The sequence below is a fragment of the Cottoperca gobio genome, chromosome 22 (assembly GCF_900634415.1).
Source record: "Cottoperca gobio chromosome 22, fCotGob3.1, whole genome shotgun sequence".
NCBI lineage: Eukaryota > Metazoa > Chordata > Actinopteri > Perciformes > Bovichtidae > Cottoperca > Cottoperca gobio.
This window is the reverse complement of record NC_041376.1, coordinates 17538935-17611023: the sequence shown is the minus strand read 5'-3', so window position 1 is coordinate 17611023 and position 72089 is coordinate 17538935. Positions and strand designations below refer to the sequence as shown.

Here is a 72089-nt window from a genome sequence, read left to right as displayed (position 1 = left end):
TCTTCAAAATGTGCAAAATTAGCATTTTTGGAATAGAAGTCTGGAATTGAAGTGTTTCAGTAATTGTAAGTTCGGCAATGAAAGCACAGCCATATGTCCACTGAGTGTCTCTTCATTCCATGGCAGCTGAAACAGATGGAACACTGGCCAGCTGTTGAAACAGCCAGGAACCTCTGCCACACTCAGCTGAAACTTTACATTATATATATGAAAGAAATGTTTTGTGCACTTCCTTCTTTCAGAAATTGACACACACACACACACACACACACACACACACACACACACACACACACACACACACACACACACACACAGACAAACACACAAACACACAAACAAGCAGCTGTGTAAAGATGGTAAATCAAATGGTATCCATGTTCATAAGGAGCTCTGATCACCTGTCACATGACGGATGACTCTGCTCCAAACGCCTTATGTTCCGAGGGCCACAGATCAGTGTGTGGGTGTGTGAAAATCCAATCCTAGGCCAAGGAGGCCAACTGACACAACACACACACACACACACACACACACACACACACACACACACACACACACACACACACACACACACACATACACACACACACTCAATCCTGTTGCCATATAGATCTGATGTATTGTCCCTTTCTCTTCCCTGAAGTAGTTCTAATCCTGGTTCAGTACAGTAACCCCTGTAGTTAAAATTGAACATCATTGATAAGCGGCCACATTAAAGATCAGTCATAAATAAATTAAACATTATAAAACGCTGATTGTATTTTTCCCTTGAAAAAGCTTTTTCCACTATTTTAACATGGCAACAAAAGTAAGGCATTTACATTGTTAATTAAGAAAATGTTGTCACAAACCAAACTGTAAACATGAAGTATAACAGTTCTCTCTTCCAGAGGACATTACTGTAATGACAGCCCATGAGACTGAACACGTAAGGCACCTCAAATATGAACCATGATTAAGCTAGCTATGTACAGATACGAAGGTGAGAAATGTTCCCCCCTTCAGCAGAGCCATGTGAAAACATGTCTGTTCACTGCTGACACCTCCTAATAAACTCTGCATGTATTAAAAATTTGAGCTCGTGAACTGTTGGACAAAGTGTTGGACAAAGTGTTGGACAAAGTGTTGCAGGTGAAAGATGCTTTCTAGTTTGGTCCAACAAGTCATCAAAGGAAACAACACTTTAATCATATTTTACCGCTTCAGTATAATACAGACACTTTATGGTTGATCGCTGTATGGACAGGAACGTTCTCCCAAATGTAGGAAATACTGTCTCCTCAACTTTGTTACAGTTACATGTCATTTATCAGATGCTCTAATCCAGAGCGATTTACAGTGAACTAACTACAGGGACAGTCTCCCTGGAGAAACTCAGGGTTAAGTGCCTTGCTCAGGAGTACAATGGTGGCAGCCTGGTATTGAACTCATAACCTTCTGGTGTTCTGTTTGGAAGGCCACTAGGCCATCACCACCCAACTTTGTGACTTAATATATTCTGTTGAGGCTTCTACAGCTAATTAATTTGGCTTGAACCAAAGCAGAATCCTTCATTAGGCAGTAAATATACACATATATTGTATATCACTTTTCTAGCAGTCCTAATGGCATTTTGGACAAACAGTCTGAAAATAAAAACATCACTGTATCACTGAGTACTGTTGTAAGAAAGGACATCAATCAGTTTACATCTCTCATCTCCTTTACTGCGATTTGGCAGTTTGTAAAATAAAATTGGCCTTGAAGCACCTTTTTGACAGTTTGAGGGGATTTCTTTCCTAAACACTCACTTCGGTGGCTGTTACAAAAAGATGAAGAACCTTAGAGGAAAAAGAGTGTCAGTTTCATAAAGAGGATACAAAGCATCAATAAATGCAACTGTGCAATAACCATAACTCCCTGCAGAGCTGACCTACTCATGTCCGTCCCCTCAGGGATGTTGACCTCATACACATTCAGACAGCAGGACAGACATGTAACATTTTGCTGACACAATAGTTGGACACCAGCAACTGTTTTCTACTGTGTTGCAATACATTTTTCATAGGACATGAAATGAACGGAGAGCATCTTCTCTAACAACATTAGCACTCAACGTTCATGCTGCATGTCTTCTGGAAAGCACAGTTACAGCTTTATAAAAATACATGCTGTTACACATTCACAAACATGCTGAGTTTTGGAGTTGTTAAAACCGAGAAGCATGGAGAGTATAAATTAACCTTCCCGTTTTAATTAGTACCGTGCAATAAATTCTTAATTATTTCTTATATTCTGGAGCAAAGCTGCATGATATATTTGACTTATGATTTATTAACTAAAAACTGCATAAAAAAAGATGCTTTGCTTTCAAAATATCACTGATGAACATGACGAAAAAACAGAGCCTGTGATACAAAAATATTTTTCTAGCAGAATAGCAAATACAGACACGTTTTAACCACCTGTTTCGTATGTTGTCACACTATTGAATAGGCGTTATCAGCGGTAATCGGCTTTATAGATATAGATTAGTAGGGGCCTGCAACACCTACAAGAGGGTTCAGAAGGCCGTTATCATCTATTCACATGGCTGATCACCGATACGAATACAAGATCCAGTCCAAGAGGAGTCCAGCTCACTGCTAAACAGGAAGTCCGGTGGATAATGTTGTATTTTTTCGGTAAAACGATGTAAAAGTAGAGCATTTAAACTTTGATATTTAGTCAATAAGCGAAAACAATAGAACATAGTTTTACCCTCATCCTACCAACAGGGGTCACCACAGACCCCAGAGCTTTACTTTGTGTCATATTCCACAGGTGCTTTATTCTATGATTTAATTTCTCATGACTTTGTCAATCAATTTCATTTCATTGTTTTCAGTTTTAATTAGTGCTTTTTAAATATATACAATCCTTTTGTGCTGATTAGCCAACTTTATGTTATTAACTAACATGTTTTACTGTGTCTGCAGTTGAGGTTTGTTAGTGATGTTAGCTTGATGTTATCATTGTTTCAAAATGACAGGCCAAAACATAAAGTTCTTTGTTAAAGCGCTAACATCTGGCCGAATTGGACCACATTCAAAATAGCACTCCCTTGGGGCCCCTGCAATACACCCGCCAAGTGTAAAGGAGATCGGATGAACTCATCGAGGTATGCAAAGGACAAAGAGACAGACAGATATTCCTTGCTTTATAGTTACCATAGATACCATACTCATATTGAGTGAAATTTTAGCATTAGATCACATTAAATGGGAAAAGTTCAGATGTCTTGAGCATATTTTAATACACATTTCCATGTAATTCAGCCTGATATGTTTGGTATCTTTGGAAACCTGTAGAAAAAAGTTTTGTGTGTTTGAACAAAGCTTGGCTGCAGTTGAACCTTAGGGTAGAAGTTTAATCAAGCTGCTCCTCTACTAGCAAACCTGTCACCTGTGAGTGTAAGCTGGAAGCTCACAATGACATTTTCATTAATGCAAAAGATGAACAATGCACAATTATTAGAAATACCTTAGCTTATCTACCTATATGGTGATATCAGGGGTTGTATATTTGTAAGTGAGCAATGACATAGACTAACATAAACATTCATTGCTGTCGTCAACCTTGAACTTGAAAAATAAAAGGCACAGGTCTGTCCTGCATAATATCTCTTGACCTGATGTTTTTTGTCTCCCTTTACAACTCCAATTCCCAGTTCCTAGTCCCAGGACTTCAGTGATAAGTTTGTTTTATTACCATTCACTAAATTTATGTTGACAATCCAAAATGAGGTTTTGTTCCAAGCTGCAGAGAGATAGTTGGCCCTTTCTCAAATATGTCTCTCTGTTTATGTTTCAAGGTAAAGATAGCTCAGATAGGTAAGACTTAACAGTTGCTAATCTAAAGCATTAGGCTAGTGTGAATGAGAAAGACACACTTACCCTCAACACATTCTCCTTTATTACTGACAAGCTTTTTCCTTGTTTGTTGTTACTCAACAAGAGAACAGAGATTCCTGAGGAGCAAAGCGATTGTTGGGCAGTTTAGGGTGGTTAGGGTGAGGGTAAGAATATCATGGTAAGCCAATCAGAGGCAGAATAGGGCGGGTCATGCCTTCGCAGTCATTCTGCATAATTAGCCGTGTGCTTCTGTTTGTAGAAGGGAGAGTAAATATTTTCGGAGCAATGGATCTTTGGAGTAATGGGTGTTTTCATGACATGTGTTGGTTCACCCTTAATAGCAAGAGATGCATCAGCCAATAGTTTAGAAATCTGTGTCATACAAGTGAGGTTTACTTTAGTGCTGCACTAAAGGTCAACATATCAATAAATACATGGCTGCATAGCTGGAACAAATTACAACATGGAACAAGTGCTTTTGTCAAAATGTTGTTTAATTGGTTTCATACCATTTCATTTAGTTTTCTCTCTTGGATTGGGAACTACAAAAGGTCCTTTAAAGTTTATTTTAAGCCCTGGACATCAAAGCCGATACTTCACACAGATCCAAAGAAGTCTCAGAAATAAAGGTGAGAGACAATATGTAATGGATGCTTTAAATTGTTATTCTAAAAGGTGTTCTGTTGTGGCCCTGTTTTTATTTGAGGTTCACAAACAAGGGTTGTGCAACTGATTTGCAGGATAGTATTTGGCAAGTACTTCACACAGTTGTTGCTTTTATCAATTTCAAACTGCTGTGTCTGTTGGAAAGCATCGGGTAGTGTACTTTATACATTATGTTGTTTTACAGAGTGTGAACCGGTGTGTTGGGCAGATTGTATAAATCTACTTAAAAAAGACATGAAGACTCTAAAGAGTTGAGTTTTCTGTGAATCTTTTCTTTCCTTTTCTTCCTCAGCTACACAGTGAAGGCTGGGCATGTGGTCTACATTAGGGGAAGACAAGAAGCAGAAATACTTTCAATAGGCAGCACCACTTAGAGGACTTAGCCCTGAAAGGAGGGAGCTCAAAATAAAAAAGCAGCTGAAGTTAAATGTTTGGAAATACTTTTAATTTGCTTGCCATTAGTGGTATCATCATAGTATTAGAAGTAAGGATAATTGACAGCTAATGTGAGCAGAACCTTGTGACAGACAATTTGGAGCATTTGTATGTAGATACTTTCATAATTTCTTATGAATTCATTTTAAAAATAAATATTCCATCTGATTTCTTAACACGTAGGGTATACCAAATGTAGTCTTCCCAACTATTTGCATACTGGAAGCATATAATCCAAATGTATGTTAAAAGCAATTATTAAACACGAGAAGGCAAGCATAAGAGGAACTACATCAAAGTATTTACGAGGCTTTCGGCAGCATCAAATATTCTCACATGAAAGAGATTGTCGAAGGCTTGTACCTCCCCTCTCAAACTAAACTCCTACTGGTTATACAAGTAGATATGGCTATGAGTCTTAATTATTAGTGGAATATTAGAGTCCATGGAAACACAACTAATGTATAGTTAATTTAATCTCCCTCAGCACTTATTTCTCACAATATTTGTGTTGTTTCTTCAGTGCATGTAGGTTTCATCTATTTAATATATTATTTACTATTGTTGTGGTCACCTTGTTTAACTAAATATTGTGAAGGAGTCCAAGCTTGAGGCTTTGGTTGTGGAAACGGCCACATTGTAATTCACCCTCCTAAAGTCCAGTTTAGAGTGAAGGAGCCACTGACTTCCTTGAATCAACAGACACAGTGAACAACTTTGCACAAAGGTGGTATTGTTTATTTGAAAAATCCACACAAATGGACTCAGGCTTTTAATAAGGCAAAATTTAGTTGTACAGTTTTATGAAATGAATTGTCGTCGTCTCCTCAGCCGTAACGCCCAGTACCAACGATCCAGTCGATGTACTGGTTAAAAACTTGCAAATTTGGGTGTGGTTTTTTTTCTGCTTAGAACTTTAACCCTTTCACAGTGCGGTTTCAGTTCATGAAAGTTAATTTTAACATCATAAATGCCTAAAAATGTCTTGTTCAGCAAAACCAAACTGGTGAAGGCCAAAATGCATAGTGACTACGGCCATTATTATACAACTGTGGCAGTGGGGTGTGGTTAGGGCGCCGGCTGCTGGCGAGAGACAGGAGTGTCCCAGCTGGAGGCCAGACAGCTGAACGGAATCAGGTAATCAGTCACATAATAAATGCATGGTGATGGCCTGGTTCTGTTCTCTTGCAGTAGGCTGGGTTCCAGAGGAGATGGAGACGCTTCTTCAACCACGAAGCAGCGCAGTCTGGAGAGCAGCGGACAGGATAGCGACGGACAGGAGAGCGACCTGTCAGCTGTGCCTGTGATAGCCGCTTACCTGTGTGCGAATAAAGCTGTGTGTGTGACACTATACTCTCTCTCTGTCATCCCTGTAATGGACTGTGGACAAGAGGCTCCACAAGTGGCGCCGGAACAGGGACATGACAGAGGAGGTAGCTGTGCAGAGCCCACTAGGGCTGATCCTCCAGCGTCTGGCGGCCATGCACGAGGGCACCGCGGCCCTTCAGCAACAGCAGAGCCAGACGCTCGTAGACCTGGCAGCGTACCAGAAGGTGGACCAAGACCTCCTGCAGGGAATGCTCCGATCATCGGCTGCCCCGGAGGGTGAGTCGGGACGCTGGCCAGCCCAGCTCCCGCGGGTCGCAGTGCAGAAGATGACGGCGGAGGACGACCCTGAGGCCTTCCTGGACATCTTCGTGGGCACGGCAGAGGCGTGCGGGTGGCCGCAGGCGGAGTGGGGGATACGACTGCTCCCCCTGCTGTCCGGGGAAGCCCATACCCTGCCTGCGGCCTCCAGATATGACTACCACCAGCTCCGGAGGGCGATCCTGGACCGGTTGGGCAGCACACCAGAGGGACATCGCCGCCGGCTCCGGAGCCTGCCCTTTGAGGACGCTGGCCGACCCTTCGCCCAGCAGCTCCTCGACTCGGCTAGGCGCTGGCTCCAGCCGGGAGTCAACTCCGTTGAGGACATCGTCGGGCAGGTGGCCCTGGAGCAATTCATCGACGGACTCCCCCTCTCCTCGGCGAACTGGGTCCAGTGTCACCGTCCGGCCAGCCTTGAAGCCGCTGTCAGACTCGCGAAGGACCACCTCTCCCTGCCCTGGCGGAGCCTGGGGGCCGAAGCCCGGGCCATCTCTCCTCCACAGCTCCGGCCCGTTCCAGCCCCGAGGAGGTTCCGGCCTGCCGTGGGGGCCGCTGGCCCTGGCACTACGCCATCTTCCAGGGGTCCTGCCTACAACCCTGGGACAGCTGGACCCCAGTCACTCCCTAACCCCCAGTTGCCTTTATTTTCTCCTCCACAGGACCCAGCCTACGTGTCTGGTCGCCCGGCACTGCAGAGGGCTCCTCAAATGCCAGGGCTGGGGTGCTGGCGGTGCGGCAAGCTCGGCCACACCCGGCGGGACCCTCCAGTTATGGAGGTGGGGCAGTTGGTCCGGATTGTGGCACCGCCAGACTCCTCCCCCGGTCCGGAAGGTATGAACCGTGTACCGGTATGTATACAGGGGGGTATTCACCAAGCTCTGTGGGACTCGGGATGTACCCCGACCATGGTCCACCAGCGTTTGGTTCGGCCCGGGGCGTTGCTGGAGGCGTCGTGGGTGAAGGTGAGGTGTGTGCATGGGGATATTCACGAGTACCCGGTGGTGACCCTGGTAATTTCATTTAAGGGGAAAAAGCATAGAGTTAAGGCTGGAGTTAGTACTCGCCTCACGCACCCCCTGATACTGGGAACAAATTGGCCGGGGTTTGACAAGATAGCAGGGAAGACTGGGGGGGTGCGTTCATGGGCGGTAGGGAAATGTGAGTTGTGTGCGGTGTTCAATGGGGAGACGGAGGTGGCGAACGCAGGGGAGTGCAGGGCCAGAGGAGGCTTGTGATGAGCTTCCACCGTTACGTGCGGTGGAGGACTTTCCCCTCGAGCAGTCTCGAGATGGGACCCTCCGTCACGCGTTCGAGCAAGTAGTGTGTTTGGATGGTTCCCCACTACACCCGAACGTCGCACTAACACACCCCCACTTCTCGGTGATTAGGGACAGACTGTACCGTGACACACAGACAGGAGAGTTAAATACCCAGTTGTTGGTTCCGAAAAGCCGCCGGGAAACCGTTTTCCAGGCGGCTCATCATAACCCCATGTCCGGTCATCTAGGGTACGACAAGTCACTCAACTGGATCATGGCCCGATTCTATTGGCCTGGCATTCGCGCGGACGTGAAGCGGTGGTGTGCGTCCTGCCGTGAATGTCAGCTGGTTAACCCGCCGGCCACTCCAAGAGCGCCGTTGCGCCCACTGCCATTAATTGAGGTGCCGTTCGACAGAATTGGTATGGACCTCATCGGGCCATTAGACCGGAGCGCCCGGGGATATCGCTTTGTGTTGGTCCTAGTGGATTAAGCAACGCGATATCCGGAAGCAGTGCCGTTGCGTAACATCTCGGCAAAGAGTGTGGCGCAGGCACTGTTCCAGTTTATCTCCCGAGTTGGGATCCCGAAAGAGATCTTGACTGACCAGGGCACGTCCTTTATGTCACACACTTTACGCGAGCTGTACGGGCTACTCGGCGTCCGCTCCATTAGGACTAGTGTGTACCACCCGCAGACAGACTGGTGGAGCGGTTTAACAAAACGCTGAAAAATATGGTTCGTAAGTTCGTTCACGAAGATAGTCGCAATTGGGATAAGTGGTTAGACCCTCTGTTGTTCGCAGTGCGGGAGGTTCCCCAGGCCTCCACGGGATTTTCTCCCTTTGAGCTGTTGTTTGGCAGGAAGCCACGGGGTGTTTTGGACCTGGTTAAAGAAAACTGGGAGGAGGGTCCTAGCACAAGTAAGAATGAAGTTCAGTACGTCCTGGACCTGAGAGCGAAACTCCATTCACTGGGACAGTTATCACGTGAGAATTTACTCCAGGCCCAGGAATGTCAGCAGCTGCTGTATAACAGAGGGTCGAGACTCAGGCAATAAAGTACTTGTATTGCTCCCTACCTCTAGCTCCAAATTACTCGCCAAGTGGCAAGGGCCCTTTGTGGTAACCCGGCAGGTGGGGGAGGTCGATTACGAGGTGGTGCGGTCGGACAGGGGGGGAGCGACACAAATTTACCACCTCAATCTTTTAAAGAGAGAGGTGGCCTCTGTCTCTCTGGCTACTACGGTGATGGAGAAAGATGAGCTGGGGCCGGAGGTATTAAAAACAGTAAAATCAGCCCCGGTTTTTTGTGACGGCCAGCTTTCACCGGGTCAGAGAGTGGATGTTGCCACGTTGCAAGGGCTTTTTGCCGATGTGTTCTCCCCCCTACCCGGGCTCACCACCCTCGCACACCACCACATAGAGACGCCCCTGGGCGTGACCGTACCATCACGCCCATCGGCTGCCTGAACACAAGAGGAAAATTGTTCAGGCGGAGCTTCAGGCCATGCTGGAGATGGGAGTAATAGAAGAGTCCAGCAGTGCTTGGTGTTGTCCCGTTGTGCTGGTCCACAAGTCCGACGGGTCAATTCGGTTCTGTGTGGACTATCGCAGGGTTAATGAGGTGTCCAAATTCGACACGTACCCAATGCCCCGGGTCGACGAACTCCTGGACCGGTTGGGCACGGCTCGCTTTTATACGACACTGGATTTGACCAAGGGTTACTGGCAGATTCCCCCGTCCCCAGAGTCCAGGGAAAAAACGGCCTTCTCCACTCCGTATGGCTTATACCAGTTTGTGACTCTTCCGTTCGGGTTGTTTGGGGCCCCAGCCACCTTTCAGCGGCTCATGGACCGGGTTCTGCGTCCTCACTCGGCGTATGCTGCTGCCTACTTAGATGACGTAATTATACACAGCGAGACGTGGGAGCAGCATATGCAGCAGGTGGGGGCAGTGCTCGAGTCCCTGAGGAGCGCGGGGCTCACAGCCAACCCGAAGAAGTGTGCAGTTGGGCGGAGGGAGGTACGGTATCTGGGGTACCACTTGGGTGGCGGGCAGGTGCGGCCTCAGCTGGAAAAGACTGCCGCCATTTCCGCCTGCTCGGCACCTAAGACGAAAGAAGAGGTCAGGGGTTTATGGGGCCGGCTACTATCGTCGGTTCATTCCGGGGTTCGCGGAGCTGACCTGCCCCTTGACCGACCTGACCCGAAAGGGTGCTTCAGATCCGGTCCAGTGGACGGAGCCGTGCCAGCGGGCATTTCAGAGTGTAAAGAAAGCCCTCTGTGGGGAGCCACTACTGTTCTCTCCTAACTTTGCTCTCCCTTTTGTTTTGCAGACCGACGCCTCGAACAGCGGGGTGGGAGCCGTTCTGTCCCAGGAGGTGGAGGGGGTCGACCGGCCCGTACTGTACATTAGCGGGAAGCTGGCTCAGCGGGAGGTGAACTACAGTACGGTGGAGAAAGAATGCCTCGCCATACGGTGGGCGGTCGACGCCCTGCGTTATTGCCTCCTGGGGAGCTCTTTTACTCTCTGGTCGGACCATGCCCCGCTCCAGTGGCTCCACCGCATGAAGGATGCCAACGCCCGGATCACCCGTTGGTATCTGGCGTTGCAACCGTTCAACTTCAAGGTGATCCACAGGCCGGGTAACCGGATGGTTGTGGCTGATTTCCTCTCTCGCTCGGCAAGGGCGGGGGGGAGTTAGCTTGCGGCCGGCGGGCTCCCGGCCTGAGTCGGGCGGTGGGGGTGTGTGGCAGTGGGGTGTGGTTAGGGCGTCGGCTGCTGGGGAGAGACAGGAGTGTCCCAGCTGGAGGCCAGACAGCTGAATGGAATCAGGTAATCAGTCACATAATAAATGCATGGTGATGGCCTGGTTCTGTTCTCTTGCAGTAGGCTGGGTTCCAGAGGAGACGGAGACGCTTCTTCAGCCACGAAGCAGCGCAGTCTGGAGAGCAGCGGACAGGAGAGCGACGGACAGGAGAGCGACCTGTCAGCTGTGCCTGTGATAGCCGCTTACCTGTGTGCGAATAAAGCTGTGTGTGACACTATACTCTCTCTCTGTCATCCCTGTAACTGACTGTGGACAAGAGGCTCCACAACAATATATGTTGTGGACCAAAGAGAATTATCCATTTTATTGCCATTAAGTCCTCAATATTTATAATTCTGGGGAAACTTCAAACAAACAAACTCAGAATCACTTTCTTAAGTTATATATTGACTTATAGAAGGAATACTGAAATATTAAGAATATCAAATCACAAATTCACCTCCATGCATGTGTGTTTGTGTATGGACTGCCAAGAAGTTGTTTCACATTACATTCTGCTGCATTTTATTATTTTATTGTGAAAAATCCAGTCAAATGAACATGTTTCTCTTGTAATGGTCCTTTATTCTTCCATTCCCTCTAACAAGATAATCAGACTAATGATCTGTCAATCACACATTAAATACGACGCCCAGGGTACAGCAGTTATTTATATTTGGAGCAGTTTTTCATGTGATTAAACTATCTGCAACTGAAACCTGATTTTACCATGAAATAAAGATAATGTGGGGAGCAAATAATAGTTATTATTAACATTTCTGGGAGCTGATGGCAAGACAACAAACTTAGAAATACCTAATTTTATGACCTCAACTTCACTGTGAATATTTTTTAACTGAAAATGGTTGCTCTCCTTCTGCTAACAATTTCATTTAATTTCATTCGATTTTAATCAGCCAATAATGTAGTACATGTAAAAAAAGAAAACTCACATAAAACCAGGCCCACACTTCACATACTCATGCAATGCAAATACTAAACGTAAACGCACTCACACCTATCAAATAGTAGCATGACAGAAATACAAATTTGTGCACTCTGCTGCACAAATCCTCGAATTGCATTCATTTACAGCCAATACTATGAGCTGTCAAAAAGAAACAGGCAGACCGACATGCATGTGTGCAGCCATCCATAGACACACACACACACACACACACACACACACACACACACAGACTGAATTTCATGGACCATTTCACAGTATCTGGCTTTCATCGATGAGCAGTGCCTGCATGTGCTAGAATGGTAAATATCAGAGGAAATTAGTTGTCCAGCCATGACAATCTGGCCATCTGTCTCCCACAGCAGAAACAGAAATAAATAAATCAAATAATAGGACAGAAAATAGATGGAGAAAAAGAGAAAGGCTATTAGGGAGAAAAAATATTAAATACACAATACTAGAAAATCAAATGTGTAAGCCAACCCGTTATGAGCACTAAGGAAAACAAAGGGAATGCATGGAAAGAGGTACAACTAACTACAAAGACAAACATAGTACATAATTTCAGACACAGTCCGTGATTGTGTACAATGCTGTTCATGCCAGAGGCCATCAGAGTTCAGAGGATAAAAAACAGCATTGCCAGTTTTTGCCTGAGGCAACCACAGCACATTGGTAGATTCAGGCTACACTTTGTATTGCTCTCACAGTGACTTGAGCAGTAAATAAAAAACGTCTAATTTACCTGCATTCCTACATGAAGCTGCTCAGAGGTTTACAGAAGAGTTGGAGAGGTGGCTGTGTAAAAAATAGATAAATATTTAATTACCAAACTAGTAAACACACAATTAAAATCCTTGTGTGGCTTTACATTTATTCAGTAATTGTTTACAGGTGGACCTAATTGGTCTCATGTCCAATGTTTGCCTACTTTATGGTGGTGATGGAGAAACTCCTATTGCTATGACGACAATAGCCAGTCGCTTCACACCTCACGATAAATTCCTTTCACCTGTTTGAGCATTGTTTAGCAGGGAGCTCCCCTGAGCTGCTCTGATCCCTCACCAAAATGGAGTCTTTAGTTCTCTTGAGGTCTATGCATACAGCCCTATGGCTGTATGCATAGACCTCAACCACGAAGCTGGCTCGACAAAGCCTAAAACCCTAATCAGAGGTAATGGGTACAACGACGATGGTTATCAACTGTCTTTGTTAACCCAGGTTTTCATTCAGTAGTGCCGAGATTGTCAGACACATTGTCATATCTGATGATAGATCATAGTACATAGTACATAGAAAATGCCCCGTCCATCACATATATGTCAGTAGAAAATGGCTCATGCTGTAATAGGAACAAGTACTCAGTCAAAGTATTTATGATTAATAATTAATATGCCATTCTCCTCCAACCAATGTAGAGCCAAGAGGACGTCCAGCATCTCCATTGAACAAACTCCCAGATAATTTGATGTATGCTTTATTCCAACAGCTTTCCATTAACTTCTTGAGCTCCAGCAAATACATGTCTATCTGTGGTGTTAAGTGGCTGAGCCTCTGGAATAACTACTGTTGGACTCAGCTTGACATGAGTAACCCCCGAGTCTTCTGCATATCTTTTGCCCACCCACAGCTTGCTCTTTGTCCGCTGCCTTGTTCCCAGCACTCCTGAAATGCCACTTTAGTTAGGTTTTGTTGTTCATGTCCTTTGTGGTTACCCTTGTAGTTGGTAATTAACTGCTTCCTTCTAATATCTAGTAGCATGTCTTCCGCCAGAACTTGCAGGGCTGCATTAGGGGTTGATTTTACTGCTCCACAACACTGCCTTAGAGTGTGTGCTTGTATCTAATTAGGCTTCTCCAACAGAGTTTTTGAGGCTGTATCATACACAACACTACTGTTATTTAGCACAGACCAAATCATTGTTACATAAATAGTTTTTTTAGAAGTTTCCCCCCCCCCCCATTCCACCCTTACTTAGGCACCCCATGATATTTATAACTTTCTGACAATTGTTTCTATATTTTATTCTCCAATGCTCTTTCACAAACCTGCAAACTCTGTCACCAAGAACCATTTTCATTGTGAAAACTACAGTGTTGGTTTTTCTCAACTGAAAATGTTAATCCCTAATTGCATGCCCACTGTTCAACCTTATGTACTGCTTCCTCAATCCTCCCATTAACGTGCAAGATATTCCTTCTCCTTTTTCATTGTGCCCTCATTCACACACACCCACAGACTGATGGCTATGCCTTCGGGTGCAGTTTGGGTTTCAATATCTTGCCCAAGGACACTTTCACATGGAGGATCCGGTGATCGACCACCCATATTCCGACACGCTCTACCTCCTTAGCCAAAGCCGCCCCAATATCCAATAGCCAATATCTGGTTTCACTTAAGAAAATAAGGTAATTGACCATTACTGAAAAGATTAGTCAGCTGTTTTCTCCTACAAATCGACTTGATACTTCCTTTTCCAAAATCTTTGGAGACATTGTTATGAGTCCAATGGTAAATTGGTGGAGTACTCTTTAAACAGAGGTGGCCACCAAGGTGTTCTGCTGATTATTTCTCTTCATTAGGTCTCGATTGACATTTGTTAACTCTGCATAGGGATGGTAAGGAGGCTATTACATAAGGCAAACAGCTTTACTTGCCCCTGAAAATTCTGAATGGTTTAAGAATTCCATTTTTTTTAATCAGTAAGATTGTGTCACAGTCTGCTCCAGTACTTCCTACCTCAGCCCGGTACTTTTCCACACCCCGCCTCCTTCTCACCTCACCAGCCAGCCACTCCCACCTCATCCACCTCACCTTGGGCTCAAGCTGCTGCCAATTAATCAAGCCCTTATTTAAGCCTCTCCCAGTCACTCACACAGTTCCAGATTGTTCTCTACTCATGTCAGACTTTCCAGCGATTACCCCCGGACTGAGTTCCCGTAACCGACCCTGCCTGTCTCCGAACTACCCATCTCGTCAAATCCCCGGAATACCCACCAGCCTTCAGTCGCCGACATCGAGCTCGGTTTCCTCATCTCTGAACCTGGGTTACTTATGTCTGAGTAAGACCCTCTGCTGTGTGAAATTATCATTTTGCATTAGGTCTCTGCATGTGTCCTGGGATTTCCTGTACCTGCCTGTTCCGGTAAATAAATCTTTATATCTACAATTCCTGGTTTCCTGTGTGTTGCATTTGGGTCCTTACACTCCCCGTGACAGATTGTGTAGTCTGTATTTTTATATATTCTAGTTTAGTAGGTGGATTTATTTCTGGAAGGATGCTTTTTAGTGTTCTTACCTTAATAGACAAGGACTTTCTGCCTTAGCATTTTTTTTTTAAAGAGATTGAGTGGTGATCCATCCTTCACTCCTCCATTCTGGGGTCATACTTATATGATGGGTCAGCTGACAACCCATATCCTGCTCAGCAGCTGTGGACTATATGAGAAACTTGTCCTTGGATGAGGGGTATATGGAGATATAACAAAAGGGAGGAAGCACACAAAGCAGGTGTTGATACACCCCCACCCCACTCTACTACTATTTAAGTACAAGCTTGTTTAAAGGCCACATCCAGCTACCTCCTTACACCTGCAATTACATAATTTATTTGTATTATTCAAAGTGTTCAGTAGAAATAAACTAACCAGTACAGGATAGAAACAAGTAGGTGAACACGTTAGAACAACCTGCTCAAAAATACTTGCATACCAGTGAGGATGAATTGGAAATCCCACCTAATTTAGATGTTACCTTAACAGCCACCTCATTCTTCACCTGTCTTCCTGTCTTTTTGAGCCTATTCCCTGTCGCTCTGACCACCATCACATAGTTATGATGGATGGATTATAGAAGTGTTGATGGTTCTCTCCATCCCCAATTGTTCTTCACACACACACACACACACACACACTCTGTCTTTCTTGATGATGACTGATGGAGTAGGCCAGTGCTGGTAACACTCTCCTGCTCTGTCACTCATTAGTATCCCCTCCCTACTTTGTGTCTCGATTTCTCTCACATTATGATAGATGGGTCAGGGCAAAGCTTACTGCTTGTTAATCAATCTGCCTGCCAATAAAACCTGAAACTGCACTCAGCTGTGAGGTGAATAGACCGCTGCCTGTGTGTGATGGTGTGTGTGTTAGTGTGTCATGGGTATGTGGATGGAAACAAAAGAGAGTGGAATTATGTGTTCAATTTTCAAAGATGCATGAAACATGTTTTGCTGTTGAATGCCATTGACAGTTTGCTAAGCCACACTCACTGTAGTTACTGCTGCTATGCCTGTGAAATTTGCACGATTGGGAGTCGGGCTACTTTCTATTTAATTGGGCAGGTAAATGTTTATGGTGGGTTGTGATCATTTGTGCTACTACTGAGTAAATGGATTGACTGAGTTGGTTTCAGTAGGCTTGACTCAACACGCAATAACTGATGACTGTCAAAACCAAGTCATAGTTTTATTACAACTAAGTTGAAACTTTTTTCCTATTTCCAATTATTATTCTTTCATAGCTGTGTGGTGAAATACTTGTTAGAGCTTACATCTGTTAATGTGAGTGAAAACTATCAGAGTTTATGCTGCATTCGTGCAATATTGGCAGAACCTTTATTCCATCTTTGGAGCATTAATGCATTATTCCAAGCTGGTTACCACCTCTGAGTTTTGTAGTCACATTAGAAAAATATCCAAAATTAGCAGTTTGTAAACAACTGAAACTAGTGTGATGTCATTAAAGGTAGTGTCATTGATAGGAGATGCATTCCCACCCGGTTAATGCAGCAGGGACTACACAATCCACCAGACTGCAAAGCCCACAGTCAGCAGGGCAGCCAGGACAAGGTTTGCTGCCCAGCTGAACCATATGAGCTGATTACCCTAGTGAGGCAGCTAAAAGGGGAGAAGGTGAGGACAGAGACAATGACTGAGGTGAGCAGAGAGAAACTGTTTTTTTTGTTGTGATACAGACAAAAAGACGACTAGAGTTTTTGATTTAAATACATGTTTGTTTTGTTTGTGTGAAGAGAGTTAAGCATCGATGCGCGCTTCACAAAAATCTTACGCGATTACTCGACACACGCTTCGAAGCCTCGACATGGAAGGACACGTCACTACCCAGAGCTCCCAGAGCAAAGCTCCAACCTCTCAAGACATCACACTAAATACAAATTATGTAGCCTATAGCTTGTTATTAATTAGCTAAATTGATTGAATTTTGTATACATATAATTTTGCCAACAGTTTGTTGACACTTCCTTTCTTATTTCTGAAGATTCAGAAATTCCCAATGTCTCCAACTCAAATATACATCTTGGAAGTCGATGTGAAAAAAATAATTGACTCAGCTGCTTGCAATTACGGTCTGAACAATATGACCTTAAAGCAGCATTAATGTAACATTACCTAGAAGACTTTGATTGTATTACTCCTATTATTTAGAAGTGTAATCAGTTTGCCGAATTACGCTGATAAAAAGGAAGACCAATATGATACATTATAGTGATAACAAGACATTTTTTTCTAATATTTTTAAGTATTTTTTGTATTTTCTTTCTGTACAATAAATAATATTATTTTGGAAATAAATTTTATTTTGAAAAAACAAACCAAGGGAAGTGACGCATCTAACGAAAGAGACGCTCATTTGCTATACGATGCGCGCGCCACCAGGATGCTGAGCTTTGTCTGTAACAAAAGAAGTGGGTGGGCACTTTCAAATTGACACTCATTGGCTCATGAAGGTTATTAAAACCCATCAAAGCTCCGATTGGCTCAAATGAAGTGTCAATCTAACGCTAAGCTTCCACCTAACATTCAGGAAGTAACTGGACAGCGCTGAACGCACGAGATATTCGTTATGACTGTTTATGATCACACAATGTAAAAATCGATCAGCTGTGTGACGATGTTCACAGTGGATATCTTTTTACCGGAAACGAACGTGTGGACCTCTGGCATTGCATTAGGGGCGTCTTTTTCAAAATATTGCTGAAAAGAGGATATTTATGAGGCTTTATAGGTAAGTGGGCTCAAAGTTATGATTTTGATTTTGAGTGTACTTGCTAGTTTGAGGAGCTGATTGTACCGCTGTTGTGATTTTCATCGCCATATTAAAATAGATGAGATTCTAAGCTTTCCAAAAATATAATTTTGAAATGCCTGCTGGGCCCGCCGGCGGGCCCGCACACGGGAAGAGGTTTTAAGAAGAGGGATACTAGCCTGTGGCTCCCCACTGTGTTGTCAACTTTAGTATGTTGTGATGAAATAGCAGCCACATACCCCTTGATGTAGCAACCATCTAGGAGGGACTGCAGAAACTCAAGGATAGTAGGCACAGAGCAATGTATTGGGTCCCTGTTTCGATCTGTACAACAGCCAGAAAACCTATTCTTGTACTGCCGTCGAGTAGACAGTGCTCTAGCATTCAGAATAGTCATCTTGACATGCTCTTTGCACTTACTCAGCCGTGGTTCGGGCCCAGTGGCCAAACCCACAGCTGAAGGCGGCAGGGGTCGGGATGCCAAATCCGACCCTCCAGTTGTGACAACAGGTCTTTCCTACTGGGGAGACGCCAGGGCGTCCCGCAGCAGAGTCTGTGAAGCAGGAAAGGCGTAGAGAAGATTCAAGAGATTCAAGATATTTATTGTTTATTGTCATATGCACAGTTAAACAGTTATATCGTACAATGAAAATCTTACTTTGCTATTCCACCAACAGCCAAAAAGATGAAATTAGAACTAAGAGTAATAAGAGATATACAAAATAAAATAAATAAGTAGATTGCATAGTACAGTGGTAATACTGTGCCTTAATGTCGTACACTAATTGTGCAATATTTCAGACAACAAACGACAAAGTGCACCATGCATCGATCAAGTATTTTTCAGGTATGGTGATGGTATTGTTCAGTGCAAATTATCTGTATAGTGCTCACAGTTCAATCAGTTAGGGGGGCAGCATTTTCACAAGACTGATGGCCTGTGGGTAAAAACTGTTTGTTAGTCTCGTGGTCCTGGATTTCAGACTCCTGTAGTGCCTGTCTGATGGCAGGAGAGTAAAGGGTCTGTCTGGGGTTGTGTACTGTCCCTGATAATGTTGTGGGCTCTCCTGGTGACCCTGGTGGTGTAAAAGTCCTGAAGTAATGAAGATCATAACACGAACAGTGTCTTTCAACAACCTGTACGTCTGAGCACCATCTGTTGTTCACGTAGACACAGACGCCTGTAGTCTTCCCCGAGGCCTCTGTTCGGTCCCCGCGGTAGATGGAATGTGTTCCAAGCTGGATGGTAGAGTCTGGAATGCTGTCCGAAATCCAAGTTTCCGTGATAATAAGGAGCACAGCACACTCACACTCAGGTTGGGTTGTAATCCTAGTTCTCTGCTCATCCATCTTGTTTTTGAGCGAGCGGACATTAGCTGGCAGCAGGCTGGGTAGCGGTGGTCGCATAGCCCTAGCCTTTAGTCTAGCATGTAGCCCACCCCTCTTGCCACGCATCCGCCTAGACGGCTCTCTCCGTCAGCTGCGCTGGCCACCCACGCTCTGTGCTGGGCCTTCCCGGCTGAAGTTTGCGGGGTCCCAACCTAGTAGGAAGTCGAACTCCGTTAAGCTATAAGTGAGCTCATGGTGAGCTCTGCCAATGTCCAGAAGTGCGTCCATGCTGGAGGTTTGTGACTGGAGAGGAAGTCCGCGACATGGTTCCTCTACCCTGGTAGATACATTGCCCGTCGGCTGGTCAAGCAAGGGACAGCCCACGTCAGAAGAGCCTGGATCACTTCTAGCAACCGTTTGGATTTGGTGCCCCCCTGATGAGGTTGTGGTGTTGTCCGACCGAACAAGCACATGCCTCCCTCTCAGGTATGGCAGGAAGTGCTTGATTCCTAGGTGCACAGCCCGTAGCTCTATCACATTGATGTGCTCTGTACTGTCTTGGGCAGACTACTGCCCCCAAGCTGTCGTGTTCTGCCACACTGCACCCCATCCAGAGAGGCATCTGTGGTAACAATCTCTCTGCGGAAGACCCGAGAACTGTTGTCTAGTCTGCCTAGCCTGGACAGTCCGCTCTAGCACCTGTAGGGCAGCTGAGCCAAACAGCTCCCCCGGTTCCACTGGGACAGAACGGAGAGTCCTTCTAGATACCTCTGACAAAGTGTTACAAGTCGGTAAAGGGGACGACTCAAATGCAGTACACCAGACGAGGGTTTTAACAAAAAGAGAGCTTTATTCATAAAAGCTTACAAAATATATAACAAGGAAAAGAGTAAACTGAAAACACAAACCAGGATGACACGAGGAAACATCTAATAACACGGGTGACGAACAGACCAGGAACAATGGGACAGACAGGGATATATAAACAGACACTAATCATGGGAATGAGACACAGCTGGGGGGAAAAAGGCAAAGACACAAGGGCAGGGTGAATAGACACAGGAGGATCAAATCAACAATCACAGAAAGAGGGGAAAAACGGAAAGTAAAACAAGGCATGACACAAGAGGAAGTGAACATTTCAAAATAAAACAGGAAACATGAAAACCAAGCTCATGACATGAAGGTGACTGCGCCAGCCAAATCTGGCTGCAAGTCTGAACCAAAGTGGACATCAGGCGCCCAAGTTCCCTTGACATTAGGGCTAATGCTTGTAGTGAAGCATCACTGAGGCTGGTGGAGAAAGCACCGAGAGCATCCTGCTGCAGGGAAGAAGAGAGGGCAAGCATGAGGTGAGAGAGGGAGTTGACCGATATGGCCCATGGGCGCCGCTGTATCATAAGCCCTGGAAAGTAGGGCGAGAGAGGGGAGGAGAGTGCTCCCTGCACAGATGCAGTCTGTAGTGTAGCGTGAGCTAGAGCACTCTAACTTGTAGAAAAACCAGGCCAGGGAGCAGTATATGAAGTGAGAGGGGAGGAGAGCTCTCCCTTCACTGGTGCAGTTTGTAAGTTTAGCGTGAGCGAGCTTCTTCTTAGTACTCCGCTAAGTTGTAGGAGATACTGTATGCCCACAGTTTTTTTATTCACCATCATACAGGATTTGATGTTGCAATCCTGTGTACTTTAATCCAAGGTAAGAAATCCTATAGAAGCTCAATTTAGAAGGCAGAAGATTGATGAGCTTCCCCACAGTTTGTGACTACACAGTACACAAGGCTATACTGCCATAAATCTACTGGACCTTCAAAAAGGTAGCATCATTCACCTAAATGTTATGGGAATATGTGAATAACTGTGGTGTCAACCGAGCCCTCCCATGACAGATGTTTGGATAGATTACCAGGGGTGTCCAAACTACGGCCCGCGGGCCAACTGCTGCCCATGGTCCATTTTTAATTGGCCCGCAGCAAATTCTAAAAGTATAATGGAATATGGCCCAGACAGAAACTTGCGCTTGAATGTATTGCACTTCTTAGTTCTAACACAGAAACACAATTTTGACTTGTCAGCTAACTTAAAACATCAAGTGTCAGATAAAGCTTGTGCTTTAGATCTTTACTTAGATTGCATGTGATGAGAGCACAGATGTGACAGACATCGCACACAGCTGTTCATTGTTTTTGCGGGGAGTTGACGATATCTTTAGCATTACGGAAGAGCTGCTTGATCTTAGGAGTATAAAGGGCAGAACATAATTCGAGCACGAGGACTTTACCACAGAGAATTTCAAGCTTTCCTGTCTGATGTCGATGCTGAATACGGGGACGCACTCCACCATTATGATGTGCGCTGGCTGAGTCGCGGCTCCGTGCTGCAGCGGTTTTATATCCTGAGATCAGAAATCGATCTGTTTTTGAAGAGAAGGACCGACCTCTTCATGAGCTGAGTGACCCTCCATGTTTGGCAGACCTGGCATTTTTAGTTGATCTTACTGGTCATCTCAAAACTGAACAAGAGCCTACTGCGCACATGAAAGCATTCTGCGTGAAGCTCCGTCTCTTTGAGACACAACTACACAACTTCAATGTTGCGCACTTCCCTACTCAAATATGTGAGCAAACATTTTCTGTTAACTCTGAACAAAAGCAGATTGAGAACCAAAATGACCGACAGCCATCTCTGGGATGTCCTTCGTATCTCAAACACCAAACTTACTCCTGACCTGCCAGCCATCCTTCAGTCCAAAGCACAGCATCACTGCTCCCACTGAGTGCAACGCTGTTCCCATTATAAGAGAGTTAAAATATATATTACACAGTATTCATGTTAATAAGCTCGATTTTCGTATATTTTTCTGTATGTGGCCCTCAGTGAAAAGAGTTTGGAGACCCCTGGATTAGACCAACAACACCTCCAGGAGGCTCAAGGACAGATCTCCAAAAGCAATCATTACTACTTTAGATGTACAATTATACTTATCCCTTGTGTCAGCATTACTTTCTGTTTCCTAAACCCCCTACTGATTTCAACAGCAATGGACTTGGGTGAAAGCTGTCACTTACTTGTGGCTTCAGACATCCTCAACATCCCAAATCAATATTTTCAGGCTTGTGTGACTGGTCAAAATTTGCACTGTGTCAGCAAGCATTCCACCTTATCTTCTGCTGACCAACAGCCAGTGCCACCATGCTCCTATTGCTGTGGTCAAATCAAGATGGTTTGAACAGGTTGAAGAATCTGGGCAAGTTGCTCATGAACTGGTATTAGTTTCTATCTGAGGCTAACGGATAACCAACTTGATTTCAGTGCTTATAATTTAATACCAAGCCATCCTCACCGAACGAACGGCCGTATAGGTCCAAAAGAGGAAGTCAGGTGTAATATAAAAAGGGACAAAAAGGAGGTCTGGGTGGATGGATGGGTCAAACAAACACAAGACTTTCATCTAGGCGACCCAGCGCTCCTCTTCCGTGCAAATCCGAATACACGTTGAGTTATTTTTATTTACAGTAAGTAAATACGTCACTACGCTAGTACGTAAACTTTTTACATACTAGGTCCCATACTTATTTAACCCAAACCACAATATTTTCCTAAACCTAACTAAGTACTTTTATTGCCTAAACATAACCAATTAGTTACGTTTCACAACGTTAAATAGAATGGTTATATATGTTGAGTTGACATTTAGGTTTGATGATGAGTTATACATTGGCATATGTTTTATATAAATGATTACATTAACTATTTCGATTTCAGCCCCTGTTGCACTTAAATCAAGGAACAAAGCATTCTATGACTTGATACTTAACAAAAATTACCTTCGCAATTTTAAATGTATTGGTAGCCCCCTAAGTCCTGTTGCATGGATTGCCATTCATGTGGCCCACAAAATTAATCGTAATGACTTTGGTGATTACCTGACTTTACCTCTTGTTCCACCAACAGGTCAAAGTTTTCACTTATCCTGTGAAAAATGCAAACAGGTACTAAAGGGATTTGTATAAAACTTTGTACAGACCTTCATGGTCCTCAGAAGATAAATTGTAATGACTGCGGTGGTGATGTTTCGAGCCAGAAGATTTGCATAGGGGTCAATAAAACGTCAGACTTTTAAACATGGGGGGGGGAGCTGTTTTCTTTATGTTTCCTACTGACAGTCATGTTGGTTGCTTTTAACCATCACCAGGATTGTTCCCCAACCTTAACCATGAAATTATTTTAACCCATACTATGATTATTTCTAACTCTTAAGTCGTTTCTGGGCCTAAAACGTAAGCATACAGGTGTCAGAATAGAATTGTTTCAATGGTGATTTGGAAGGCCCAGATAAATTATGTTGTCCTGTCAATAGAGGCTTTGAATCAGGAATTTGCATTAACAATGTGTCATTCTGAAGGTGTAATAGCAATTTAAATGTCTACTGTTTAAATAATGTTCTAATAATGTTACAAGTGATGATCTGCCTATTTCTCTTTCATGCATTTGCACAACTTTACAAGTTCCCTTATCAAGCTAGGGTCAACGGCCTTTTCTTGTTATAATGGGGGAGGCATTGTCAGACAGGACACAGATGGTCCTCTCATTAGATTCACATACTGATTAACTTTCTGAGAAAGAATCTTGGGTGTGCCATTTGTTTTAGTGTTTACATAACTGTTATCAAGGAAACGGTCAGGATACTATGTTGCTCCAAGAAACAAATGTCTATGTATATGTCTCAAAGATAAAAGGATGGAGTTTCCCAGGACTGGGTTCATCAGATTGGAGGGAATGACCTTACAAACCTCAAAAGGAACTAATCTAACAGAGAGAACATCTTTGGTTCATTGCTTTTTTACAGTAAATAACAGATGTGCTGACCAATCACCTATTGACTGATGTTTTATTGTTCTATAGCTCATCAGCAGGTTTGTCCCCTGCTGTGTTTATGACTCAGTCACTAAAAAGTCAAGGAAACAATTGTGTGTATAAATTGTCTGTGTATCCTCATTCAAACTGTGCCCTCCTACAGATTATGTTGTATTCTGTAGAACTGGTGCTTTTGAGATCTCAAATAAATGCACAAAGACGACTCTGTCTCTATCACCATTTATTTGATTTTATATACATCTCTCCAGAGCAAAGCAGGAAAACTTCCACAACAAAGGGCAGTCACAAACAATGTATTTTGTTGTTCAATTTGGAATCCTTCGCAACTGTGTTGAAGGGGAGATGTCTACCTTTTTGAAAACAATTTAAATAAAATCCTCTCTTGAAAAAGGAAAGATGTCATACTTTTAAGCAGTGGTAAGACACAGACTGCCACTATGAACATGCTTATTGTTGTCTATCCTTGGTCTGACCTTACCTAATGAAAGATATTCTGACATGTTTCTCGAATGAGATGGGAATCTCACAATGTGACACTGTCATCTACATGACAGCAATTGCATATTAACTTATTTGGAGTAACCACGGAGGAAGAAGGAAATGCTGCATCGTGATTAACAATGGGAAGAATGTTGAGTAAAAAGAGTGGATGAAAGGAATAATAAGAGGAACACATGGACAAGCTGTCCTTCCTAGATGAACTTTTACTATAGCTTCATGACCCCCTTTCCTGTAGATTTATGGGAGAGCTGTCCTGTACTCTTTCAGTGTCAGCTTCAATTCAGCCTGATTTATTGGCATGAATAAATCAATTGGATGCATGCATTTTCAAGGAGTGATAATAAAATCGGAATTGATCTTACAGGAATAGGTAAGAACAAGTAGGTGGTAGAAGCAGATGATTTACATCACTCAGAGGTTCATTCATGATGTAACTTGCTGGCCCAGAAGGGTTAAAGCAGGGCCCATGAATAGCTATGTCTCCACATTTCCAGCACCACTTTTATAAAAATCAATGAAGAGTGATTGTGAGGTCATGACCACAGTTCTGCCTTATTCCAGTTGACACTTAATCACCACGAGAAAGTAAAGCCCAGTAATTGAATATTACACATATCTCATTTGGTAAAGGTACATTATTATCATGATTACAACTTTGGAATTCAACAGAATGCTTGTGCACTGCTGAAATTGGTAAGTGTTTTAGCCTGTCTCTTTAACTGCAGATTGAATTATGAAGATTAAACTCAGAAATCATGATAATTGAAGTATCTTAGTAGTTGCGTTGATTAATGTATTGTACTTGCCTTAAGGTAGGGGTGTCTCAATCGCATAGAGGGCCAAAATTAAAAACTGGGACTACTTTGAGTGTCAAACCGGGTCAACATTTATTGAACAGGATAGACATATTGGATAATATTCATATTATCGCGGACCGGATATAATTAGGCATACATGAGATACTGTTAATTTGTGTACATTATTGGTTGTTCTTAAAGTATTACGTGAATTAATTCATGCTTACAGATAGGACTAGATCATGTTGGGTTTGAGAGTCAGAATACACAATTTAGCAGAATGTCATAACAGGTGCTTGATATTTTTACACCGTAGTGTGTCACTCTGTCCAATAGAATTTCAACGGTGTCTGTTACACAAATGTAAACTCTGAACATAATCACTGAGTGTTGTCTTTCTCTTGGTTTCTTTATACAAACCAAATGATGATGATTAGTCTTTGCTTCTTGGTGGGTAGGGTGTTATTGATGGACGGAGAGAGAAAAATCATAGCTGAACCAAAACACATGTGCACCTGCAACATTAGCTAATCGTTCTGTGGGCCTAATTTTTCGGCATCACGGGTATATCAATATAAGAGATATCTCCAAACGAAAAAATTTAAAATTTGATTTAGTAGCCTTCTATCGATCTACAGTGTATGATTAAAAAAAATGACTGTGATGCTCTAGAGCAGAAAAAGACTGGATTTGATGAAAGGTATGTTTAAAAAGCTGCAGCTTTTGCCATGTAGTCAAACCTCACTGATTTGAGAATGGTGATCTTGTTCTCTTCTTTGCTTTGACTGTCTCTGCTGTAACATAGCAGCAATTACAGCTAACCTCTCTGTAGGAGCCAAAAAATGTAATTGTTGCATAAAGTACACCATGTGAAAAAGCAGTAACCTGTTAAGTGTTTTCAAAGAAGAAGAAAATAAATGCAACATTTCTGCCAAATTCTGCAGGTTAATTAAAAAAATAACAATACTTAATCTTGGCCCATTTTAGCAGTCGTGGCACAACAATGGCACAACAGGTTTAGACGATGATCCTCTAAGGAGTTTCTGCTACTAAGGTCCACAGTAGAAAAAGGCCAAAGTATCCAATGTGGATTAGGCTGTGTGTGTGTGTGTGTGTGTGTGTGTGTGTGTGTGTGTGTGTGTGTGTGTGTGTGTGTGTGTGTGTGTGTGTATATATATGTATATATGTATATACATATATATATACATATATATATATATATATATATATATACACATATATATATATATATATATATATATATATATATATATATATATATATACATATATACATACATACATATATACATACATATATATATATATATATATATATATATATGTATGTATATATGTATATATATATATATATGTATGTAGATATCTTATGTATATCTCTATATATTTATTTTATCTATCTATCTTTATACTATCTCTATCTCTATCTCTCTCTCTATCTCTCTCATTTCTCTCTCTTCTCTCTCTCTCTCTATCTATCTCTCTCTCTCTCTCTCTATCTTCTCTTCTCTTTCTTTCTCTCTCTCTATCTCTCTTATATCTCTCTCTCTCTCTCTTCTATCTCTCTTCTCTCTCTATCTATCTTCATCTCTCTGTCCTTTCTCTCTCTTACCTCTCTAATCTCTATCTATATATAGATAAATCCTAGATATATGCAGGTGTTACAAATAAGCATACTGCAAACACTAAATACAATCCATAAGGTGCTTCACTGAATGCCAAAATGGCATTGCTACATAATATTTTCTAAATCTCAAATAAAACATATTAAACTAATCAGTAACTAACTAACGAAAGATACTAAATATTTGGTAACTAATAAGTAGGATCTTAATATACCTTCCTCTCTAAATGTAAAACTGAGAGAGAGAGAGAGAGAGAGAGCGAGAGAGAGCGAGAGCGAGAGAGAGCGAGAGAGAGAGAGAGAGAGAGAGGAAGGAAAGACAAGAAAATGGTGGAAACAAGCACATCAGGGGAGGAAAAATACGAAAAGTGAAAGAGAGAGAAAGCAGGAGAGAAGCATAGAAAGTCAAATTAAAGGGATTAGACAGCTCATTCGCCTTAATTCCCTAATCACCTCCTCCCACACTGGATTGGGTTGCCACGGTAATGTTTACATGACCCCATATCCTGCGGAAGCCAAAACAGGCATGGCCCACATTATGCTAAATCCCCTGTTTACCTGGCATAATCCCTCCCAGACAAACACTCTGCAGCATGCTGCCTGAAATTCTGGGGAGACAGCCTGACGGGGTTGTTGGCTGTTTACTGATGGAGAGGAGGACCACGACTTGTTTCTGATGAAAGAGCTGGAAAAAAACCCAACTGTTTTGTCATTGGCCTGAGTGGGTCCACACGGGTTATCTGTCTGCTTTGTGTGCTTGCTGTCAAATGGCTTTACTCAAATGTTATCAGCTGATTAAATGGGTGTTATCAGTGGTTACCATCCTCAGAAATATGGGTCAGAAGGACCCTGCTACACCAACTAGTAGGTGTTATCATTTATTCACAGTTTATAACCAAAAAGAATAAAAGAAGACAACGCCGACATTTACCAATTAAAGAGTGTTTTTTCAGGAAATATGTAATTAAATGAGAGTGACGAAGACTTTGGCATGGAAATCCCAGTGAAATCATTGGATAGTAATTGAAAAAACCTTACAAATAAATTATTGGACAATAAAATAGAAGTTTAATAAATATGAGCTCGGACATTAAGTTAAACATACAGTTCATTTAGAGTTCTCACACCATTTGAACCAGAGCTTCATTTGACAAATAAGTACGGAAGAGTTAGAAGGCATGATTACACAATCTGTGTTGTGTCCTGAATACATCAATTAGACTGAAGACAGGTGCAGTTTCAATCACAAACATGTTTTTGTTGAGTTGTGTTTGAATATGATATAGCTTTACCGAAAATCATCTTAGAGCCGTAAAACCTTACGGAATTCCCCTGGGAGATTGTACAACCCACTCGCAGAGTCTTCTTATTACAAGCCAGTGTAGCATCAACATAATTTTGAAGCTGTTACTCTAATGCAGGGGTCCCCAAACTTTTTCCAGTGAGGGCCACATAACTTTTCCCTTCTCTGATGGGGGGCCCGGGTCAGTTTCTAATAGAAAAAGTGTGATAATCGCGGGGTCCCTAAATGTAATCATTTATTGTTTTCCAGAAAACATGCTGACACTCCAGCGCACCACACATATCCAAATGTTAATAACCCTTTCTGAGATCAAATAACCCTCTCTGGGTTCTTCACAGAATAAAATAACGCAGAAAATATATAGGCTAATAACACTATTTATGAAATCAATAAAAATCAAATAAACCTCTCTGGGTTCTTCACAGAAAGAAAGTTATGCTGTGCCGTGCACAATCCTAGGTAAAAGTTCAACTTCACTTGTCAGAGCAGAATCTCAAATGTCTCTCAAAGTTCTTGTGTTCTTTCCTTATAATCCAATTTTGTAGGTTCCATAGGTTAGCCCAGTAGACACCACTGTAGGCTCTCTCTCATCAACTTCCCTCTGAAAACCACAAAGCAAGCAGGCTAAGAAACCGAACATAGTGATACAGCACCTACACAGCACAATACATTTCAATACCAGTATGGTTGTGGAGATGGATTTTATCCCAATAGATTTTATTATGATTATATTTGTTCATACTCAGAATGACTAATTTAAGTCAGAAAAGTGAGCTTACCTATGAACTGTATGTTCATCAGTGTGAATTGTGGGCCTGCATCTGGCTGGTGAGAAGTTGAATGTCCGGTTCCATTCTAGTCACAGTCTCAAACACTGATGCAAATGTTCATCTGTCAATCTTGATCTCGTTGATGTTTTCAGGAGTTTCATGCGTGAAAAGGTTTGCTCGCAGATATACGTGCTGCCAAAAAGTGTGGACAACTTCATTGCGTGTTTTTTTATGTTAGGGTAGGTGTCATTTGGGAGGGCAGCATAGAAGTCAATGAGACTGTTGGGCTTGAATGCGTCTTTCAGAACATCACAGTTCTGTAACTCGGCCAGCTCAAACTGATAAGAAGGCTGGGCTTCATCGATGTCGGCAACAAAAGGGTTCTGAAAAAGACGGATTTCTTTTGCATGAACATGTAGTTCACGGAATCGTACACCGAACTCCGCCTTCAGCATTTCCAGTGCTTCCACACACTTTTCACCTGGGAACGCGACAGCTGGCTTCTCTGCAGAAAAGCTTTGGGTAGCAGGGAGATGGGTGAAGTTGTGCTTTTTCACTTGTTCCAAAACCAGCTCTAGTTTCACCTCAAATGCTTTTATGTGGGAATACATGTCGCAAATGAGTTTCCCCTTCCCTTGTAGCTGCAAGTTAAGGCCGTTCAGCATTTCTGTCACGTCTGTTAAAAATGCGAGGTGCCATTTCCATGCTGGGTCGATCAGCTGGCGGTGAGACCCCGTTCTTCCATCTCCCGGTTCATGCGTCCTATTAAACCCCGAGACGCGCCCACCATACTAGGAGCCCCGTCAGTCGTGATGCTGGCAAGCTTTGACCAGTCCAGATTCAACTGTTGCATGGTTTGACATACTTTGTCGAAAATATCCTTCCCAGTCGTAGTGCCTTTGAGACTTTGGAGGGCTGCCAGCTCCTCGCACATCTCAGTTTGCGGTAACTCCACGAATAAAAATGAGCAGCTGCGCTGTGTCTTGCACGTCCGTGCTCTCATCCAGTGCTAATGAAAAAAAGTCAAAATCTTTAGTCTTCTGCTGCAGCTGGGCATACACATTACCCCCAATTTCTTCAACGCGTCTGGTAATTGTACTTGCCGACAGACTCACAGCATTAAAGACATCTTTTTTCTCGGGACAGACCTCCTCCACGACAACATTCAAATATTTCTTGACAAACTCTCCTTCGGTGAAAGGTTTACCGCAGCTTGCTATCAGCTGAGCAACACGGACTGGCCCGAACTGATGCTTGGTTTAGTTGAGTTTGCCGTACAAATGTAGTCTGCTGAGCTAACAGTCCAGTTTTTAGCTTTGAGATTTTTTCTGCTCGCATTTGGCCTCGCAAGGTAGCATACTTGTCTTTGTGGCGGGATTCATAGTGTCGGCGCAGGTTGTATTCTTTGAATACCGCCACCGCCTCTTGACAGACGAGACAAACAGCCTTTTCTTTGCATTGTACAAAAAAATAATCGTGTGTCCACTGCGGGTTAAATACCCTGCATTCTGAATCAATTTTTCTCTTACCCAACCTTTTTGCCATTATTCCGTTCTGGGGGGTCACGTTCACGTTCCATGACTGGGGTACTGGTGGCCATAAAGGTCAAAACGTGCTGGGGCAAAGTGAGGTCGAAGTAGCATTTTTTTCGTCTCCGATATTGTTCAGGGGCCGGGTCAAATGTAGAAGCGGGCCGTGTGCGGCCCGAGGGCCGTAGTTTGGGGACCCCTGCTCTAATGCATAGGTCTTCCCCAGGGGGTCCGCGAAGGTACTGCAGGGGGGGGTCGCAAAATTGTTTGTAGATAAAGCAATAAAAAAAAATTAAAATAAAGAATTAAAGTATACATTTTTTATTACAATTAAAAAATGTTTTGCTTTACGCATTCACATTCCCTCCTCCGCTGTACTACGCGAAGGGCGACGACACACACCTACAGTCAGAGACAGAGTGGAGGAAAAGGACCTATAAAAATATGGATTAAAGCAGCTTTATATTCAACTGTCCTTATAGTATCGCTTACTGCCATTCAGGTAAAATGTCTTCTGTGGTGTTTATGTGTGAAACAGGGACTGCTCACCTAGAGCATTCAGAACATGAAGTGATGGAAGGAGATGTGAGGGAGGAAGTAAGAGAACAGGACACATACATTATGCATTAAAGCCTTCAGGGGCTATTTTACAATTCAAATCAGCGAAGACATGGAAGGTTATGTACAAAATGTGATATTTATTAAAACACATAAGACAACAGTTTTGACATTGACCCTGCCCTGCAGCAATAATTTAAAGGAATCAATCCCTATAAATAAATGAAATGCTTATAATTCCCTCTGGGCATCTACACGTGGGTCCTTGATTGAGACTTGATTGGTTGAATGGGCGGGAGACGCACAATGACACTTACTGTAATGACAGGAAGCAGACATCTCAGGAAAGCCTGCACAGATAACACATAAGTGTAAAAAAGTAAAAGCAAGTGTGTACCTGATGGGACTTGTGTTGAGAGTGTCACTGGAAGGAAAGGAAGCAACGGGGGAGAAAAAGGAAATGAAGGTGTGAAGAACGTGAAGAAAGAGAATGTACAGGGAATATTTTGACAATAAGTCATGGAGCTTACAAGAGAGGACTTTAAAGAAATGGAGGGAGCAGTGTGGAGATGTTTTTGTAAAGGATGGAGGAAGGGACTTGTGTATATTTATTGCATTGTATATACTGTACATAAAAGTGTATTTTGCTTGATTGTCAAGAGTTTGGTGAGTGAAGGAGTGGGGGGCTATATCTGCGTTCAGGTGCTCATTGAGTTTGAAATAGCATAATTAATATTATTATATTATTAGAACATTTATATTGTTTTTACACTGAAAAAAATCTAGTTATAGTTAGTTCAATAATGCAAAGTACAAGGCTTTAAAGGAATATTTCAGATGTTTTGAAGTGGGGTTGTATGAGGTACTTATCCATACAGTAGATGGTGGTCGGCACGCCCCAGTTTAGAGAAGCAGACAGGAGTACCAGCACGGAAGATAAGCAATGTACTGCTGTGGACGGGGGAAGCAGCAAAACTTATTTTAGTCACCTAAAAAAGTTTGGTTTAAGTGAAGCTATATTGAGAATATGTTCACCGCTTTACCTTGCCATTAGACAGCCCTTTATGATGGGGAACTGAAGTCTCTATATCCCTCTATGCTCTCTTCAAAGCCACCACACGTAATTGCCAAAAACAGTCATTTTACTTTGCGGAACACGGGACTAAATGGTTTACTGCTGCCTTGATTGGATAGTTTGTTTGTGTTATTGTGTGACTTTGTTGAATCCAAACTAAACCTTTTAAACACCGAAGTCACACAATAACACATGTTTTACTGCTGCCCCCGTCCCCAGCAGTGCATTGCTTTGCTTCCATGCTGCTCCAAACTGGGGGCGTGCTGACCGCCATCTACTGCAGGAAATACACTGACTATAGAGAAGTACTTCATACAACCCAAAATCTGAACTATTCCTTTAAATTTGTGGCTTAGAACATGTTCTTAAAACACGTTTTCCAAAAATGCCCCTCTTCTTTGAATCTGCACCCCAGTCTATTTAAAGGTTTCTAACCCCACCCCCCCCCCCCACCCCCCTCTGAGTCTGAAGCACACAAGCCTGACTTGCTATCAAATTCAATCAGCCAAACAGAGGAGAGATCTCTCTCTTGTATTTGTGCAACACACACACACACACATTTTATTAGAGCACCGCATATAATCCAAAATCTGTTCACAGACTATTTCCAAGAAATCCAGACATGCTTCACAGCACAGGATTGGCTTTATATTGTTTTATGACATGTCTGCCCCGGAAATCTTTTTAGTCGGTAATCACAACAATATCAGAACATCTTGGAAGATAGCTAGATGTAATAATGCAAACTGTACAGAGTAGAGTCAGGGTTTAAGGTAAGATATAATGGATAAAGCAGTGTTCCCGGGTAAAACACGGCTGCCTGGTATCCTATGTAATTATTAACAGTGAATAACAGCTAACACATGGGAAAGAAACGTATTCATTTCTGTAGCATTTCGTAGGAAGAGGCACAAAGGTCAGGGCTGCAATTACAACAAGATAATCAGTTGCATAGTAAAAGCAGCACCAGTGTGTGTCAGTTGTTTATTATTAACAGCAGGTTAGGTGAAGAATGTTAATGTAAAATACAGAGAACTACTTTTACCATTTCATCATAATCACTATATTTACAGTATCTAGTGGTGGCAAGATGAACAATCTCTGCCCTCTTTGTTCAGAAACAAAACAATGCTCATACCTCCCATGTATTAACTGAGCTTTATATTAGAATGCACTTTAGAATAGATTGATGTATTACCCAATACCAGTGATGGTGATCTGAGACTTAGACTAGGTTCTAAGGTCATTTTTCAAGTTCGTTTTAAAACTTAAAAATTCACGTGCTTGCTCTATTCGTGAGAGACCTCTTCCTTATGAGCTTCAGTCCTCGTTCCATTCTAAAATGCATTCTGAAGCATAACTTTAAAGAGAATGTCAACTGTGTACACCTCCACATGGAAATATTCAGAACGCTATCTCTTCTTGATGGTATCTGTAATCGTCTTTCTGTCCCTGCAGTTGCTGTCAGCCTTTGGCGCCCTAAAAGGTGTCAACCTGAAGCCAGATAATGTAATGCTGGTGAACATGATTAATGCCCTTCAGTGTCAAACTCATTGATTTTGGCATTTCCTTCACAACCTCTGAAGAGACACATGGTTTGATCATTCAGCCCCTGTTGTATGATCAGACAGGAAGCAGATAAACTGAACTGTCATTGACTTTCTTTCAAATCCAGATATATAGGAGTTCATTGAGATGGAGGAATCACAGAGGCATCATGAGCCTTCTGAAATGTCTCCTACATCTGGACCCTGCAGGGGATCTCTCCTGGGGAGGCTCTAAAGCACATGTTCCTCTCTATGGCCCACCTAGAGGACAAAATGGACACCAGCTTGTAATAAGTCATTGTGTTCTGGTTTCAGTAGGGTTGGATGAATGGACAGATTGATTTACTGATCAACTGTAGAAACATGGCAGTGCAACACGGTGGACTCCGTGCACATGTGTATATGTAGATATGAAGGGCTCATTCTAAGCCCACAAAAACACAATAATTCTTAGTTTCAGGTGATTATTTACTATTAAAACATAGTCATGAATATTATATTCATTTTCTGCCAATAGATCTTCCAAAATCCAACACTGCTCCTTTAATTGCATATTTGTTATTAAGTTGGTGATCCTAAACTTCCTAAATTGATCAGATTTAGTGCTCGCATGCGCCGTAAGAGGTCAATCAAATTCTATACTTGCTAACTTTGTTAAAAACACATCATTCACAGCTTGCAACGTCTTCATCAGCTGATGGAGTTTACTCATTGATATCTCTTATTTAACTGAGGCAGCTCCATGATACTTTCTCCCCTGATGATGACTTAAAATGAGGTTGAAAGCTCTGGAAAAAGTTAGTAAATTGATCTTAAATTAAGATTGAGGCTTGTGATTTCACTCGGCTTTGGAAAGTCAATACTCATACCTGTCAAACAACTTGTTGCCAGAGTATTCCCTGTTGCACACTTAGTGTAGAAATGTATGCAGTGAATGTACACACACAGGAGTCTTTCGTAAAACAACCAGAGTACATCCTCATAACCGAGAGGTTTCATGTGGCAGGGAAAGATAGGGGAAGGTGTGATCAGAATAAAGATGATGTTATGTTGATAGAAAGAGGGAGCAAAGAAGACGCAGGGAGAGGGAAAGTGAAAGAACAAGTGGTGTGATGAGAATATTAATTACACAATATTGCAAGTACCTTAAAGTCCATTACTGGTGGAGAGCTGTCATGAAACTATTAATGAGAGAGCATGATGGAGAGAGAGGCTGAGAAAAGGAGAAAAACAGTGCAGGTTGGTGGACTGAGAAAGAAGCGGGTCATGTTCCTTATTTGCGGTGGTAATATGATCTGGAGGCGGGTGTCAAGGAGAGAATTAAACAACAATTAACAATAGATTAACAAAGAACCAGACAGCCAAACCAGAAAGAGGGAGACCGTGGGGAGGAATTTAATCAGGTGAGGAATTTTAAAGAGGACTAATATAAATAAGGTATGGATAAGAAGAAATGTCAAAAGATGAGAACACATTGGGTAAGACCAAATAAGCCATAGTTGGGGGGGAGGGAGAAGCCCCACCTAGAGCAATGCAAATAAACCCTCACTCAGATGGAGCAGTAATGTATGGCACCTAAATGCTAATTGGAGTGAATGCGCCTGCTGTTTAATACCAATATGTTTGTGGTGGGAGCTAATGTTTGCTAATTACAAGGAGGGAAAATACTTGTTCCAAAGACAGATACAGCAACACAAGCTGGTTGAATAATGTTAATTGGATCTGGACAAAATCCATACAAGTGTTTTTCCAATGTTTCAGAGTATTGTAGAAGATTTGGAGATTTGAATGTCGATACAACACCATCAGAATCCCGACTCATTGTTTATCGGTCTGTAGATATACCTGGTGTCCTATCTGAGATCTCCCATCTAGCAGAATTTAGTATATTGACGTTGAGTTCAGCCTGAAAATACAGCTCAACACACAGCAATGTACTTTAACGCATAAGAAAACAAATAAAAATATAGAAGGAGTGTATACAGCTGAATTGGTTTAAATGGGAGCATAGCATGTTTTTATTTGTTTCGTGTTTTTCATTCAGTCTTGTGTTTAATTTAATTGGGTTTAGTGTTTCCTGTTTTATTTTTGAGATACTCACCTTGTTTCTCGTTCTAGATACTTCACTTCCTGCCCTTACGTGTTTTCCCGCCTGTGTGATTACATACCCCGCCGGGATTAGTTTCACCTGTCCCTCATTACCCTTCCTCCCTTGTGTATTTCGGTGTGCTCCTCATTAGGCCTTTCTCAGTTCCCAGTATGGACTCCTTGACTCCTCGAGCAGATAAGGCAAGGAAGAGACTCAAGGATAGAGGAGTAGTGGCAATAGGCATCTAATAAAATGAGAAATCCTTTCCTCGGAACATTGTCAATTAAATATGCCTTGAGGCACAAGCTGCATCATCTGTCCATTGTTTTGTTATACCACTGAATTCTATGATTTCTAAGCAACAACATAAGGCTACAGTTTAAAATCAAACAATAAATGTATTAATCAGATCAGTTACATAAGAATGTAGCAACATCAGAGATGAAATATATTTAGAATCTCCCTTCTGTCTGTGTATTGCTACAACGGAGAAATGGAATCAGGGCCGACAGTTCTATTTACAACCGTAAAGAGCGAGCAGGGGAAAACAACCCCAACTAACAGACTGGTCTGTCTATCGATCTCTGTCGCACCTACACACACACCTGCATCTTCCTGCATGGACTTCAGCAGCTGTTTGTAGCTACAAACATCATGTCAGAGTTACAGCAGTTGAATTGAAAACTTGAATAATATCTATATATAAATGTCATTAATGAACACGGTTAGAACAGCGCCTTATGAGGCGCTACACAAACGGTGAAGGGAAGAAAGTTGGTTGCGCATTTGATAATCTTAAATAACCTATGATTACAAAAGGAATGTTTACATCTGCAGAGTCCTGCCATGGTTTGAGATTATTCCGGCTGTGTGTCACGCCCCTTTTAGACGCCAGGGTGCCGAAAACACTTCCACAAAAGATGTACCGGTGTATCTTCGGTCATAGCTCCTCCGGCAAGCTTTACCGCTCCTCGAGATGCCCTTTAAGAATTGTAATGTCCTTTAAGATGGAGCACTGACATCGATTTCTGGATGGATCGAGGATAGAGGAGGCACAAAAACGAGAAATGAGAAAGGCCCTTTGTCTGTGCCAGTTCGTCTTCACTGTTTCAGTGAGAGTTCCAGCTTTTTGGTCCTTGTTATTTCCTTTTAGGGACATTTGCCTGTTTTTGGACTGTTTACCTGTGTACTGAAGCTTTTTATTTATAACCTCTCAGTGTGTCTTTTCTTGCTTTAGAGGCCCTTTGTGTGCTGGAACTTGTGTCTATGATGACATGGACAACAGAAAAATATGGCTGAAACACCGTTTCTAATGGCAGACTGGTTCCCAACATGGGCTACGTGTGCACTTAGGGTTAGTGGTGATGGTCTAGTGGTCTCGTGGTGTGACTTCCAAATACAACACCAGATGGTTGTGAGTTCAATACCAGGGCTGCCACCATTGTTCTCCTTAGCAAGGTACTTAACCCTGAGTTGCTCCAGGGAGACTGTCCCTGTAGTTAGTTCACTAACTATAGCATCTGCTGAATGACCTTAATGTACTTGAGCAGCTTGCAATTGTTTGGTGGAAAGATTGGGGGTGGCAAGTAATTTCCAAAATGATAAGAAAATATTTTGTTAGTTATTAATTAATTACTAGTTCTGTATCGCACATAATTGATCATATTTTGTTTGGCAAGAAGCTCACAGGAATGACAACCGACGAGGACATTTCTCAGATTAAAGACAGCCTCTTCAAAGACCGCAGTGGAAATCCTGCAGTCACATTTGTACAGATTGTGCTGTGCTATTTGGGTGTGTGAAGAAGGTAAACCCCAACATAAAGTGGATACACTGTATTATTCAGTGGTAGGCCTGAGTAAAGTGCTGCTTTGCATGATCCAGTTAAAGTGAAAATGTCACTCAGTCCAGGTCAATGAATCACAGACTGTTTCAAAAATTGTGTCATCAGCGATCAGAGCATGAGCAGCTACTTCTTACTGACCTCCACTGGCTGTTTCATGGCTAAAGCTAGTAAAACGTGCATCAAGGGAACTTTTGCCTTTTTAGATCTACTTATTAAGTATGAGGGAATTGACCTTGTACCAAATAAAGAATGTAGAGAACAGCCTGGTTACAGCTTATAAAACACAAACAAGCTCAATTGTCTCCAAAGAAGCACTACAGGAATGCACTACGTTTTGTTTTGTCATGTTTTTCTTGTGTAGCATAAATGGACTAACTGCATTTCGTTGTGAAGCTCTGTGTTGCATAATGACAATAAACGATCCATGAATTATGCCACTGATGTGAATGAGTCTGATAATAATGTTTTCACGAACATCAAGTGTCTTTGTATTGAAGGTGAGTCATTCAAATGATTTTCATTTTAAGAAATTGGTTGTGTTAGATACTAAAAGTTAAATATGAGGTGAAAAGAACAAATTCAGTAGGACCATCAACATGCATGAGTGAGAGGGTACTATTGGCAAAACAGCTCAAGCGATACACAAAAACACTGCTCTACATATCCTTAACTACACTCAGAGCAGGCTAAGCTGAGATAAACTGCTTGTCCAACTGACATTTCATCAGATCAGCGGCCCTTTCTAAGACATAATCTTTTAACGGTCGTACATTCCTCATTCTTCACTGTCAGTTTGTTGTGTATTGGCAGGAATTGTTCTGTACATGTATTGTTGTATTTGAATCTAACATCAGTTCATGAAGGCAGAAGAACTTCTCAATAATATGTGGTTTGGTTAAAAGAAAGCTTTTAAAGTATGCTAAAAATATAAATCTTTGTTGTGCAGACAAAGTCACGGACTTACCGCACATACTCTCCTTTTGTATGCCATACAAGGTTTGCAAGAAGAAGAAAAACGAGAAAGAAAACAATGGGTTTATGCATATTTAATCTGAGGGAGGAAAGATGGATAAAAAATGTGTTTTGCGGTCTGGGCACTCTAGTAGTGTGTGTTTGCTTCTTTTATGGCTATACCCTATAAGCAGAGTTAAAGAGGTTTATATGGGCAGTTTTTTATATTGCACATAGGAAGGATGAAAACACGAACATTACTACCGGCCCAGTCTTTACAGTTAATTCCAAAGTTTGTTTATTTGTGCGATGAGTGCCTGCTTTCTTTGCTTTACAATGAAAAGAACTCGAGAGAAAGAATTCAGACACTTAAAGCTGAAATTAGGATCATGCACTTGAAATGCCTTTTCAGTGGTTTCTTTGCTCCTTATTCCCAATCGTCTGCTAAGAGCTTTAAAATCTACCAGGATCTAAACTAACTCTACCTTATCTGTCACACTTTAATCAATAGTGGTATCAATACTTTCAGTCAGTTTCAGTCTACAAGTTCCTGCCAGTCTCTTTACAACAGAAGTAATGGACACTCACAGAGCGTCTTCTTCTTTTGTTTCTTTTGTGGCACGACATGAGGTAATCAATGCTGCCTCTGCCCAACAAGGTGTAATAATACACTGGATAGTAAATGGCGTAGTGTAGTTTTATGAGCTTTAATCCTGGTTGACGGTTATTGGGTTGGTCAAATTTCCATGTTCCGTATTGTTGGGGGGACATGTTCCCCATATCAATCAACCCCGCAGAGATTTGACATTTGACAGAGAACCACATGGCTGTGCTTTTTTGTTTTGTTTTGTTTTTTTACCTCATTTTGAGCAGATTTCACCTCTCACCCTGACTATCAATATAATGAAAAATACTTGCTCTCTCTGTCAGATGGCAGGTGCTCTGGGCTTGTTAGGATCCCAGTAGGAAGCCCATTAATTCTAGCAAATAAATCTCCACAGGCTTCTTCTCAATTCCTCTGCGTTTTGTCGTTCTTACATTTTTCTCTTTCTGCTTTTCTTTTCTTGTTTCTACCTCAGAAACAGAGCTAATGTTCAGGGTTCAGGCATTTGACCTAAGGACAATCTGTTTCCTTTTCATCTCAGCTCTATATCTTTGTGTGTGCACTTGTTTTGGTGCTTGAGCCCTGAGTGTTGTGTGCTGAATAATTGAATGGCTCTAGTGCTTCGTACCATTGTTTTTGGAAAGTGCCGTATGCGTTATTATATAACTCTCTCCCTTTCTCTGTGTTCTATCTGACATACAGTAACACATGTACGGGGAGTTTGATTATGATGTAATTGCAGTGGTGGGCCGTCAGGGCCAGCAAGGCCTTCTCTGCTGGCTTAAACATCATCAGAATATAAATGTAATTTTGATATATTCTTTCCACAAATATGTATTAAAATATTCTCCATAGTCTATTCTCTTCATTTCATAGCTTTCCTCTTGGTTGCGTTGCTTCCAGCCTCAGATAGAGATTTGGAGGTCTGGCCTTTATGTTAGAGCTTTTATCCAATCATATTTCAGCCATCATGTGTTGCCAGGGTCCAAGAGATCTGCCCTGAGGCCTTCAGAATCAACAGTGCGGGCGCCTGTAGCTTAAAGTGAACGGAGACAAAACTGTGGCGTTAGCCAATCAGATTTCGAGTTGGCAGGCCTACAATAACGTCACCATGCGTACGATAACGTCAGCATGCGTACGATAACGTCAGCATGCGTACGATAATGTCAGCATGCGCATGTCTTTTGATTGAATACGCACTATTGAGAGGCAGAGCTAGCAAACTGAACTTGAACAAGCTAGTTTGTGTAGATTTCTACAAGCTGTTTTTTTTCAACCCACAATGGCTGAAGGAGGAGAAGAGATCAATTTGGTCGCAGATATAATTACAATGCCATTTTCAAGACAAACTTTTCAAGAAAAGCTAGACATCGTGAGAAGAGAACGGCCATACCCGACGCTAGCGAGACTATCACAGCTGGGAAAAGGGTTTGTCCGCCACTTTCAAATCACTAACTACGAGCGGTACCCATGGCTCATAGCCTCCGAGAGGCACTGCACATTGTACTGCTGGGAATGCCTGCTATTTACAATTAAATGTTTCGGAAATATTAATATAACTCTGTTGTTAGGGTGATGCAACGCCCGGTTATACTGCGTTTCTGTCTAAATGTATAGTTTCTAGAGCCATGGCGTCATAATGATGGTATTAAGAGGTGGAATAATTCAGGTAGGACTGTGTAGGACATCACTGAAGGCCTAGGTGTGAATTGCACAGCCCGCCACTGTGTAATTGTCAGTAGGGTTGATGTCAATGTTGATGATCTTTATAATGTTATCCTCAGTGCAGTTCTGTGAGTCAGAACAGATTGTTCTTGAAGCTCTTATGATTTAATGTGCAGGTTTCCAAAATCTGTGAAGCCAGAGAAGGACCATTGGTTGACATAGCCCCCCTTGCAATCTTTTTGGCCTCTCTTCTGGTGCCTAATTGGATCCAATCTAAACCTTTGCTCAAAACAAGCGGCGATCACATCACAAAGTTACGAAAAAAAATATAAAAGAGAGGATATACATTTCTCCGAGATAACAAGCTTCCTAGCCGTCAGTTAGCAAATTTTTAGCTTGTTTGCTTATTCCTTGTCCCGTTAGCGACTGTGCTGACTGTATTGTCTATTGTCTCATAACGCTAACTGTCTGTAAACCATGGCTCTTTTGTAAAGAGGATACTCCAACAGAGGAGGTTGAATTAAATAGGATTCCTCTATTCTGGACTCGAGCTGATCCTCCAAAGTTTCCACCCGATGTTTTCCAACAACACATCTACATTGTTTCCGTTTGTCTTGTCCCTTGTCTAACTCTAAGACTATTACTTAAACCGCTTTTGTCGTGGGTCTTTTGTATCAATTTCCTGCTGATGCAAGAGCAACACTCTGATGGAGTTAAAGTTAGAATTCCAGACTATGCACTAATGGGGAACTTCTGGGTCTGAAAAGTGAAGACAATCCAGAAGTGCCTTAAACCTGTATTCTTTTTTTCTAATATCCAGCAGGGGGCGACTCCACAAAAAGTCAGATTGAGTAGAAGTCTATTCTAAAATGCGATACTTATCACTTGTTTTATTACCTCAATAAATATTGTCCTATGGTTTATGGTCTCACTCGCTAGTTTTAAGTCTATTTAATTACAGCAGGTTTTATGGTCCCATTTAGAAGAAAATGGATGAAAAAGCAGGGTATTCTTTTTGGGCGTGGCTACTTTGTGATTGACTGGTCACTACCATGGTGTTGTCCGTGTTTTCGTTTTCTGAGTTCATGAAAGATAACTGTAACCAGGGTCAGCCCTAGGATTTGTGTGGCCCATTATATAGTTATGGTATATGTGTGTTCAAAGCCTATTTATTTACCGCACAACAAATGTGATTTTATTCAAATATGTTCAATATATCCAATAAGAATTTCGTAAGCCTTAAACTATTTAAGGCAATATGGACATTGCATATGTTATGTATTTAAATTTAACGTCTTTTAGCAATTGTTTTGTTTGTTTTTAAGGACATCAACATGTAGACACTATAAGGAATTGATTAACTTTCTTTGCTAATGTTACACTAATGCTACCGCTCTGTGTTTGCTGGATGTGTAAATTTAAATTGTGTATATGTCAATCTTGTGTTTATAGTATGGCAGTTACCCTAAGTGGACACAAACATTGTTAATGCAGGTTAAAACCACAAACAAAATGATTACAAACAGAAAAGGATTAGTCTACCTAATTAAATACCATCCATATTTGAGAAGCTTGTAGAAATGTGTGTTTTTCAGGGTAATTTCATCATCCAGATTGTGTCTTTTTTATGCATTCTTCCTCGTCAGAATATCTGGTCTGTACCCTTAGATAAATATGCACATTTAAATGTGATGTGTGGTCATGTGTTTTGACAACTTTGCCTGGTAATGAAAATGAAAGTAAAAGCTCCTCCTGTGCTACACAGTGGCTGTACACACTGTAGACACAAAGACAGGGTTTTATTTATAAGGGAAGAAATGTATGCAGTTTGTACAATAGGTAAGATGAATATGAATTTGCCTTTAATTCAGGTAAAGTAACAATCTGTTGAGGAAAAACAATTACCTTTTATAGAGGTGACAGTTTAAATGCAAACAAATTCAATTATTTCTTAGAAGGAAATGTGCAAGAGCCTTGTTTAAAGAATGCACTATTTAACTAGTGTTTCTGGCTGATAGGCAGAGTTCTGTGGGCAATAAATCATTTTAGATTTTTTTCAAATACAATTGTTGGAAACATGCCCAAATGATCAAACTCTTCAGTGTTTCTGGTCTTTCTAGTTGTTGGTGCCCTCAAATAAAAATTATCTGAATAGCGTAGTATAGGGATTCTTAATTGTTTTCATTTTAAAAGCCACCAAACAGAGGCACATTAAACCACGGACCTCCATTTGTTTATGGTTAGTCACAGTGACGCATTTGGAACAATTTTGCTGTTGATTTAGCTTTGAATCATATAATTGCCTGCCCTGAGACAACAGCAGTGAGAGTGAACCGTCTGATTAGAACAGCCATTATTTTGCATTCTATAAGTGGGATCATTTCCAGCAAATTTCATTACAGTGAAATTAAACCATTTTTCACCTTGCTGTGAACACCCCTTAGGTACCAGAGCATGATTTGAAGAACCAAAGGCACATTAGTTCTACCACCTACCTTAACTTAACCCTGCTCTCTCTCTCTCTCTCCGCTCCCTACCGTCAAACAAACAGCTCGGATGTAGCCGTCATTTCTGAGCCTTCTTTCCACTCATCCAAATGGCATCTGACACCTGTTAACAGTTAACAGTCGCCCTATAGCGACTATAACAGTTATGATGGGAGCACAGGAGGAAATCAACAAACAACACATTGAACTTTGAAGCAGTTCTATGCAATATGTTCTTTTTTTAAAGCATGACTACAGTCGTTCCCTCCCCTTAACTACGTGTTTAGAATAAACCAGGATGAAGTGACTGCTGGGATGTTAAATTCCAAGGGGTTAATTTTCTTCATTAAAATAAAATGTATTGATTTAACCATGCAAAGCCTCAGAACAACAACATAACATAAGGCTAATGTTTCAAAATAAAATACATTTATTAAGTCAGAGAATGTACAATACAAGAATGTAGGACTATCAGAGCGCTAGATTTATTTTGAATTTATGAACAATTATCCATCAAAACAGTTGTGAGCATTGCTACAATGGGGAAAAATGGAATAAGGGCCATTTACAACCACGACGTGTTCTGTTAGTCTATCGATCTCCACGGCTCATCGCCGCACCTACACACAACATTGATTTCAACTTGATCTAACAATGTGTGCGAAGATCAACTTACCTTTGCAGTTCTATATCTCAACAGCTCCGTATCACACTATATTTGCAAAGCCATCTCTGAGCAATACAATGATTTAAATCCCTCTTGCAACTAAACCCTGGTCATATATCCTATTCCACATGGAGAACCACAATCTTTCCCTAAGATTAGAAAGAAACTAACCAAGTCATTTTTGTGCCTTGTTAGAGTCCCTGCTAGACACTGAATATGTTCCCAGTGTTCACAAGCACTGTACAGACAAACTGATGTGAGACACATTCACTATTCATTTTCCATTACATATACAAAACAAGTTTTTCTGAATACCAGGAATTTGTGTGACTACAACCTTGTCATGGAGTATGCATGTAGATTATATCTGCTAGAATGCATTTTCCCCGGAGATTGAGGTCACCTGGAGCAAAGTTATTCCAGCATTAAATACATTGTCATGTAATGTGCAGCACTTCTTGGTAAAACTTTCTTCTGTCAAGACTACTTCAAATGTGCTCAAAGATGGTGGGTCAAATGCCTGAATTTTAAGAACCATGTACAAAAAGTAATGGATTCTAACCACATTTTAAATGCATTCTTGTCTGTAATGTGTTGTACCTGAATATATTTACCTCTTTGTTCATTGCTATGTGAAACACATGCTGACAAAACTGATGAAGTGCTAATGTGTTACATAGTCTTCTGATATAGAAGATGCCTTTGCTGTATAAGGATGCTTATAAAGACTGCAAAGTTTCTTGAGTTGAAACTCAGACACAAAGTGAGACAGACAGACACTCAGCAGGCTGTCAGATATTCAGCTCAGGGTTAACCGGAGTAGCAGCAGTTCATATTATGGAGACCTTCCTCTGTTCTTCTGTATTAGTTCATACAGCAAGAGGCAAACTGACAGAGATATTCTGCTTACATTCCTGTCCGTGTGTGTCTACATTAACTCAGTGTAAATGCCAACAGCATCAGTCAAACTGAAGGTCAGACTTTTACACTGACCATTAGACCCTCATTAACCTCTGTCTGTCTCCGTAACTCTCTTCCTCCTTACTTCCACTCTCATCTTCTCTTAATCTCTGTTTTCTCGTTGACTCTATTGGCTCTCAATTAGCAATTCTAATATAAAAAATATAAAAATTCAAGTGAAAACAAATGGATAGATTTGTCATAATAAACAGCATGATTGAGAATATGCTGTGTTGTCTTAATAATCATTCAAAACTGCTTCTGCTAGCTAGCAATTTAGCTTGGTTCTCTACATTCATATCCAGCGCAGTTAAAGACATAGTTTGACATGAGAAATACATTTATTCGCTTTCTTGCCAAAAGCTGGATGAGAAAATTAATGACATCTGTACGGTGAATCGGCTATGAAGCCACAACCAGAAACGGATTAGCTTAGCTTAGCATAAAGACTGGAAATGGGGTAAACAGCTAGCCTGGCCCTGTGGGTAGGTAACAAAATCCACCTAACAGCACCTCTAAAGCTCACAATATTATGTTGCTTTTGTTTAAGAAGTATAAAAACTTGCATGTAACAGTTTAGTTTGTTTCACTGGGGGTTATGTGCCGGACTATTTGTCAGCTGGTAGCAGTAACTTTTCAGGGGTAGTTCTAGTGGGGTTCAAGGGGGGGGTCAGTGCCCCAGTAATATAAAGCTTACCCTTTCCCCCAACAGTTTTCACCCCACATTTAGAGAGACAGAGAGGGGAAATTGTAATGATCCATAGCAGTGATGAAATGTAATACACTGCCAGCTGTTTTCCCTTATTACCAGACTTCATGCTAAGCTTAGCTAACTGCCTACTGACTGTAGATTCATATTTAGCACGTGGTATACATTTTTTAATTGGACCTTACTCTCGGCAAGAAAGCGGAAATGTCAAACTATTCCTTTAACATTGACTCCACACGTCTCAGTTTGCAATTGCCTTCCGTCTTTGTAAACTTACTCTGATTCCATGTCTTCATTTGACTCTTCCCTCCCTACTCATTGATTCAGACTGTGTTCGGTGTGACAGCTCCAGATATACAGCTGGATAGCTGATATGGATGAGAAGTGGAGGTATTCCTCCCAGACAGACCGGTATTTCCTGTAAGAGCAGACAAGATCCTGACAATCCCACTTTACACAAACCCTTCATCGATCAGATTAACCAGCGGTTTAGGTTTCCACCTTTCTTTGCATGTGTCTGTCTTTCTTTTCAGTTCTCTTTACATACTTGCCCTTCTTTTTTCAGTTGTGTGTCTGTCTCTACTCTGTCTTGACTGTTCTTTGCTCCAAAGTGAATTATATTAAGTTTAACTGAACTTGCCCAGAGAAAGTAGTATATTAAAGTACTTTGACACATGTAAACAAAGAAAAATGTCTGTACAAGTTGTTATCTTATCTCTCTTTCACTCTCATAATACTTAATTGCTGAATGCATGAAGTTCAATATTTTCCTCCAAAGATGTATGTGTGCAGTTTAAAAGCATTTTCTTACTTAAACCGAAGAAAAGGACATTTCCCTGCATTCATTTGGTAAAAAATAAATCTATTTGACCTGACCAGTGACTGTTTTATTTATTTATGCCTATTCATTTTGGGTTTTCATTATCCTTCTGTCTGTTTAACACACTAGTGTTTTTTTAAGCCTGGCATATCATAAAATTAGTGTTAAAGTAATAAATAATAACCGTATTTAATCCACAGGAAACAATAATCTTTAGGATTATAATGTTTAAATTAAAATGGTTGCATTTGCATTCACAATAAAAGCCACTCCTGATTTCACCCATTTAATGCTTTGTGAAGCAGCAGCAGTAGGAAATGTTAATAAAACTCTGGGGTGTCGGTAGCTCATTTTAGTCCTTCACGGGAATGGCGGACCCCACCATTAACAAATGAAAACTGCTATTTGGAGAGATAATTACTGAGTGTAAAGACATTGAATGACTATTGCTGAAAAAATGCAGACAGTAAATAATATCACAAACAAGGTTTAATTATCTTACTCATATTTGCAAATAGGTATGTTTTTTATGTTCTCCTTCACTAAAATGTGAACAGCCGCTAATTTTTGCTAATAAGTCTGTTATGTAATGGATGATTGCAGAGAAAGAGAGAGAGAGCGAGCAAGTGCTAACAGAAACGGGAGGTTAACATAATGAGGGAGAAAGAAATGAAGGGAGAGAGAAGCGTGGGAGAGAAGTTGAGAGAACAAAAAAAACATTTCTCTGTACTGTATACAGTCCTCCCTAAAGAATCCCTCTATTAAAATGAAGACTCTGTGAATTAGAGAATAGAATAGTTATATCCTGACCTGTTGAACACAGTCTGATAGGAACACAACCAAGTGATGGAGTCGAAAAAGAAAAAGAAGAAATCATTATGTAACAAACAAAATGTTATATTTACAATCTATATAAACAAGTACAAACAAAAATAGAACAGACATGCTGTAGCTGAGCTGAAACCTCGTTCTGCGTATCGTCAGTGGTAAGGGAAGTATGCAAGGTACCCATAAGCAAATACCTTTTTTCACCGCTCGGGAATACATTTAAATGGTGAAACATACCATACTGACATTTGGTGTCATCTCGGTGTTGATGCCGTCCATGTGCGCCAGAAGTAGGGTGCAAAGGAGCAATTGGCCCCCCTTCTAAACAGCCTACTTTCCTTTTATGTCACCAATAAAAAATTAAAATTAAAACTTGCATGTCTACATCAGAATCAGAATCTTGTTTATTGCCAAGCAGGTTTTCACATACAAGGAATTTGCATTGTTGTGTAATGGTGCAAAAATAAACACAGTAGTAGAAATTTAAAATAAGAGCAAATACATAATTTCAACACTTTAAATATTATTAAAAAGGAAGACTTTTATAAACTAAAGATTGTGTACAAGAAATATAAATATATAAAAAAGAATGTACAGAATGTAATGAAAGATATGTACAGTATATATATATATATATATATATATATATATATATATATATATATATATATATACATACATACATACAAATATATACACACACACACACACACACACACACACACACACACACACACACACACACACACACACATATACTGTTTGTGTTTGTGTAGCTTACAGTTATGCTTTCAAGAGAGACTATCTCCTCAGGGTTGGTGTTTCAGAGCGAAATGCACAGAGTAATATACTAATGCACCAGCTAATCAAACACCTCACTTCAGTCAGGACATGACTAATAACCCTGCAGGCTCTGTTATGATGACTGAGCTGTTTGTTCTGCCAAAGTGATATTTCTGTTTGGTGAACAGAGGACTTTTTGTCCTTCGTTTCAGCTTGTTTGCTAGTTTTAGTGACTCACAGTAAAGGTGAATGAAAGTGTCTAAATGGGAGGTGCAGTTGGGGCTCAGTCACAGACATGTCATTGCTTATGAGCATTTGTACTTACATGACAATCTCCATACTGTGAGGATCCCAACATCGTAAGAGGCCTATGGCTATCGCTAGCTACCTGCATTAGCAGAGTTAACAGTGAGGATGCACCAGGACGCTACCAAAACAAAGAACAGCAAAGCATATTTTATTGAATAAGTTAAAACTTTGAACTGTTGGTGAAGCCAGATAAAATGTCAGGGGATGACCAAAGTCATTAGGATTCATCCTCTGGGCACCATCAATGACTGAACAGAACGTCATGATAATCCATGTAATAGCTGTGTCTAAGAATGCAGCGGTTACCAGTTTACGATAAACCATGGTAAAATTCACAACGGTAAGTATTACAGTTTTGAATTTAAATGATCATTCAATTACTGCTAGGGACTCCCCACATCAAAAAACAAAAAATTATTTAAGATTTTTTTAAAACATGTGTTACACAGCTAGTGAACTCCCTAGTAGGTTAGGTTGTGTGCGTAATGTTAGCAAATGCGTGGTCGAGAGAGAGCATATGTGTGTGACGGTGAGTATAAATTTAGCAGTATCGTTTTTGCTAGAACTTTTCAAAACCCAATCCAAGCTCCCGGGTCTTGCTTGCCACCCGCTGATTAAAGTGAATTTAGCAACAACTTAGCCTTAAGATGGATCTACTTTTTCCTACTCAGGTTTTTTGAATGACATCAATATAGCTCATTTTGTGCTGACGCAGATCAGATGTTGTGACATTGTGCTGTGGAAGTGTCATTTTTAAGTAGATTATTTTTACTTTGCACTTGTTAGATCATTTTCCGGCATTCCATGACATTTAGGATATCTGAGTCATTTACTCTGGTGTTCGGTGTATTGAATGACTTACAAACTATATAGGACGTGCAGGAACGCTCTGCTCTGGCCTCATCCTTGAGGCTCATTGTATGTTTTTAAACAGTTTTTCCTCCTGCTTGTGTATTACAGCTCCACCTCTGCAAGTAGATTCCCCTGAAGCCTTCATTGTTGTCTGATCGAAGTCCTTACTGAGGGTGACATGGGGGTAAATGTTTCCCATCCTGCCTGGTCCCTTTTTTTATTTCTCCATTTCCCTCCAAGTCCTGCGGCTTTTTGCTTCCAATCCTGTCTTGATCCTTTTCATTTTACTCCCACCACTGATCAGTCTTGAGGATTTGCCACATGCAGGAGCCTGGGTGGGTCAAATATAATCTCTCACACATGATCACAGGAAACCTTGAGCTTTGTTCAACATGGTGGTAAATACAGGACACTATAATTTGTTTGAACATCTAAATATAACTGCATTTATCTCAAGTTACATTAAGTTATGCTGAACAAATGCACATCCTGATCCTGCAGAGAAACAGCTGCAGCATATAAAACCTATTTTAAGATGGTCACGATTAGTTTCAGCTCCTGTCCATTCCTAAGATTTGTTTTACAGGTTCCATTTCAATCAGTAACGCAAGAAAATACAACAGTTGTCTGAAATAGGTTCAGTATATGCAAAATGTTATGAATCATATTCTTTACCACAATGTCATTAGGCATTGTTATACTATTTTTGTTACTATTCATATACAAATATCTTGTTTAACAAGCAAAATATTTTGTCCCTTAAAACGTACTGTATACTACCTAACTAGCTAGTGAAGACATTGCATACTTAAGAGCGAGATATTTCCCTCAGGAGTAGGTAAAGACCAAAGAGAGCTAAAAGGGAGTGAATATTGGAGTAATGCCAGGTGGTCACAAACACGACTCCAAATGAAGTATAATGTCGCTCTGTGTAGTCAACCTTTTGCTAACAAAAATGCCATATCAACTTAAAAGGTGATAATATCAGTAAAGTATTACAGCTTGATTCTACTGCCCCCATTGAGCCAAACAAATCAGTGAATGCAGGTGAGATGATGATAATGATGAATGCAGGTTAATCATCTTGTTGATAGTGCTGCAGCCTCACTGCAAATGACACTTGACTCTAAAAAAGAAGGTAATAAAAGAGAGAAAGGCAAGCTCCGTGGCTTAACCCCCAAACCTGCAAACTAAAACAAAAGACTAGAAACCTTAAAAGGAAATGGTGTTTCACCAATATGGAAGAATCTTGTTTAGTCTGGATAGATCATCTTAAAACGTATAAGAAGAATCTTTGTAATGCCAGAGCAGCTCATTAGGCCTACTCATAATTAATAAAAAAAAAATATGAACAGCCGCAGGTTTCTTTTCAGCACTGTAGCCATTCTGACAGAGAGCCACAGCTCTATTGAGACTTCTATTCTTATATTGCTCAGTACTGACAACTTATGAGCTTTTTTAATCTTAGAAGGTGGGCGAATTTACCCGAAAATACCTACAAACGACATACCCAAAGTAAATTGAAAGCTGCTCTTCAACCATTTGCACCAGCTGCATGATTTTGGTCTCATTCAAAAGATAACTCTCTTATTGTTCTTGAAGAATCACTCCAAGTGCTTCTGGCACTGAGTAATAGTGGTCTGAATATAAAAAAATACACTCCGCCAGAATTTCTTTGTTGAAAAAGATGTCTGAAGATGGGTATAGCTGGTAGTCCCGAGCCTGAAATGAGCTGGGTCCATACTTTGTCGGATCGTTCTGTCACGGTGTGGTACAAGGGAGGACTCAAATTCAGCACACCAGACGAGAGTTATTGAACAAAAAGAGAGTTTTATCTTAAAAGCTTTGCAAAATACAAACAAAGCAAGGCAACACATATAATTGCAAAAACACAAACCAGGTAAGACACGCAGAACCACGACCGAGCCAACATGGGGGTAACATGAAAGACGATCTGACAAAGCACACTGGGACAGACAGGGATATATGCACAGACACTAAACGAGGGAACGAGACACAGCTGGGGGGAAAAGGCAAAGACAAGGGCAGGGTGAATGGACACAGGAGGAACAAATCAACAATCACAGGGGAGGGAAAAACACACAGACAGGAAGTACAACTAGACATGACACAAGGGGAGTGAACTTTACAAAATAAAGCAGGAAACACAAAGCCAGAACCATGACACAAAAGTACTTTGTGTAGCTGGTCTCACAGCAAATCCCTGCAAGTGCAGGCTAGCCTATAATGAAACTGAGTACCTCAAGTACACTATAGGCCGTGGCCTCGTTAAACCTCAGGATGCTAAACTGAGTTTTTTGCCAAAGAACAGTATATTGCCTAAGTCTTGTCAACATGGTGAGGTTGTCAGGTTTAGTACCATCTCACACTATAGTCAGAGGCTTTGCACAAATTTGTGGGTGGATGGATAAACTGTTGTTCTTCAAGAAGTCGTTATTGCACGTCCCCCTAATACCACAAATAGTTCTTGGTGCGGGTTATACAAACGAGACACCACAGATGGAACGCACAGAGCTGTTTCCCTTATCATTATCGTAAGCTAGGCCAACCATGTCCCAACACCAGCTCCGTACCTAATGCAAACACGTTTACCATATCTTGTTCACCTGCGGCTTTCATTCCTTATGGAAAGGAAACAACAGATTTCCTACAACATTTTTGTACAATCATTGTGTATTGGTAATAAATACCTCAACTTCAGTTTCCACTTGGTTTATATTGACTCTCAAGCAGTCTCTAACACAGAACCAGCCAGATGAAAGAAATCATGTGCACTATCTTTTTTTTTTTTTTTTTTTGCATTCAAAATTACTTAGTCACTGCTGTGTCAGTCTGGTTTGTATTGTAATTACGTCCCTTCTCTACAATCTCACCTCATGAATACACAGCTGGCATTGAAAGGACACGCTGATAATGCCCTCCATCCATTATGCATGTGTTTGTGAGTCTGCATCCATGACTGTGTGTTTGTTGTGTGTGTTTAGTATACATATTTAAACACATACAGGTTGGCGGTGTATTTTTCAGGGAAATGGCTCTATTCCCTGCCTGTCAGACTTTTAATGTCCTAATAGACAGTTTCCCTCTGGAAAAATAAGTTACTTTAATAGGTTCAATGTGTAATTCCGAGCCATCTGCTCCAAAGAAATAGGGGGCAGTATTTTACCTTTACTACTGGGTCCATACAATCTAAATTCATCAATCATCGTCAGTTATTAAAAAATAACTATAGTATGTTATCTTGTTTATATTTGAATTGTAGTGTATTGTATTCTACAGCTATATATCTCTCTTCTAGTGTTGATATATTTATATATCTGTGTATTTTTTACTCAGTTCATTAGACCAGACCACTCTGGCGGCTCGAAGTCTGTCGGCGAATATCATAGCGTTGGGAGTAACAGCGGGGTGTAACGGTAGCGTCAGAAAGTTTGATGATCTGGCAGAGAGTCTGCTAAATCAGTGCTATCTGCTGACGGAAGATCTGTCTGTCTCCCATCTCTATTGCACAGAGCACCGTTCAGCGAACAGTGAGGAAGAGGCAGGGGTGCAAGTTTTTTTCTCATTTCTGCCACTTTGGAATAAACCAAAACAAATTCTCTCTCTGAAAATCAATTGCAAGGCCCTCTGAGCAGACAATCTTTTGGCCATCTCTTTTTTTTTACATTACAGGTCATTTAGCAGACACTCTTATCCAGAGCAACTTACAGTGAACTAACTACAGGGACAGTCTCCCTGGAGCAACTCAGGGTTAAGTACCTTGCTAAGGGGCACAATGGTTTTCCTGGTATTGAACTCTCAACCTTCTGGTATTGTAATTGGATGCCAAACCACTAGACCACCGCCACCCTATCTTGAACAGTTGAGATAAGGAACCACACTGGCAAAGCTATATTTATTCTGTCCCGCCCCAAGAGTGCTGGGATAGAGTATGAAAAAATTAAGATTGGTTCCCACAAGACAGAGGGTAAAATGTGCAGGAATGTGAGAGCAGACAAGTGTCGGTGCTTGAACGGCAGGGGCAGAAACACAAAACTCAAACAGACACACACACTAACAGCAGGCAGAGGACAGAGTGAAGGTACACAGGTACACATACAATTTCCACACTTTTATTATCCCGAACATCCTGTAATATAAATGTGTAGGGGAGCGTACAGTGTGTGGTCATTGAAAATGTGTTCTGATATGTTCTTCACAGAAAATGAGCCACGGCCAATGAGTCTGAGTTTGAAAAAATAATAAATCGTATAATTTTTCTTTTGATGAAAAAATGTAAACGGGTCCCACAGACCCAAACACCACAATGTGTTTAATGTGTTAAATTCAAATTCTAGGACATCTTGAACCTTCAATAGACTTGTTTTGTTTGTATCCCCAATTTAGCACGGTCTTTGCTTGGAACTTGTATTTCTATATGAGATTTTCATAATGTTGGGAATCTCTTGGCAATGCCTCAATAATTTTAGGCATCTAGAATCCCGTTAACGTCCTTTGAAAGAAAAGCCAGGATCTAACAAAAGTCATTCATCCTTTGGTTATCAATGCTATTGCTAGACTCATGTCAGGATATAAGACTAATGTATGTCAGAAAATGTTTTACTTGTGCAGTTTTACTTAACATTTGGTTGCAATAATATTTATTTTTCTGTGCAATAGGCCTTTCTTACAGTTGACATTTTAGTCAGTAAGACTAAGGGCTGTATTCAAATCCGCCTACTATACCGACAGAACATACTGATTTGGCCAAAATGGAGCATATAGTAATATAGAAAACAAATGCAAAATTTGCAGTATGCCAAAAATATAATCTTTTGTAAAGAGAACAATTACATTGTAACTAGGGTACAGCCCATCTTTAACAATTGATTCCTACATGTGTCCTACTACCCATATTAAAGCCATGTAATTTAAGTTAAGCCTGCTAAATGTTTGATCACGAAGACAGCAACGTTTGCTATTAGTTATGATATTGTTTACCTCTGCTTTCCAAAAGCGGAAACTGGTGTGGCCTGGCCTAAAATACAGCAAAATAAATCAAATTAAAGGTTTCATACTGCAGTATATAGTAAGCGGTTTTGAATACAGCCTATGATTTCTAGAGCAACACTAACGACTGCATGTAAACATGCTCACAATGAATGATAGATCAGTTGTAATGTTTATCATTTTCACCATCATAGTTTGTGAGAAATGGTGCGTTCAATTTGTGGAACGATCCCCTGAAGTCGGATTTTGAAAGTTTGGGACGTCTCCAACCCAGACCTAAAAAATCCTTGATGGCTGCTCCGCACATCGCCTTAGTTACAAGTTACTTACAAAGCTTTAGTAATATACTGTTTATTATCACTTCTGTCTTATTTGTCTCTCATTAATCAACTTCTATCTGTGGACATTGTGCTATGTTGTTTGGATGTGCAAAATACCGTGCAATGTATTGTTGTCAACTGGTATTGCCAATAATGTCTTACAAAGCTAACCTGACTAGAACTTGGTTTACAGACTTGTTTTACTGGAACACGGACAACTTAGGTGTGATCCAATTCCCAGCTCCAATTTCTGTCTTCACAGTACAAATAGAACAAACCATTAGCATGCTATTACTAGCCAATTAGCTAACACTAAGCACAAAGTACAACCAGGATTAAAGTCAGTCCTCTCGGGAACAAGATTGTGCTACATTCCATCCAGTACTATGAGATATTTCTCTCACTCTATAAGTGGAAAAAAATTATTATTACCAAAGTCCTTATTCAACACCTGGGGAAATTGGGTACCTGCACTAAATTTCATGGCCATCCATTCAATAGTTGTCAATATATTTTAGGCTGGAACAAAGAAGTGGTTCGTCTGACTAACCAACAGACATTCTCGTTCCCTAGAGACACATTACTAGCGTGGCTAAAAACTCACTGTATTACAAATAATATTAACAATTGCTTCATTCCAATAAAGGGGTCATAGTAAACCATATCAGTGTGACAGTGAGCCAGCATACAGGAATACCAGGAAAAAAATTGTAATCCTCAAAAAGGTCTATTAGGTGTAGTTGTAGTGGTTCAGTTGCTGTCAGAAAGACCATAATGTCTCATATATTACATATTCATGAAAGAAATATGATAGCAACAGACACGTTTTAATTATTTGAGGTGCATTTCTTTTGAAAGTGCGTGCAAAAATTGAATTGAAAGAAATTGCATGTCTCATTTTCACACACACGCTTCAGCATTTTCTTAATCGCACTTTCCATCCTGTCCTTGCCCTTTCCCTCTCCTCCTCCTTCTCCCCTTGTTCAGCTACTTCTCCTCTCTCTCTATCCATGCCTCTCTTGCTTCCCCTCTTTCTTTCTTTCTTTCACTGGCTTTCCTCTTGATTTATGACCAGTAGCCATGCTGATATGCTCATGTTGTCTTGAGGCAGAAAGAAAGGATAGTATTTCATCAGAGGGCTTGGAGGTTATTCACACACACACACACACACACACACACACACACACACACACACACACACACACACACACACACACACACACACAGAGAAACATCCATTGTGTTTATACGGATTCTGCTGCCACAAAAACACACATAAAGCATGTAGATGAATGTTGCTATCATACAACCACACAGACACATGCTAACACAAACACACACATCTTCATCCTGCACCAAGGAACCAATCAGATTTCAGAAAAAAATCACAAGCACATAATGTAACACACACAATACATTTTACGGCTCCACAAACACAAATATTACATATATTTACAAGTGCATATACGCACATGCCAATATATGTACCATACATGCAGACAAATACTTACCCACTAATTCCTTTCAATCCCTTTTATTTTGTATTCTTCCCTCTGATTTACATTCCACCTTATATGCCTATACCTATATTAACAAGAAAAGCAGACACCTCCTGACTGTTCGCATGACCTACTGAGATATAACCAATGATTCATCCTGTTTCTTCCACCTACACTTATTTCCAATTTTCTTTGAGCATTGCTGATTTTCCTACCACAAAAATGATGTATTCATTTTTATGCGTGTGTGTGTGCACTGCAGGTGTGCTGCTAGCCTGGGAGAGCGGTTTGACTGATTTGACACGTGAATGGCAGATAAAAAAAACTGTTACTTTAAAAATAGCAAGGTGCTGGGAGATCCATGATCCTTAGACATTATCTGCCAACCGAAATGTGTCCCTGCTGCACTGTGTGGGTGAAGTTCATCATGAAGTTTGTCTTTTTACAAACAGCAGCATATATTAAGCTTCCTGCTGCAATACTGCATGGGTCATGTTGGAAAATGTAAAAAGGATTTTAAACAACATGACATCCACTTTAGTATAATTGTCAGCAGGTTAATGGTTATAGTGTGTTTCCCGGTGCTTTTGTCTTTACGATGAATGCGATCAAATAGTATGTTTTGCTTAGGAAGGATCTCAACTGAATCAAATGACCTGTAAGTATTAAGTGGCAGCCATGAGTTGATGGAAATGCCAAGGAAAGGTGCTTCAATGCTTGCTTTCTCATCTCCTTTAGCATAGGGTACACTGGTCCATCCTTTACAAAGTTAAAGGAGATAATGCCCACAATTCCCTCCAGCGGTAACACTTAAAACGACGCGGCAGACCCACGTCAATAACATTGGCCGTAGCATAATTACATGGCCTAGTGCAGTGGGATTCTCTTAGCATCGTGGTTGTTTTGATGTCCTTATGAATTCACCTTTCCTTGACTTTATGATGTTTTCCATCAAGGTCATGAAAAGGTGGTTAGTAAATAGACATAGGTTGAATTTCTTTGGACTATTCGACCGCAGACTATGTCTCTTACAATGGGGTGTTCATTTGCTGGTTAGTATGACAGGATGCAGCACCTCCCACAATGACTTGCCACTCCAAACTATCTTTACTGTACACATGTGACCCTTTTTTTAAACACAAAGGCAGGACTAGTCCACACATATAAAAGGTTGTTTTCTATTAAGTAGCTTTGCTATGCATTTTGAGCTTTTATAAAACTTCTTCCTGTCATGTCCCGGTCCCTTGTCTAACTGGTGTCTCCTTGTTTTTCTGTCTTTAGTTGTCTTCCTGTTTTATTTTGGTATACTCCCCCTTGTCTCTCGTTTCAGAGACTTCACTTCCTGCCCTGGTGTGTTTCTCGCCTGTGTGATTACCTGCCCCGCCCTGATTAGTTTCACCTGTTCATAATCACCTTCCTCCCCTCGTGTGTTAAGTCTCTGCTTTCCTCATTGTCTTATATGTTCTAGTGAGCATTCCAGTGATTTCCGAAGTGCCACACTCTTTTGAGCTTGTTATCTTGCCTTGTCACTTGACATATGTTTAGTCAAGTTTTTTGTTACCCTGTACTGATGTGTAGACTGGCAAAACTGAGTTTTGGACTTCTATGTTAGAGAGTACGCCGTTATCTCCTTTGTGAAGCGTCACAAATTTGGGGACATTTCATGCAATGGCGGACGTGGCCAAAATATATGGTAATAGGTGGTACTAACGTTCCTAACAGGATTTTATACATGTTTACACGTAAATGTACAGTTACACTTCCACCTCCAAATGGAGACGTCAGAATGTGCTACGGAGGTCACTGCTACATTATCCATCACTCCCACGACACAGACCTTGCTGCCAACATTTGATCTGAGCTGATCTGGACGAAGGTTTTTTTATTTATTTTTGAAAACCCGTTTTCAAAAATTATTTTATTTTTACTTACAATTATACTGCAGCAAGAAACCTGATTGAAAAAAGAAAATAGGAAGACAAATGAAAAATAGCACATTCACTGCAACATTGAAAATGTTATCTTCTATAATGCATCTTGTACAGTTTTGAGTGCTTTTAATTCACATGTGTGTACAACTTTACAACTGAGATGCAGACAATACATCTTTAAATAATAATTCATTTGATTTGTATAGTGCTTTTCTACACTGTGCAAAATTATTAGGCAAGTTGTATTTATGAGGATTAATTGTATTATTGAACAACTACAGTGCTATCAGTCAATTCAAAATGTTAATAAACCTCAAACCTGAATATTCTCAAACATGTTCTCAATAGGGTTTAGGTCAGGTGAGGAAGGGGACCATGTCATTATTTTTTCATCTTTAATGCCTTTACTGGCCAGTACTTTGATGCATGTGATGGAACAGTCTTCTTGAAAGATGCTGCTTGAAGAAAGTGTCTTCTAAAAACTGGCAGTAGTTTTGGGAGTTGATTTTGAGTCCATTTTCAACCCGAAAAAAGCCCAACTAGCACATCTTTAATTAATAATACCAGCCCATACCAGTACCCCACCTCCACCTTGCTGGCATCTGAGTCGAAGTGGAGCTCTGTGCCCGTTACTGATCCAGCCACGGGCCCATCCATCTGGTCCGTCAAGAGTCACTCTCATTTCATCAGTCCATAAAACCTTTGAAAAATCTGTCTTCAGATTTTTTTTTGGCCCAGTCTTGACATTTCAACTTATGTGTCTTTGGTGGTTAGGTTTCAGCCTTCCTTACCATGGACATGTCTCTGAGCACTGAACACCTTGTACTTCTGGACACTCCAGGTAGGTTGCAGTTCTGGAATATGACAGCACTGGAGGATAATGGGTTCCTGGTAGTGAAGTGTCCTTCCATGTCGAAGCTTCGAAGCGTGTGACGTACGAAGCCTTGCGAGCATGCTGTACGACATGACTAATTCAGGAAATGGTTCGCAGGTTTGGCGTGCGTAAATATGACAACACAGCGTATCCCTTGTTCTAATGTCTTTCTTCTACAAACCCCAATGTCAATGTTGGGATGTTGTGTAAAGCGTAAATAAAAAGAGAATACAATGATTTTCAAATCCTTTTCGACCTACATTAAATAGAATACACTACAAAGACAAGATATTTAATCTTCACTCATTTTGAATTTGATGCCTGCGACACGTTCCAAAAAAGCTGGGACAGGGGCAACAAAAAACTGGGAAAGTTGAGGAATGCTCAAAAACACCTGTTTGGAACATTCCACAGGTGAACAGGTAAATTGGAAACAGGTGAGTGTTATGATTGGGTGTAAAAAGGAGCATCTCCGAAAGGCTCAGACGTTCACAAGCAAGAATGGAGCGAGGTTCACTGCTTTGTGAACAACTGCGTGAGCAAATAGTCCAACAGTTTAAGAGCAACATTTCTCAACATACAATTGCAAGGGAGTTAGGTAGTGATGGCGAGATGAAGCTTCATGAAGCATTGAAGCTTTCCATCCAATTGGTTTGCACATGTGCCAAAGCTTCATGGTGCATTCATTTGCTCTACTGCGCCATCAAGTGGACAATAAATGTAAAACCGGCGAAGTGCAAGGCTGCTGTGGATGTAAAGTATCTTTGCCCTGAAGATTCTTTGACGCACACATATAAGACTGAATATAATGTTCGATTTAAAAATAAAGATTGATGTTATTACGTGTTATTGAGAAGAGAGTGCCTGGAAACAAGTGTGGGCTTTTTACGCCTTAAATGATAGTGCAGTTTAAGATTGGACAGAGAGAAGGGGAATGACATGCAGCAAATAGCAGCAGGTCTGTTTCGAACCCCGGGTCTCACAAATTGTACTTACTAAAAAAGGCTCTTGACCAAAACACTTGTCTGAAATCCAGGCAAACTCTAGGAAGTTAGTGGGCTATTTCAAGAGCAGCACCACTGCAAAGGTGAATTCCTTCATATCATTGCAATATTCTAAATGACGCTATTTTGGTCAAGTTGCTGCTGCAGTGACACTTGAATTAATCACTTTTTGTTGGCTAATTTAATAGGAGCAAATGGTCCGGCCGGCACTGAAGCTGATTCAAGAGGTGGAACAGCACAAGCCACATGCTCCAGCGTGTTTCTGACCTCAGGGAACCTGTAGGAGCAGCTTTGACTAAAAGTCTAAAAGTGCTGTCCCCATTTAATGATGCCACAGTTGATACTGGATACATTTTAATTGTGTTATTGTATTTAGTCACTTACAGCTTGTTTGTCTGTCTTAAAGCCCTGTCACACATCTCCGTATGATAGAAACGTATGCCGGCACATACGAAAAGTCCAAATAAGTCCAACTTTTCATTGGATCGGAAAAGTGAACATATACAGATACGCATGTCTAACCTGTTGATAGCGCATCACTTCCTAATACAAAATGTATCAGACAAATGCCCAACGAATACATAAGATATACAAAAATATGGCGTATACAACATATCGGCAACACGGTTTACGTAGATATAAGGTAAGGTATAAGTAGTATTCGTTAAGAGCTCACTGTGTTACGCTGGGGTGCGTTGTTGAACGCTGATGTTTTGAGCATGTTCAAAATTCCTACCCTATGTTAACATTATGCCTGATGACGGCGTAATTTATTAAACGTGTTTCTACAGTACAGTTAGCATTCAGCATTCTAGCCGTTCTCCAGCGTCAGCATGACGTGAACCAGATGGAACTGATACGTTTTAAATAGATAAGTGATACGATATCAATAGGTTTGACATGCGTATAATAATTTGTTATGTATTCGTTATGTATTCGTCAGCTACAACACCGCTGTGGAAAAGTTGGACGTATTTGGACTCTGACACATTTTGAGCTACTTTTCATATACGCCGGCATGTTTCTGCCATACGGAACTGTGTATGTCTGGCGTGTTTGGCGTAACGTCTGCGTCCTTCAAATGATCACAACATACCCTTAATTTATATCAACCTATTGCCGATATTTCGTATGCGCCGGCATAAGTTTCTGTCATACGGATATGTGTGACAGGGCCTTTAGGTAGCAAACTGTGGCATCGTTTGAACACCACAGTCCTGCAGACGAGGATGTCACTGCGGACGCAACAGTGGAGGTCCAAACGTACCTGGGTGAACCAAACATTGGAAGATTGGAGAACCCCCTAAAGTATTGGGAAGGACAGAAAAATTTATATCCCAACTTGTATAGACTCGCTATTGCTTTTGTCCCAACACTGTGGAAAAGTTGTTATTTTGAAATAAAAATAAATGTTATGCGTTACATGTTGTCCCTAGTAACAAGCACATTCACATCACAACCCTCTCCCCAATTTGTTTCCACTTTCCCTTGTGACCCCGCCATTGTATCACAAAGACAGACACCATATAAATAAATTCAGAATTTAAGTATTGGTCATCACCAACATCATTTATTCAATTCAAAGCTTCACACACCAAAACTATAGTGTCATTATAATCACCCTGCCGGTTTTACATTTATTTTCCACTTGATGGGATAGTAGAGCAAATGAAGCACCATGAAGCTTCGGCCCATGAGTGAACCAATTGGATGGAAACCTTCATGAAGCTTCATCTCACATCACTAGTTCCTAGTAGCTTCACGTTTGATTCTTCTCAAATCTTTCGCAGTTAATTTGCATCTTTTTTTCTCAACACGTTTCTTGCGACCCTGTTGATTATTTGCAACAAAACATGTGATGGTTCTGTGATCACACCCCAATATTTTAGCAATTTCAGGAGTGCTGCATCCCTGTGAAATACTTTTTACAATTTGTGACAGAGTCAGATAAATCTCTTTTTGGGCCCATTTTGCTTGAGGAAAAGAAGCTGCCTAATAACTATGCACACCTTGATATAGAGTGTTAATCTCCTTAGGCCCCACCCCCTCTCATTACACAAATACACATCACCTGATATGCTTAGATCCAATACGCATTCAAGTTTATACAGCGTGGAGTTGGAAATTATGCATAAAAATGATGATATGGTCAAAATACTCACTTGTCTTCTTTGTGTAGATACACAAAGAAGCTTTGAAATCTTGGTTAGTTTACACAACCATAGTATAAATCGGACATTTGATGTTTTGCTCAACGCAACAAATAAACATACTTCTAATTAGGGATTCTAAAGCTAAAAGTAAAACCACAAGTTAGTCAGATTTATTTGTAGTGAATTGGTACGATACAAACAAAAGGCCAGATTAATGCTTCATGTGGTAATTTGAATGAAAAGACAACAGATGGGATATTTTTCAGTGAGACCAGTTCAGCAGCAGGTTTTAGCTACATGAGAGATGTGGTGGATCACCTGTGAGACTTAATTGATTTCTTAACAAAGTGATTTCAATTGTGTTGTTGGCAGGCAGCTTGTTAAACACAGGACACAGCTGACAGCTTTCTGAGGGTTGAATCATGTCACATGGGAGCAACTGTCAGAACGATTTGACAGCTCAAAGCAACAAAGTCAGAGTGTTCAATATGGAGCTGTCATGATGCCTTTTGGTGATCATTTTAGCTCATTCCTACAAATAGATTAGAGTGGAATAGTTGAGTAGCCTGCAAAAGAAGATCAGAAGGTAGTTTTGATTATAAATATCAATTAGGTGATAAGTCAACTCTGCATCACCACGTAGTATTCGGATAAACCGCTTAAAGCTGACCAGGACCAGAAGCTGAAGATAAGTCTGAAAGGATAATTAAACATCTAAAAGAAAAGAATGAGGAAAAAGTTTTTAAAAATTGGCACTGTCAACATTGTGAACTATGAACGTGAACTTGTTTATTATAATCTGTGTGAACTGAACTTTGAGCTGGCCTTTTGTGAAGTATGATCATGCACAACACTGGAAGTAGGTGTGCCTGTTCTAACGTAACATGTTCAGTAGCTTACTACCTGCACGTAGCCTACACAAGTAACCTAGCGTCTCTTTCAAAGCATTGAGCATATTGTGCTACATTGTCATGTTAGCAGTCATATTACAAATAACCATCTTCATGTGGAAGCCAAAATCTGATTTTAGAGTAACATTAGCAGCTCTGTCCTACTCTTTATTTGGTTTAGGGAAGCTGAGCCACGATAACAGCTCATTAAATATGTCTTGGACTATCTACTCTACCATTGAGGATGCTGACTTTTTCCCCGGGATGTGTAGCTTTAGCCTGTCTTTTTTAGGATTATATCATGTACGCAGAGGTGGACAAAGTACTCAGATCTTTAACTTAAGTCAAAAATCTCTGCACACCTGAATGTGTGACAAGTGCAGCAAAATAAATTAAGCACACTGTTTGCTTACTGCTAAAATATTTATGTTTTGGTAAAGTTTTTCTCATTTTACCCAAGAAGAAGTAGTAATACCACAGGGTAGAATACTAGTTACAAGTACAATACATGCAATCAAAACTAAAAAAGCATAAGCATAGTAATATACTTTAACTACCAAAAGTACTCATTCTGCAGAACAATACATTATATTACTGTATTGTAATTATTGATGCATGCATTTGTTCTTCACTTTAATGTTGCAGCTAGTAAAGGAGGACCTTATTTATTTTACTATAGATACTGCAAGGTAGCTTGTGAATTTCACCAAGAAATCAATAAAGTTGTTTTTGTAAAGGGGCACTCAGCTAATGAGCTGTTTGAATGGGAACATGACATGTGGCAGGAAATATCTTCCGAATAGAGAGACACAAAGCTATTGGGAGTGCTGTGGTGAAATGTAGTGCTGCTCTGTCTCAATGCTTTATGTAAAACACTGTGTTAACTGTTCCAAGAGTACTTCTCCACTTCATTGATCGCTCTCTTTCTCTGCATCATTACATGAGCTGGAAGAGCCAAACACAAATGAAACACACACATTTCTGCAAACACATGTATACTCAGTGCAAGGATGCATAACACGTGTGCAGCCATTAATCAATGGGAGTAGTGAAGTCAATGAGGCGTTAATAAAGAAAAGAGAGACTGTGTAGAAATACTCTGGGACTAAGTGTGTGTGCCTGTGTTCTGCTATCTTAATCATTTAACTTTGTTGCCTATGCTCAGAATATTGGCTTGTATAAAAGTGGAGTTTTCTTGTCAAAAAAGTAGTTGTTCTGTATAATTGATAATCAAACATTTCATTAAAGATAATTTTGCTCCAAGCACATTTCAAACTTCGCCAGCAGATTTATTTATGCTTATTTGTGACAAACAGTCTCTGGATGTGCTAATATGACTGATTCTCAATGTGTCTGTGGATGTGTTTGTTCACACGCTCGTAGACTGATTTTCTGATAACAGCACCTCATTATTCCTACATGGTAACTGCTGCTGTGAAGCACAATTATCCTCTAAATGAGAAGGAAATTAATGTTTTTTTAAATAGCTAACCACCAACCAGAGACTGTGTGTGTGTGTGTGTGTGTGTGTGTGTGTGTGTGTGTGTGTGTGTGTGTGTGTGTGTGTGTGTGTGTGTGTGTGTGTGTGTGTGGTTAGCACATAGCTATACATTGTTTGATATTTATTCATAAGTCATTCAGCATTGGCGGTAATAAATCTACTACCACTGAGAGAGAAAATGGGGAATTAACAAATTACCATCATTTGCAACGACATTCACATTTATTGAACAGGATACACATATTGGATAAAGTGCAAAAAGGTATTGAACATATTTAAGTCAACTGCAAACGGATTGCTTAGCAGTTCAATTTAAATTTCTGAGCTGCAAAGTCGGCAAATGCGCTCAGTTTATCAGCAGAATGCAGCGGTGGAGTGACCAAAGTTTCCTTGCTGCATCCGAGTCTCCCACAGGCAGCTTGGCTTAGAAAGCTCTCACTGCATCATACACGTCCGTGATCACACGGCCCTGAAGCTGGAGGTTTAACAGTGAGATGCTTCGTTATGCCGCACAAAAAGGCCAGCTCACATCGACACTTTCGTCCCAGAGCAGAGCGGATTGCTGAGCAGTTCAATTTAAATTTCTGGAAAGGAAAAAGAAAAAGAAGACAATTAGTGAAAACGGTTATGATAAAAACTGAATATGCAGATGTTGAAGCATGAAGTAATCTGCACAAGTATTCTTCCCTCAAACTGCCCCCTATTAATATTAACATATAACATGTGGTGCAGTTTAAAGGGCCATATCTCTCTCTCACATACACCCTGAGAGGGCCCTGTCCTGCAGGGTTTCCCCCTTTCAGAGAGTTCTTTACTGGGCATAAATTCTAAGGAATGCCGGGGCCTGATTCAAACTACGGATGTTAATGATGTGTACAAACACTCCAACTGTGAACTAGTTCATATAGGACCCCTTCAGCTGTCAAAAAACATTTATCAGCTGTAACAACAACTTTATGTAAAATTATATCAGGGCCTCTAGTTTTATTTAACAGGATAGGAATCGATCTCTTCCGTTAGGATGTGCTGCTGCTAACTGTGACCAGTTTCTATATAAGTGTGTCTCTGGGAGAGAAAAATAGAGGGTGATTGAATGTGTTGTTGATCATGTGTGTGTGGTAATGCATTTCCCTTTATATTTGAATATATGAAGTTTGTGCTTTTGCGCTAATGTACAAGCATTGTCTGTGGAGGAGGCATACAATCCTCAACATTTTCTTGCATTGAAAACTTTCGTCAGTGTCACACTGGCTGCAGGACTGAATAGATGATTTTCACAAATGGCAAGAAAATTACTCTCTGCAGGACAGCTGATTGACCCCCTGATGTTCTACCATCGAAACGCATAAACGCTTTCATGTCAGAATCATGGCCCCGGAACTAAAATGAGTTTGACACCCCTGGGTTAGGGTTATGTTTAGACATAAGGAGTGAGATTGGTTCGGATGAGTGTAAGAATATCAGGGTAAACCAATCATTGGCAGAATAGGGCAGATTGTCACGGTCCCATCTGTATCCCTAGTGTTTTCCTGTCCATGTTTTCCATGTCTTTGTGTGTGTCAGCCACTGGAGAGTATTGCATAAATAAACTATTTAAACTTACTCCGTTTCCAGAGTCTAGTGTTCTGCGCCTGGGTCTCCTCTGGACGTACCCATAACAGAACAATCTGACCAGAGAGTGTATGCCAACTACAGGGGTATCACACTTCTCAGCCTCCCTGGTAAAGTCTACTCCAAGGTACTGGAAAGGAGGGTTCGGCAAATAGTCGAAGCTGATTGAAGAGGAACAATGCGGATTCCATCCTGGTCGTGGAACAACGGACCAAATCTTCACTCTCGCAAGGATCCTGGAGGGGGCCTGGGAGTACGCCCATCCGATCTACATGTGTTTTGTGGATCTGGAGAAGGCGTATGACCGGGTCCCCTGGGTGATACTGTGGGAGGTGCTGCGGGAGTATGAGGTGAGGGGGTCACTTCTGAGGGCCATCATATCCCTGTACGCCCAAAGCGAGAGTTGTGTCCGGATACTCAGGCAGTAAGTCAGACTCGTTCCCAGTGAATGTTGGCCTCCGCCAGGGCTGCGCTTTATCACCAATCCTGTTCGTGATATTCATGGACAAGATATCGAGGCGTAGTCGTGGAGGAGAGGGGTTGCAGTTCGGTGGCCTGAGGATCTCATCGCTGCTCTTTGCAGATGATGTGGTCCTTATGGCATCATCGGTCTGTGACCTTCAACAGTCACTGGATCGGTTCGCAGCCAAGTGTGAAGCGGTTGGGATGAGGATCAGCACCTCCAAATCTGAGGCCATGGCTCTCAGCAGGAAACCGGTGGATTGCCTACTCCGGGTAGGGAATGAACCATTACCCCAAGTGAAGGAGTTCAAGTACCTAGGGGTCTTGTTCGCGAGTGAGGGGACGATTGAGCGAGAGATTGGACGGAGAATCTGAGCAGCGGGGGCGGTACTGCAGTCGCTTTACCGCACCGTTGTGATGAAAAGAGAGCTGAGCCAGAAAGGCAAAGCTCTCAATCTACCGGTCGATCTTCGTTCCTACCCTCACCTATGGTTATGAAGGCTGGGTCATGACCGAAAGAACGAGATCACGGGTACAAGCGGCCGAAATGGGTTTTCTCAGATGGGTGGCTGGCGTCTCCATTAGAGATAGGGTGAGAAGCTCAGCCATCCGTGAGAGACTCGAAGTAGAGCCGCTGCTACTTTACGTTGAAAGGAGCCAGTTGAGGTGGTTCGGGCATCTAGTAAGGATGCCACCTGGGCGCCTCCCTAGCGAGGTGTTCCAGGCACGTCCTGCTGTGAGGAGACCCCGATGAAGACCCAGGACTCGGTGGAGAGATTATATCTCCTCACTGGCCTGGGAACGCCTCGGGATCCCCCAGTCGGAGATTGTGGAAGTTTGGGGTTCCTTACTGGAGCTGTTATGTGATTATTTTTAATCACATAACAAAATATTAAAACACTTCTAAGTAAAACATGACAATATAATAATATTAATACATTATAATGACAACAATATTATAACTTACATATAATATAACAATTCAACTACTCCACAAACTACAACCTCCAAATGACCATAAGATTGAATCAACACCTCTCTAAATGAGTTTCAAAATAAAATTAATATTACAACCATCATCAAATGTATACATGCATACACAGCTATACAACTATATACATGAATAAGTGTCCAGTGTCCATGCCTCTGGTAGAAGACAGAGGGACACTAGCTCAGTGTCCATGGGACAGAGGGACACTAGCTGAGTGTCCATGCCTCTGGTAGGAGACAGAAGGACACTAGCTTTATTTTGTTTATTTTGCAGTAACAAATTGACTTGAGGTTGAGTGTCACAGATTATGCAATTTAGGACGGGACTTTTTTTCTCTCTCCTATTTTCATGGGATTTGTTGACTAACACTCAGATCAACCAGAGGTGAAGAGCATCAGTGTGACATCTGGACCCTCTGGCTATTACTACCAGAGTATGTGGCGAGCACTAGGTAGCACTACAGTTCGCCAAATGAACATGCCTGCGACCAGTCAGTGTCTGAAACGCAAGGTGGTCCACCTATATGGAGACTCCACCATCAGGCAGTGGTTTGAATTCTTCATGAAAACCCTACCAGGTAGCTGATTCACATCATTTCTGGCAACTGTGTGATTTTGTATAGACATCTGATCCTACTGTAATACTTTTAGATCTTAAGCAGTTCGACCTTCATGTAGGAAAGGAAGTTGGACCCTTTATGGCCGTGGACCATGCAAACAACATCCTGCTAAAGTTCCGCTTCCACGGTCCTCCCATCATTTTAATCAATGTCCCATCCAGCGAGCTGCGCTACATTACCAATGAACTAGATGAATTAACTGGAGGAGCCAACGCTGTCGTAGTTATTGGCGTCTGGGCTCACTTCACCTGTTTCCCAATGGAGGTCTACATCCGGAGGCTGCTGAGCATCCGCAGGGCGGTGGTGCGGCTGCTTGACAGAGCTCCACGTACAACGGTCATCATCCGGACCGGGAACCCCAGATCTTTGACACTTTATTATTCGCTAATCCATAGTGACTGGTACTCAATGCAGCGTAATAAGGTGCTCAGAGATGTGTTCAAAGGACTGAATGTTCATTGGATTGATGCCTGGGAGATGGTCCTTGCTCACCACCTGCCACACGACCTCCACCCACCGACTCCCATTATTAGTAATATGATTGACGTTCTCTTGTCCCACATTTGCCCCAAAAAGGATGGCTAGATGTGTAAATCTATGCAAATTAGGAATGCAGTGATTCAATGATAATTTACAACTCCCATTGATGATGTTGACACGATTTTAATTGAATCAATGTGTTAAACTGACAAGACAACACTTGAAAATGGTTAAAGTCTAGAAAAATGTTCTGTCCACCAAATGTTTTTAAATATATATTCTGCTCATCATTTTTACTCTAGCACAAGAACCCGTCCACAAGATTGCTGGTTCAAATCTGGATTGAGGATTGAGGTTTATAATATGCACAATAAAACTCCTTGTGTTGCCGGTTAAAACTTGAATTCATTCAAGATATTGACTTATAAGAGTTGTGCAATTCAGTTAACTGTCAATACATTAGTATTACATACAACTTTGCTCGTGAATATTACATACTTCCTATCCATATGTAGATTCTTTATATCTTATATTTTGACCAGGGATAGTTTTTGTTGTGTTCCCTTGAATAATAATTGTCTTGGTTTCATCAGGGTGATGTCTGAGGCCATTTCAAGTTTCCTTATACACAGTCCATTTCGGTCATGTGACTGATAGATCACCATAGATACCAGATATACAGGATGATGATGTTATTTTGCATACTTACTCCTCCTCATGCCTAATTAATACTGTATATAAGGAAACCAGAAGTGGCCTCAGACACCAACCTGATAAAGCAAGCAGATCTTTGTTGAATAAAACATGTAATGGAGAAGACTGGTGCAATTTGTTTTAATTCTTATGGACTTGTATTGAAGCTCACCATGGTTTGCACCTCACTGTGTAAATACTTCAAATCTAACCATAGAAGATGAAGATGAACTGAGACAGTGTTGATATTGAAATTATAATTCTCTTGTATTTGGCTTTGAACAAGGTGAACCAGAACAGATCATTTGAAGGAGTCACCTTGAGCTCTGGGAAACTAAATATTGTACTTTCTACAGTTACTAGTTACTTGAATGAACCAAACTTTTATTTTTAATCGCATAACAAAATATTAAAACACTTCTATGTAAAACATGACAATACAACAATATAATAATATTAATACATTATAATAATAACAATATTATAACTTACATATAATATAACAATTCAACCACTCCACAAACTACAACCTCCAAATGACCATAAGATTGAATCAACACCTCTCTAAATGAGTTTCAACATAAAATTAATATTACAATCCATCATCAAATGTATACATGCATACACAGCTATACAACTATATACATGAATAAGTGTCCAGTGTCCATGCCTCTGGTAGGAGACAGAGGGACACTAGCCCAGTGTCCATGGGACAGAGGGACACTAGCTGAGTGTCCATGCCTCTGGTAGGAGACAGAAGGACACTAGCCCAGTGTCCATGGGACAGAGGGACACTAGCTGAGTGTCCATGCCTCTGGTAGGAGACAGAAGGACACTAGCTGAGTGTCCATGCCTCTGGTAGGAGACAGAAGGACACTAGCTGAGTGTCCATGCCTCTGGTAGGAGACAGAAGGACACTAGCTGAGTGTCCATGCCTTTGCTAAATCACTATTATTTTTTGTTATGTCGTCCAACCACTGCTTCTTTGAGACAGCCTCTGCAGAGGGGCAGTACATCACTCCCTTGTCCTGGCTGTGTCCAGTCCCTGCTGTCCTAAACTGCCTGCATTTCTTGCAAGTGTTGTGCAGTACTTTGGGGGCCACTTAAAATCGTAGTTACTTGAATGAACCAAACGTTTTATGTAGTTGTTGACCATCTTTAAGATGGAATCAAATGTGGACGTGATGCTGGCTTTAATATGGTCCATGCGGGAGAGGATGTCCCTGCCGTACACGGACAGCAGCCAGCGACTAGTGGGGATGTGGACGGGCTCGTAGCAGACCACTGGGAAGAGGCTGGGCCGATCCACAAGGTCAGCACACTATCTTGGAGAGTTCAGCCGTTCCTCCCCTGAGCTGCTTCACCAGTCGTGCTGGACTGTTGGCGAGGGTCCAGTCCCAAAGCAGCTGAATGACACAGATGTCACAAGCATACCTGAAATACACATTTCCCTTTATTTATTTGTTTACAACAGGGACAGTGTGTAATAAATGTAGCGCACCAGACATAGCACAATGCTAATGTCCAGCTGTTTTCCCTGCTGGTTTAAACTGTTTACTGGTTGTATTGTTGTTGTACACGGCTGTGACCAGGAGGTGACAAAATAAGACACATGTGATATTATCATAGAGTGCACTTACATCATACTTGCAACTGTATTAAGAATACATTTGAAACATTTTAAGTTGTTTGATTTTATATATATATATATATATATATATATATATATATATATATATATATATATATATATATATATCAGTCTTCATATATATAGGTAAAAATACATTGTGACCCTGCAGCACATAAACACACACTCATTATAACGCCACCGTTATTAATATAAATCATGAGTTAAAGCAAGTAATATTAACGTTGTATATTTTTGCAACCTTGCAGCACATAATGACAATCTTAATATCTACGTGACAGTAGTTGTAGGATTAACGTCGGCACCGCTGGTCATAAACGGGTAGTAAGCTTAATAAAATGGTCATTAATACAACGCTTGTATAACTACATACTTGAATTACTGTGAATACTTGGACGTATTTACACATGGCTGTTTCCACTCATGAATATTTCCGTTAACGTTATTACATGCAGAAACGATAGCGATTGCTAACGATTGCTTGCTAACGTTATACCGACAGAAGTTGCCTATAACGTGATGGAATGACTTTGAGCGAGCGATGAATTGAAATATAAGTTTTACGACTGTTAAAGAAGAAAATAAAAACATTTGAATGTTGTTACTAATGGGTAGGAAAAAGCTGAAGAACTCGGAGCTTGAATGTCGAATCAAAACAGCAATCTCCTGATGTAATCTATATATTTATTTAACGCAATAAGTCAAACAAAGAAAATATTCTCAGCTGAGGACACATTTCGCGTCACCGTTTCCATAGACCGCATGGCTCAAAAAGCCCCATCGTTGCGGTCTCACGGCTCCGCTCCAGGTGTGTCCCGAGAGTCGGAAAACATGCGGCTACATAGAAGGAGTAGGCGTTGACCTTCCCAGTTTGGTGCCTACACGCTCCTCCGTCAGCAGTCAGGAATGTAAGAAAGTAATGGTTTGTTGACCTGTTCTCTTAAAGGGGAAGTGTCCCCTATTATGTTTGTAATACTCTCAGTGCAGAAAATACATAATTGCAGAGAAACATATTCGTAGTGTAGATATATATATATATTGATTGAGGTAAACAAATACATATGATAGTCTTTCCAATGTGGATTAATTTACCTGACATTACTTACTTGACCAGAGCGGAGGCAGCGGGAGGGGGTAGAAGCTACGCCTGAAGTAGTTCAGATAGATAGGTGGGGGCAAGTTTGTGGAGGGCTTTGTAGGTGA

The 72089-nt window shown here is 41.2% G+C and overlaps 1 protein-coding gene and 1 pseudogene across 1 annotated transcript; both read left to right on the top strand.

Annotated features, from left to right (window-relative positions):
- Positions 1–58749: 58749 nt before the first annotated feature.
- Positions 58750–68647, top strand: LOC115027739 (NXPE family member 3-like). Its single transcript, XM_029461219.1, has 3 exons — positions 58750–58798; positions 67817–68020; positions 68094–68647. Exons 1-3 carry the CDS (start codon positions 58750–58752, stop codon positions 68645–68647), a joined length of 807 nt encoding a protein of 268 aa, XP_029317079.1.
- A 1786-nt stretch (positions 68648–70433) lies between these two features.
- LOC115027738 (NXPE family member 3-like) overlaps positions 70434–72089 on the top strand; it is a 7908-nt pseudogene continuing 6252 nt past the window's right edge.

What these genes read in the sequence shown, in the direction of transcription:
- LOC115027739 (XM_029461219.1), top strand. Translation starts at nt 58,750, where the DNA reads ATGGACATGTCTCTGAGCACTGAACACCTTGTACTTCTGGACACTCCA. An exon ending in TGTACTTCTGGACACTCCAG is followed by an intron (nt 58,799 to 67,816) that starts GTAGGTTGCAGT and finishes ACTAACACTCAG; the next exon opens with ATCAACCAGAGGTGAAGAGC. An exon ending in CTTCATGAAAACCCTACCAG is followed by an intron (nt 68,021 to 68,093) that starts GTAGCTGATTCA and finishes TAATACTTTTAG; the next exon opens with ATCTTAAGCAGTTCGACCTT.